This window comes from Choloepus didactylus, chromosome 2, assembly GCF_015220235.1.
Source record: "Choloepus didactylus isolate mChoDid1 chromosome 2, mChoDid1.pri, whole genome shotgun sequence".
Lineage (NCBI taxonomy): Eukaryota > Metazoa > Chordata > Mammalia > Pilosa > Megalonychidae > Choloepus > Choloepus didactylus.
The window spans coordinates 174,418,687-174,490,775 of record NC_051308.1 but is presented as its reverse complement, the minus strand read 5'-3'; the positions used below and the strand labels follow the sequence as shown (position 1 = coordinate 174,490,775).

Below are 72,089 nucleotides of genomic sequence, written 5' to 3'. Positions count from 1 at the left end.
ATTTTGGAATTGCAGAGAAAGGATGGTAGACCTATGATGATGCCACAAGGCATCTTTAGTTGCAAAATAAGGTCTTTTTCTTGTTACAATTTATGGTTTACTTATGACCAAAAGTAAAGTAACTTTTTTTAAAAGGGTGTTTTTTAAGAGCAAAACCATTTAAAGGGGGAAAGAAATAAATACCATGTTTCTATCCCAGGTTCAGAAATGTTTGAAATGTCCTTTTTAGAATCAATAAAATACAGCAATTTCTGATATGTTGTAAATATTGACTTTTTAAAATGCAACTGCCATATCACTCTTTAAAATGTCTCTAATGAACTCTACATTAAATTGATACCTACCATCATCTATTTTAGAAAAATATGATTGACTATTACATAGCAATAGCTTAGGTCATAGAAAAAATGTAACAAATCAGAATAGAATATCAAATTTCTGGAATGTGGATAGTTTTCTATGCTTATTAATGTTGAAGGAAATCACAAAGGTAAAGAGTGACAGATTCAAAACACACACATGTACATTTCTAAATTAAAAATTAAGGAACAAATAACAAAAATGGAGAAAAATATATGAAGTCTGAGATTGGCTTTAAAATATCAGGCCAAAAAATATGATACAAGATTGCAAAATTCAAGGTAAGATTGAAGTCAGATAAAAGGATTTAATTTATTTTTGCATATGTTTGAAAATTTCAATAATAAAAAGCTTTTTTAAACACTGATGAACAAGCTCCCCTTTAACAGTCTTAATTATTACATAGTTCTTTTTTCTCTTTGAACTCATATTTCCACACCACTCCTCCACATATTTTTATCTTAATGCATTTTTATGCCTTCAAATCCTTTATTCATTCTATCATACTTCTCTGCAACAATTCATATAACTTGAATTAAAAAAAATATTCTGTGAAAAAAACCAAACATATCTAGAACTCTTGAAGTCTTCTTTAATGCTGCCATCAAGACAATAGAGAAATCACAGCTCAAGGGAGATTGCTTAGTGAAGGTGTCCTAAAAAACTGCAGAGCACTCTATATCCTTAAAGTTCAACAAGGTGGAGCATGTGCTGTTTTAGGAGAACAATGTTGCTTCTATGTGAACCAATTTAGCAAAACATTAAAAGACATCACAGAGAAAATTCAAATATTACATGACAAGGGAACCCTGAAGCATGGGACTAATTTAGTTGGCTAAATCTTGGATCCCAGGAAGACTGAATTTGTAGTATGTCAAAACTTGCTAATCCTTTTCCTTATTACAGCCAAGCAATATCTCTTGTTTTCTGTTTCATCTCCAGAATAATAGATGTGACTATCTCCCAAGTCATGCTAATGAACCAAGCCCTTGATCTTGAAGTTTGTATTTAGGAAACATATTTCTGTAATGACAAAACTAAGCCTAACTACAATTAATGCCTAAGAGTCACCCCTGAAAACCACTTTGTTGCTCAAATGTGGCTCTTCCCTAAGCCAAACTCTACAAATAAACTCACTACCTTCCCTGCTTCATGGGACATGACTTGCAGGGATGAGGGATTAATACCAAACGTTGATCAGTGATGCTTTTGGAGAAAGATCTTGATCAAAAGGGGGAAATGTTTAAAGAAATAAAATATAGTTACTATGGCTAAGAGATTTAAAATGGAGTCAGATGGTCTTTCTTGAGGTTACTGTTATGCAGGACTCAGCCAGCTATCACAAACTGCCAACAGTGTTCCTTAAAACACCAGGGACATCCAGACCATAAAACAAACCACAAGATAAAGAACTTAGTTAACTATCTAACCTGAATGACAGAGTACCGTAAATATCCACCCACCACAAACAACTTTCCAATCTTCTTCTTTTCCTTTAAAATCCCTTGCCTGGAAATGCTAAGATGAGACACAATTTGGGTTGCTACCTGAATCTGGGCTCCCTGAATTGCAATTTTAAGACTCCAAATAAATGCCTTTGTTGCTTTGCAGTTTAGTTTGCTATTTCTGGGTTGACAGTGTTAAGCATTGTGTCAAAATTGACAAAAGGACATAAAAAAGATAAGAGACATGATTGAAAGAAATCGAAACACAGAGGATCAATAAAAGCAAAACTGGCTCTTTATTAAGATTTAGGCTGTATTTATAAAATTTGGTGTATGTGAAAAATTGCCTCATTATTTGTTCTGTCATAGCAGCGGAAAGGGGAAAGAGGCACAATCAAAGAGGAGATTTTCAGAGTTTTCCAATAAACTTTTAGACTCTGTTATCATATCATCTAATCATGCTAATGTCATTCTTTATTTTCCACTGTTAGCTTTCATTATGAGAAATAGAAGAATAATTTACATTTTGGAATTCATATGATTTAGGAAGTTAAAACATTTCCTAATGCATTTTCTCAAGTATGTTACTCCCAATAAAAACTCACAGCAAAATATTTAAAGCAACATTAAATATAGTATATATCATATTTAAGGCAAAAATAGTGTACCTTGCACATAGAGAAGTGAAATGGAAAGTATATGTGACAAAAACCAAATTCTTACTCTCAGTGTGAGTTGAGGCACATATGAAATATTTCAGTTACACATACAAGAATTGGTGAATTGAACATAATAAATTAAAAAATAATTTTCCTAAAATTTCAGCATTCAGCATTTGTTTATTCTGTAGCTACATCAGTTCTTTTTTAAAGTGCCAAGTTTTTGACATAATCTGGAATGACGACATCTGTTTTATTATTAGAGAGGTTACTAATGAAACTGCCAGGGTATAGACTCATTTCATCTAGGTGGTGGTGTCCTAGTGAATTCTATATGAAAATTGTCTTTTATCGAACTTTTTACATTTATGTAATTGGAATCACTGCCATTTTCTCTCTCATGAAATCTTAATTCCCTTATTCAAACTGCTCAAAATAGGTTGCCATTGAATGATGTATAGTAGGCAGCAAAAATGAGTTTTTCAGTCATAGAATATCCTGGTGCTCTTATTTAACACAATCATTTTGGACATTAAACCAGAAGGGCTCATTATCTTCTTGCTTGAACATGCCCCATGGTTAAGGAAAATTTTGTATTAATCTAGAATAAAAATGCTTTATTATTTCTTAATACAAAACTTGTGCTCTGCCTCTTTTATTAGAATTAGCTCTGCTCTCACGGTCTGTAGATTTCCAGTCTCATGAATGCATTTCGTTGTCCCCTTATTTTTAAGAACAAACTTTGTGCTTTTTAGATTATATGAGAATGACACTGGCTTTGTTAGCCATTTGTAAAAGAAAGCGGGAAAGCTTATACATTAAGTTTAATTTAGTCAGTATTTATTGAGCATCTAATATATGCTCATTGTTGTGAGGGAAAAAGAAACATAAATGATTTTGCTTATTTCACTTAAAATTGATATGATTAAATTAATTGTTCAGGTTTATGGTACACATTCTAAATGCTATTTTGGACATTTCACCTTATCTTGTCTAACAGAGAATTGTCCACATAAGAAGATTGGACTTGATCCTTCACACAACAAATACTTGGTAAGCACCTACCATATATACTGGGGATATAGTTAGGAACAACACAGAAATAGTCCCTGCCTGCACAATGCTGGGAAAAACTTAAAAAAGGATTTTAGAGGTGTGCCAGATATATCATGTCCCCCAAAAAGCCATGTTCTTTAATGCAATCTTGTGGGGGAGGATTTATTAGTCTTTTTGATTAGGGTAGAAACTTTCAATTGAGTGTTTCCATGGAGATGTGACTAAGCCAGTTTTTAAAGATTATTTCCATGTAGGTTTGGCTCACCCATTCAGGGTGGGTCTTGATTAGTTCACTGGAATATTTAAGAGAGAAGCTAAGAGCCGAAACATACCCAGATGCTTGTTGATGCTTGGAGATGCTTGGAGACACTTGGAGATGCAGACAGAAGGATGTCTGGAGATGCTAAGAGAAGAAGCCCAGAGTCTGCTTTCCCAGCTGACAGAGGTGTTCCAGATGCCATCTGCCATTCTTTAGTGAAGGTATCCTCTTGCTGATGCCTTAGTTTGGACAGTTTTATGGCATGGGACCATAAATTTGTAACCAAATAAACCCCCTTTATAAAAGTCAATCAGTTTCTGGTATTTTGCATAATGGCAGCTTTAGCAAACCAGAATGAGAGGCAAAAGAATCTTCTACTAAAGGGCATTTTCTGAGATTTCAAAAAGTGATAACTAACATGGCACTCTTCTCCTCTATGTTCAAGAGAACCATTGTTCCTTTGCTCCCAAGCTGTGTTTCAAAATGGCTTTCTCCAAAATGTCTCTCTAGGCTTCTGTCTCTCTTAGCTTCTCTCAGCTCTCTGCTTGGTTCTTCTGGGGAGTTTCTCTCTAAGCATCTGGGAGTCCTCTCTCAGCTTCTCTGGGGCAAACTCTGGGCTTCATCTCTTAGCTTAGCATCTCCAAATGTCCTTCTGTCTGCATCTCCCAGCATCTCTAAACATCTGGGTCTGTGTCAGCTCTTAGATTCTCACAGGGACAAAATCTGGATTGCATATCTTAGCTTCTTTCCAAAATGTCTCTCTCAGCTTTTCTGAGCCCCTTCTCTACATGAGCTCTCTTAAAGGACTCCAGTGAACTAATCAAGACCTGTCATGAATGGGCGGGCTCACACCTCCATGAAAACATTTTAATCAAAAGGTCTCACCCACAGCTGGGTGGGTCACATCTCCATGGAAACAGTCAATCAAAAGATTCCACTCAATAAGACTGGATTAAAAGATCATGGCTCTACCCGGGTCCATAACAGCTTCAAACCGGCATAAACCCAAAGGGAGATCTGTGATCTCAGGGATCTTCTGCTTTGTCCACATTGCTCAGCAACATGATAGATTGTTTCCCAGGCTTGACTGAGCATTTGGCTCCACATTTGACAAATCCCGCCATTTAGCTTCTTAGCCTGACACTTGACTGGAAAACATACTTAGTTTGTTAAATCTGTGCAAAAATGAAATTGTGATTAAAACACAGTAAGATTTATGCTATCCTTTGAGGCAAATATTTTTCTTCTTAAGTGGAAAAAGTGCTGGTGCAGCTAGGGGAATCTTACAATAAATTAATACCTTGCTATTAAACTATGTGCTACAGATTAGTATATTATAAATATTTCATATCTTCAAACAAAATAATTACACTGAACTCATGGATTATTATAACATTCTATTACTTTTAGAGGTGGGTAAAGTGAAATGTGGAATTTCCTTGTATGTGGAAGTTTTCTTGTATTTATCAGTATAAGGGTATGTATATCCTCAGAGGCTCTATTTGTCTATTGAAGATCTTATCCTGTGCCAGGTACTTTGCTAAGTGAAGCAAACTTTATACATGCTGTCTAATCTAAGCATTAATTTAAGCATTACAGCAAACTTTGAGATAGGTACCCCCATTAGCAAGATTTTTTAAATGAGGAAAATATTGCTTACTGAAGTTAAATAAATTATCCTATTTCATAGAACTGTTAAGTGGTAAGTTCTGTTTGTAGTGTGAAAAGAAATCATAGGAGAAATTTACAATGCCAGCTATGCTGACTTTCAGCAAACTCCTGAAAAAGGGAGAGAACTCAACTCTATATCTGTCCTATCTGCAAACACCCCATCCTGGGACACTCTCAGTCCTGGGCAAACCAGAACAGCTGGTCATCTTACTGCAAGCAGGAGTAGAAGGAAGTAGAGCTTTAATGTGAGCAAAGTTGCACTGTAAACACGAGATCATTTATAGGCCCCAGGTTTGATCTAAGAGGCTTCCCTTAAGAGTTCTCTGCCTGACAGTGTGTGAATTTAGAAGCAAAAATCAAGGAAAGAGGTTTTATAATCAGTACAGTCATTGTTTTGGAATTTCCTTAAAGAGATGGTCACTAAGCAATGGTCCAGAAATAAATGGGATGAACACTGTGGCCAGGGATAAAAGAAGGGAAAAATTTATAGATCTTTGGTTTTGAAATTGTTTCTTTTTACTTTTTTTAAATGAGGTTACTAGAAAATTCTAAATTACACATATGGCTTACCTTTGTGGCTCACATTATATTTCTGTTTGAACAACTTGACCTAGAGTGGAATTAGATCCAGGACAACCAGGTTGCATAATCACAATTTTATTCCACTGCCAGAGAAGAGAGAGCTTGCTACTCTTGCCCAGTAAATTTTAATATTTATTGTGGACTAGTATGGACTGTTTGTTTTCCATTCTCTCCCATCAGAATGTCTTAATTTTGGTTATTCTTTCGTCTGACTTCACTTAGTTCATTAGAGACATTTAGGTAATTTCATGTAGATCATTAGAGCTGATGGAGATCAATGAATATCTCCAAGTGATCCTGGATTTCAAGACGAATGCAGGAACTTGCTGGGACTTTGGAGTTGTCTCCTAGGAGAGAGGATGTGAGAAAGTTTTGTGATGGGCTAATGGGTATGTACATATGTTGTACAGTCAAAATACTGAATTGAGAGAGATACTGCTTATAGTCTGTTAAATAACCTTTCCCTTCTACTGTTTTACTGTCAGACATATAATTTTGTTGGGAGTGACAATGGTCCTCCTAAACTCAAAAACCAAATTTGGTTTTTGAGTTTAGGACATTTGACAATGTGGCCAGATGAGAATATGTATGTTTGTAGACTCTTTTGTAGTCAGGTAATGTGACCTAGTTCTGGGCAATGAAATGAATGTGAAAGTCCACCTAGTGGGACTTCCAGAAAGTTACTGTTTTCCTAAAGGAAAGAAAGTGAGGACTCCGATGACACATGCTTTCATCCTTATTTCTTCCTGAGTGGAATATGCATAGAATTGTTTGGAGGTAGAGCAGCCATTCTGTGTCCATAAAGATGTCAACCACTTCCTAAGGAGAGTAGATCAGAAAGCCACAAGGAGCTTGGGTCCCAGATGGCTTCCTTAAATATTACACCTGTCTGGAAAGTGTGCCTCCAGATTTATTGTTATGTAAGGAAAATAAACTCCTACTAGGGTAAACTACTTTAATTGTTACATGTGACTCCAAGCAATCTCTGATACTATAAGGAACTAACATTTATCTACATTCTCTATCAGGAACTTCTCATACATTATTTTACTTAATCCTCATAGAAGCATTTTAAAAATTAAGAAACTGAGACTTAGAAAAATTAAGCAACTAACCTAGGGTTACATTAGTATATAAAAGAGCTTGGATACAAAACCTGGTCTTTGACACCCTATGCAATCATCATTCTTACAGGGTTAGTGTTACTCTTTTGTTTCATTAACATGTTTGCATTAGAAGAATTTCACCAAGATGAGAATAATTCCTAACATCATTTTCACTGAACATGAATATTTTTATATTCTATTGATATTTTTAAAAAATATTATTAAAGAACAAATAAAGGTTTTTTTAACCTGAAAGCTGGAGTCAGACTAAGGCTAGGTGTGTTGACTTGATCTTCTTTATGCATTGTTTGCTATGCAGAACTCCAGCTGAAATCAAATTACAAAGCAAGAAAAATAAATTGCTGAATTAAAAAAAAGTTTTATTTCTTTGTCCTATAAAACTAGTTATTAGCACAAAAATTATAAATTGGGAAAGACTAAGAGAGATTAGATTAGAAGGGAGGGATGTGCATTTACTCAAGGAGAAATATATCTTGAAAGCTAATAAAGAAGAAAGATATTGCAGTCTATATTTATGTGCGGTTTGTCAGAGATGGATGTATCTAAATGATTATGCATTATAAAGACATCTTGTAAAAGTTTCTGGAAAGTATTATAGTCAGAATCATGCTTTTTTTTTTGCCAAGAACCATTGTCTTGAAGTTTTAAAATCGTGTCTTATTTGAGGAAATATCATCCATCTGTTTCTGGTTCATTTATACTTTACTCATCAACTTGCTGTTTTACTTGCAACATAATCCCTTAAATAGAAGGCTTTAGGAACAGCTAAACTCAATTTTCTTACCCCCCTTATAAAGAAAAACATTGGAAACCAGAGTTCAAAAGCCCCAAACAAAAAGTTGTAATTGGTATCTATGGGTATTTCTTCAAACTAGTGCCTACATAAGATTGATACCCAAAACCAACAAGTTAAGCCAAGGTCATTCTTCTGGTAAATTATTCTTGGTGAAAGACTGCAAGACACTTACTTGGCAGAGATAAGGAATTTAACTCTCATGCTCTGGAAGCTGTCAGAGTTGATCCAACAAGTGATTTGTTGAATACCAACAAGGGACTGGGCTCTTTTGAGAATAAGAATATTGGGTTAGTCACATTCCCAACCTCCAGAGAGTATCAACACCCATTGAATAGGTCAGACATAGGTGACAGATTGGAGGATATAAAAAGATCTACTGGTTCTGTTAGTGAGAGCTATGGAGATCCTACAGGTTTTGTCAGTGAGGAGAAATCAATTAGAACTAGAGAGTCTGTGAAATTGTGTGTGTGTGTGTGTGTGTGTGTGTGTGTATGTGATTTGGGTTAAGTCTTAAAAATGATTAAAATTTATATTAGTATAAAAAGAAGACCAGAGTTAGATAGTAGCAAATGTTGGGGGCATTTAAGAAAGTTACAACATCAGTATGATGCAGGAATAGCACAGATACTGGGGTAAGAGTTTCATGTAGAAGACGGATTTGTATAAGATTTGTGTTGGAGGAAATACAATTTTATTTCCAGAATATTTTTTGACTCCCAAACATAACCTTTAACTGGAATTGATGACTGCTTGCTATGATGTGCCCTTGTTAAATCATATAACTTTTTCCCCTTTTGTCCTGCTAAATAAGAAACCTCTTTAGCACGTCTTGGCTTGGTAAAATCTTTAAAAGAATCTAACTTTTGGAATTGTTTGATTTGTTATAAAACCTGATGACATTTTTCTGGAGGAAAAAACTTTACAGAAAATTTTAAGTGTATCTAGTATCTCAATTTCATTTTACATTCCTGTTTTAAAAAATATATTAAGATAAAAATTGACCCTTTAAAATACAATTCTGAAACAAGGCAGAGAGAATCAGAAAATACATGTGATCCTAAAGTTATCGAGACTCTGATAAATATTTTACAGATACTAATTTTACTTGTGAAATTGAGACTCTTGTGAATGAAACTTCCCTTATTTTCTTAATTACATTACACAGGGAGAAATGCACATCAAATTGAAACTGGCGAATTCCTGTGGCTTCCAAGAAGTAATAGCTGAGGAGGATAGGTTGGTATGGGGAACAGTTTCAGTTATTGCTTGACTCCCAGTTGTTTATCAAGAGAGTTTTTTAAAAAAAATCTATTTGCTGTAGAAAAAATGTCAGGTGGACTGCATCATGTTTTCAAATCTCATTGCATTTCTGGGAACCTATAAATAATGAGATGTGGGCAATTCTAGACCCTAGCCAAGAATATCAAAGAAGATTTGGTTTTCCCTTTTTTGCTAAATGATGAGTCATAATAAAAGTATCCTTCAATCCTTTTTCTTTAGGAATGCAGATCTATAAAGTACAACTTTCAGGCTACAGTGAACACAAACAAACACACCTCATTTTTTTATAGCAACTTAAGTTATATTTTGTGCCTCCATTCTGCTTACTGATGAAAATTAAATCTTAATCCATTCAGTCATTTCAGGGATATCTGCTCTCCTTATACATTTCCCCCAGATTGTATGTAAGTTCCAGAGGACCTCACAGGAGCTGGGATGATGTCTTATCCTTAGTCCTTGTAATCTATCTCCCATGACATCAGCTGAGATGTACATTCCTTTCCTCATCATTCAGGAATTGGTCTATGTGTGTCACTGCTGTATTCAAAGAACCAGTTGTTTATTCAGCTTCATTGTAGTGGCAGAGATTCATTTCCTCCATTTATTGATTTTGAGACTGGATTGTCTTCCAGTTATTCATTCATGGTAAGCAAATAGCAGTTTTGTGCTTTAATCATCATAGGGTAAAGAATACACATGGATGGGGAGAGGAGAAATAGCTGCTCTAGCTTTTGTTCTCAACAGTCTAAATTCATGGAGGAGAACTGGGTTTGAGGGAAGAAGCAAAGTGGCTTGAAGAAGTAAGGAGGGAAGGAAAGGCATAACAAGTCACTTTCTTCCTGACTAGAAAGTTTACCCATGTTCAGTGGGGGAAGAGACCCTTGGGCAGCCTGCAGAGATAGGGGCTCACAGTAAGGATCACCTAAGAGCCTCATGCTCACAGAGGGGAGTGAAGGCTGCAAAGAGCTGCAGACTTCATGGACTGCTGTGAACTTGGACCATGAGGAAGTCAGTGACCTTCATAATGGTCAAATACTAGAGCCCCTGATCCTGCTTTCAGGATACAGTCTAAGCCTCCTGAATTTTAATGTTATTATTTAGATTGTTCCAGGAGATCTCTGAGGAAACACCAAAAAAATAAGCTAGGAAGTTTCATTCTTGGCAAGGCTTTTAAACGGAAACAAGATACATTACGACTTCTGAGGGGTTGTTCATTGAGGCCATAATCCTTTTCTGACAGGTTTCCTGACATTATCCATTCAATAGCATTTTTAGTAGCAGGTTTTATTGCATACTCTCTCTGTGTAGAGCTTGAAGGCCTTTTTATGGCTGCATCTTTCTTTGAGGTGAAAAAGTTTATTCATTTAAGAAGGGAGAAAGGAATTCCTGGCAAAATGTGGACATTAAAATGAAAATATTGAAATGCCTCAACAGTTTTTTTTTTTTTTCTCTTTCAGAAAGCAACCAAAAGGAAAATTATTAGTAATTTTCCTAGCCAGAAGCCTGCAATAGTTAAGACTGCTTTTCTGTCCTAGGTAATACAATATTCAGTGAGGCAAATGCAACAAATTCAGCTCATGAGGTTTTTAAAAAATTATTAAAAAGTTAATAGGTAGCCATTGTGGGATTCTTAAAAATACATTAAAATATAGAGGATATATATTGCTCACTATTACACAATCTTAAACTCGCCTTTTTACCAATCTTTTTTTTTTCTTTTTTGAGCTGGGCATGGTGGTTTGAAGCTGTATGTACCCCAGAAATACATGTTCTTAAATATAGTCCATTCTTGTGGGTGTGAACCCATTGTGAGTAGGACCTTTTGATGAGGTTACTTCAGTTAAGGTGTGCATGGCCCAGCCCAATCAGGAGGGGTCTTAATCCTCTTTCTCCAGTCATTTACAAGTAGAATGAATTCAGAGAGGGAGAGAAAAAGCCACAGGAAGCAAGAAGTTGAAACAGAACCCATAAGAGAAGGAAGAGATCAGGGGATGCCACCACGTGCCTTGCAGTGTGACAGAGGAATGAATGATCACCAGCAGCCTGACCCAGGACGTCTTCAGGGAGAAAGCATAGCCTTGGTGATGCCTTGATTTGGAAATTTTCCCTGCCTCAAAATCATGAGCAAATAAATTCCCATTGTTTAAGCCGAACCATTTCATGGTATTTGCTTGAGCAGCTAAGGAAAGTAAAACACTGGGTTTCTGTCAGTTGAAATCTAGAGAGTTCTAACAGGTGAGCTCTGCCTTGACTCCCTGGTTTTCTAATCAAGTGTAAGAGAAATTATATTCCAGGGAATCTGAGGAAATCTCTAGCATGACAAGTAGCAGTCAATGCTCACATGACCTTTTGTATTTAATCCTGCTCATCGCATTTTATGAAAAACAGTTACACATTTTGTAATGCCCCTAGCATCTTGACAAGAGAGGAGGCTGCTAGGACAGTAGTCTCTGAATGGATGTAGGAAGACTATTGATCATGAGGGAGGAGGGTGATTATGACTCACAGCTATCATGTTTCAGAGTGTCCTTTTTTCTGGTTTGAACAAAATCTGCATCTCTGAGTTGGTGGGAAGCAGTAGAAAACAAAAGAGATGATTTTGTATCTATTTTCTCACGTTAGAGCCCTCTGTTTCAGAGGTCAAAGTGTATGTGATCTAATGAATTTACTTAATTCCACCTCATCCAAAATTAAAGTTCCCTCAGACTTTTACAATCATTTGTTCATTATTTTTTCTTCAGAGCTCTTTCAATATTTTTGTTAAAGTCTTCAAGGAAACTTTAAAAATAACTTTTTATTGAAGTATAATTTGCAGGCAGAAAAGTGCACATATTAGAAATGAATCATAAATAATTAGTGAATTTTCACAAACTGACACAGACTTATAGCTAACACTCAGATCAAGAATTGGGAATCTACTAATTCTCCAAAAGCCTCTCTCATGCTTCAGTTTTGCAATGACAAAGATATTGGAATAAAGAATAGAATAATGGTTAAGGGGAGTGTTATAGAGGGGGTGGGAATGGCATTAACCTAGAAGTTTATGTTGAAATTTATCAGCATAAATTATTTTCCCCATTTTAATATTTTATCTAAAAGGAATCTTATGTTCTTTTTGTATGTATTTTTGAATGCTTTTGCTCAATGTTATTTTGTGAGTTTCAACCATATTGTTGTATATAGCTGTAGGTCATTCATTCTCTTTGCTGTATGGTGTTCCGGTGTGTAAATATACCACAATTTATTCGTCATGCCGTGCTTGATAGATATTTGAGTAGTATCCATTGTTTGGCTAGTCTGAAAAGTGCCGCTATGAACATTCTAGTACATGTCTTTTTGTAAATATAGGCACGCATTTCTCTTTGCTGTATTTCTAGGGGTTTAATTGTTGAGTAATAGAATTTGCTTATATTCAGCTTTGTAGATTCTGCCAAATAGTTTCCAAGTAATTGCATTATTTTACAGGACTACCAACAGTGTATGTTAGTTCTAATTGCTCCATATCCTCTACAATACTTGACATTTTTAGTTCAAGGAGATTTTAAAGGGAAATTGAGAAATGGAATATGAGGAAATATTATCCAGTTGTAATATAAACTAGAGGCTTAAACCAGAAATTTTGGCCAAGATTTTTTCCATTACCACTATTGTTGTTTCCTTTACTCTTTTGGCTGGTATTGAAGAGGCAGAAAAAGACTGGGTCTGCATTATGTTCAATCCAATTTATAAATATTTTAAGCAAGATTATATCTGTGGTTCTCAATCATTCTTAAGAATTACCTGTGGAATTTTTTCTCAGTATAGATGACCAGACTCTACACCAAGCCCTTGATTTATACTCTATGAGCATGGCACTCAGGCATCCATATTTTGAAAATGCTCAGGCATCCATATTTTGAAAATGAATCATAGGGTGATTTTGACGCATGCTAAAGACTGAGAAACAATGACTGAGGTCCCTAACCAATCAACACAAATTGGGCAAAATTGTCTTTTTTTTAGATGACTTAACTTAGTCTGGTTGTTTAGAGTTGAATTTGATCAAGGAAATATCACTACTGGCAATGTTGAGAACAGAAAAAAAAAAAGAACCAATCATAAAACATATGATTAGTCTATGTTGTATATACACGAGCAATTTCAAATCAATTCAAGAAAGATTTTTTGAGCACTTACTATATGCCAAGTGTTGGACCAGGTGCTGAACATACAATAGTGTGAAAACCAAAGTGTATTTTCCAGGATAAGCTAGATAATATTATAACACAAATAATCTCCAAATTTCAGTGGCTTTAAGTAAAGTTTATTTTCTTGCTCACACTACATGTCCACTGTGGTTAGTCTTGGAGCTCTCCTCCATCTAGCCCTTATTCTGGGATCCCAGCCAGTGGTGCCAGTGGAGTAGCCACTATATGGAGTGTTGCCAGTCACCATGGCAGAAAGAAAGAGTATGTGCCAAACTGTGCACTGGCTCTGAATGCATCTGCCTGAACGCAACATAGATCACTTCTACCCATATTTCATTGGCTAGAGAAAGTAGTATGATTGCCTCTAACTTTGAGGCAGTGGGAAGTATAATTTACCAAATATCCTCAGAAAGAGGAAAGCCAGAAATATTTAAGGAATAGAATGAGTGACTTCAACAATAGTGACTGACTTTGAGTATTTTACAGTCTAATATGAAAATTTAAGCCAATAGAAATAACTGCAATAGAATTTGTCAGATATAAAGTTGTTGATAAATGAAGAAGAATCTATTATTTCTTCCTATGAGTGGTATGGTAAAGGTATTAAAATGATATAGCGATGACTGAGTTTCACCTTGAAGAATATACTGGAGTTTTCTAGGTAGAAAAGAGCATGAGATAGAAAGTAGGGAGAAGGTGTCCTAGGCAGAGAGGAAGTCATGAAAAATGATGCCCAAGTCTCAGGAGCTTGGATATGGCATTTTGTACAAGGCATAGTAGATGCTTGGGCATACTGATGAAAGAGACACATGTAGTTTCTGCCCTTGTGGAGCATATATTCTAGGAGAGCATACACACATGAAGTACATATGAAGATAATTAATAACTTTATAATAACTGGGATGAGTGCTTTGAAAAAGAAGCACTGTGTGCTCAGACAACTAAATAAGGGGGACTTTGCCCATTTTGAATGGAATTTTACCTCAGTGAAATTGACTCCAAATTTCAGGTAGTCATGTATGAATTAATTCATTAGTTTATTCAATAGCATTTATTGAGTGTCTCCCATATGGCTGGTATTATCCTGAGAATGTTTTATAGCAGGTAATAGGAGAGATAAATTCCTACCGTTGTGAAGCTCATCTTTTGGAGAGGGGAAATAGACAATAAACAAGTAAATAAACAAGACAATAAACAAGTAAAGAAATAAATGAGCAAGATAAAAATTGCCATAAGTGCTGTGATGGTTTGAATCTATCATGTCCCCCACAAAAGCCATGTTCTTTTAATCCAGTCTTGTGGACTTATTATGGGTGGGATCTTTTGATTAGGTTGTTTCCATGGAGATATGACCCATCCAACGGTGGGTGAGACTGTTTGATTAGATTATTTCCATGGAAGTATGACCCCATAAGAGGGTATTGATTAGTTTACTGGAGTCCTTAAGAGAGCTCAGGGGCTGATACAGAGCCAGATGCTTGCAGATACAGACAGAAAGACTTTTGGAGATACTAAGCTAAGAGATGAAGCCGAGTTTGCGCTGGAGAAACTAAGAGAGGACCCCAGAAGCTTAGAGAGAAATGCCCTAGTAGAACAAGTAAGGATGCACAGGAACTGAGAGAGAGAAGCTAAGAGAGACAGAATCCCAGAGACATTTTGGAGAAAACCATTTTGAAACCAGAACCTGGAGCAAAGGACCAGCAGATGCCAGCCATGTGCCTTCCCAGCTGACAGAGGTGTTCTGGATGCCATCGGTCTTTCTTCAGTGAAGGTATCCTCTTGTGAATGCCTTAGTTTGAACACTGTTATGGCCTTATAACTGTAAATTTAAAACCTAATAAATCCCCTCCCTTTATAAAAGCCAATTCCTTTCTGGTATTTTGTTATTCACAACTTCAGCAAACCAGAACAAGTGCTATGAAGACAAAATCCTGAGAAATGTGATGGAGAGTAACTGGTTGAGTGAGGGTTCTTTTAGAAAAGGTGTTTAGGAAAGGCTTATGTGAGGAGGTGATACCTGATCTAAACCCTGAGGGATGAAAAAGAACCAATTTTGTGAAGATTCTGGGGAAGAGTGTAAAGGCAAAAAGAACACTAAGTATCAAGGCCCTGTTGTGGGAAAGACATGGCAAGTGTGAGGAACCTAAAGGAATCTAATTTGCTGGAGCTCAGTGCATGAGACAGAGACAGAGAGTGAGGAGAAGATGGAGAAGTAGGCAGGCACCAGATGTGTATGGCCTTGGATATCAGACAAAGGAACTCTTTAATGCATGAATGTGACATGATTCCCAATGATGCTTTGGGAAGGCTAACCTTGTAGTTCCCCACAGATGGGGGAGAGGCCAGAATCAGGGAGACCTTTTAGGAAGCTATTGCAATAGCTGAGATCAGGTCCCAAATTAGATGGCAGTTATAATGGAAAGGAAGGGACAGATATGAGAGAGCTTGTAGAGGGAGAACTGGAAGATTTGGTAACTGACTGAATTTTCTGGGAGGTGGATAAAGGAGAGAAGGAAGTGAATGTCAGCTTCTAGTTTTGAGCTCAGGTGACTAGAAAATGGGAGAAAGTTAAAAAAAAGAAACAAACAAACTATGAAGTCTTGAGGAGCAATGGAAGAAAATGGTATTATTAGCAAATGTGATCCATAAGAAGTTACAGTAAAATAAAATAACAATGCTTAATATAATGGTGGCTTTCTTTCTCTGTTTTAAGAGTTTTGCTTTAAAAACCATACATTAAAATAAAAGTGAAGAGAGACCACTGAAGGACAGAGAGTTTGCTCTTTTCTGAGAGTGACAGAATTTGTAGTTGTTTTTGCTTTTCTGCAACTGAGAAAATGACGTTGAGAGAAATCACAATGCAACCAGTGTAATTCAGCCAGAGGGGGAGGTAAATGGAGATAACATTTTGTTTGTTGCCAAGACAAATGAAAGGGTAACTTGAAAGACAGAGTCCAAGAACCTAATATCATAAGTCTCTTCATGTTATATATTAGGATACACTAGAGCATCTCTGTATAGTGATTGGGGAATATCAGTGTCATGTCAGTTTGGTTAGCTTTGTAAGCATGTTTTGAGCATGGATTATTTGTTAAGCACCATGCTGGATTCTAGCAGTACAAAGATGAATGACAGGATCCTCATGAACAAGGGACTTATCTTCTCATGGGCAAGGAAAATAGATTCATGGTAAGTGATAAGATGGATATGCACAAGTTGAGAGGTTCAGGGTGGTACAGGATTCAGTGAAGGTTTCTCCTGGAGACATACCTAAGATGAGACTTGAAGGATGAATAAGAGCAACGCAACTGAAGGGAGATGGGAAAGGAAACTGCCAACAAGGCATCAAGGTGTGAAACAGATGGCACTCAACTTCCAAAGACTTTTCAAAACCTTTTTTTATTTCTTCCCTTCCCACAACCTCTTACCTCAGGCAAGAGAAGACTGTGATAGAAATGATGATCTCTTTTCCTAAAATGACTAAGGAATGTGTGGGAGATTGAATTATGTACCTCCAAAACACTTGTTCTCAATCTGAATCTGTATTTCTGTGGGTGTGAACCTATTGTAAATAGGACTTTTTGAAGATACTATTTTTAGCTAAGTTCTGGCCAACTGAATCAGAATGAGTCTTAATCCATTTTACTAGAGGCCTTATAAAGAGAAGGAACCTGAAGCCAGATTCAGAGAAGGCTGCAGGGAGGAGAATCAGGAAGTCAGCAGAAACCAGAAGAGCAGACACAAGGAAAGAGACATCAGAGGCAGAAACAAGTCAAGAAGCCCCAGGGATTGCTGGCAGCCAGCACCAGACACCACAGACATCGGGTGAAAGCAAACCTTGCTGATATCTTGATTTTGGACATCTCCTAGCCTCAAATCTGTGAGCTAATAAATTCCTGTTGTTAAGCCAAAACCAGTTTGTGGTATTTGTGATGGCAGCTCTGGCAACTCAGATAGAGTGAGTGCATACAGAGTTTCAAATTTCAGTGCTTTTTAAGATGATGTTTCAGTACAGGAAACCTGCTAAAGCTAAGAAGCCCAGTCACTCTATCTCATGCTTCTCTCATCTGCTTATTTTATGATTAGATAGTCTTCTTGTTATATGACCTCAACTCTGGGCATTGTCAGAATTACCAAGGACCATTGGACCTTCTGAAAATTTCAGAGGTGTTTAAAAACAAAGCTCATTTTCCTATGATCTTAGGATGTAGAAACTTTGAATAATGTTTATGTATATTTTCTAACAGAAAATAATTGTAGTTCTTTCTTGAATTCTTGGAAATCTCCACTTTCTGTAAAAATAATTGCTGATATGTACTATGTCTTTTTTAAGACAGCAGTTATAATTCTCTGAACACTACAGTTTTTCTTTGGAAATGTGCAGCAGTTCTGGGAAAAATATCAAACCCAGTAAACTGATTGTGTGGCAATCCAGAAACAGTCTCTCTTGTTGTATGTCCTTACTTTGATAAGCATTAAAGATACAAAAATTCTTTCAAGGCTCTGTCAGGTCTTACTGGAAAGGAAGATGCCCATGTAAAATTTGCTAAGAGTCTCTTTTTCAAATTCTTGGTTGGGGTTGGGTACATAGTGGATACTAAATAAATATTTATCAAATGAGAGAATGAATAAATGAAAATCCTATAAATAGATTGGAGTGTGCGCATGTAATTTTTCAATAGCTTCTTAAATGAAAAAGAAGCTTCTGCCTTGTCTCCCTAAAATTCATGCTAGATAAGCAGCCAGAGTGATCCTGTTAAACCCCTTCACATCTTCCCCTGTCAAATTTCTACAAATAGAAGGTACTGCTCAATCTGGCTATTGTTACCTCTCTGACTTTATGTCATCTGACCCTTACCCGAGTCACTCTTTTCTAGCCACAATGGCTTCCTGTCACACTTGCCTGCCATGCTCCTGACTCAGGGCTTTTCCAATTGCTGTTCCATCTGCTTGCAATGCTCTTCCTACCTAAATGCAGAAAGCTCTCTTCTTCTCTCCAGTCTTTGTTGAAATGTCACCTTCTCAGTGGGCCTTACTTGGCCACCCTGTTTAAACTCACAATAAGCATTTCTCCTCTTGTCCTTTCCCTATTCTATCCCTATCATCATCTAACTCACTGTATTTTTTAAAAACATTTGTTTATATTTTTCACAGAGCTCACATTAGTGGTAACATACAATATCTCTCGTTTGTGCCTGGCTTATTTCACTCAGCATTATGTCTTCAAGGTTCATCCATGTTGTCATATGTTTCACGACCTTGTTCCTTCTTACTGCTATATAGTATTCCGTTGTATGAATATACCACATTTTATTTATCCACTCATGTGTTGAAGGACATTTGGGTTGTTTCCATCTCTTGGGAATTGTGAATAATGCTGCTATGAACATTGGTGTGCAAATATCTGTTCATGTCACTGCCTTCTGATCCTCTGGGTATATACAGAGAAGTGAAATTGCTGGATCTAAGAGTAACTCTATATATAGTTTTCTAAGTAACTGTCAGACTGAATTCTAGAGTGGCTGCACCATTATACAGTCCCACCAACAATGAATAAGAGTTCCAATTTCTCCACATCCTCTCCAGTATTTGTAGTTTCCTATTTGTTTAATGGCAGCCATTCTAATTAGTGTGACATGATATCTCATTGTGGTGTTAATTTGCATCTCCCTAATGGCTAGTGAAGTCTAACATTTTTCATGTGTTTTTTAGCCACTTGTATTTCCTCTTCAGAAAAAGGTCTTTTCATATCTTTTACTCATTTTATAATTGGATTGTTTGTACTATTGTGTTGAGTTGTAGAATTTCTATATATATGCAAGGTATCAGTCTTTTTTCAGATGCATAGTTTCCCAATATTTTTTCCTATTGAATTGGCTGCTTCTTCACCTTTTCATCAAATTCCTTTGAGGTACAGAAGCTTTTAATTTTGAGGAGTTTCCACTTATTTATTTTTTCTTTCATTGCTTGTGCTTTGGGTGTAAGGTCTAAGAAACAACCTCCTAGTACAAGGTCTTGAAGATGTTTCCCTACATCATCTTCTAGGAGTTTTATGGTACTGTCTTTTATATTGAGGTCTTTGATCCACTTTGAGTTAATTTTTGTGTAGGGTATGAGGTAGGGGTCCTCTTTCATTCTTTTGGTTATGGGTATCCAACTCTCCCAGCTCCATTTGTTGAAGAGACTGTTATGTTCCAATTCAGTGGGTTTGGGGGCTTTATCAAAGATTAGTTAACCATAGATCTGGGGGTCTATGTAATGTGTTGATTACATTTGATTCCATTGATCAATATGTCTATTTTTGTGCCAATACCATGCTATTTTGACTACTATGGCTTTATAATAAGCTTCAAAGTCAGGGAGTGTAAGTCCTCTCACTTTGTTTTTCTTTTTTAGAATGTTTTTTTTTAGCCATTTGAGTCATCTTCCCTTTCCAAATAAATTTGATTACTAGCTTTTCCAAGTCCGCAACATGGGTTGTTGGAATTTTGCTTGGAATTGCAGTGAATCTATAGATGAGTTTGGGTAGAATTGACATCTTAATGACATTCAGCCTTCCTATCCATGCATGGAATATTTTTCCATCTTTTAGGTCCCCTTGTATTTCTTTTAGTAAAGTTATGTAATTTTCTATGTATAGGTCTTTTACCTCCTTGGTTAAGTTTATTCCTAGATACTTGATTTTTTAAGTTGCTATTGAGAATGGAATCTTTTTTCTTGACCGTCTCTTTAGTTAGGTCATTTCTAGCATATAGGAACATTACTGAATTATGTGCATTAATCTTGTATCCCACTACATTGCTGAATTTGTTTATTAGCTCAAGTAGCTGTGTTGTCCATTTCTCAGGGTTTCCCAAATATAAGATCATATCATCTACAAATAATGACAGTTTTACTTCTCCCTTTCCAATTTGGATAACTTTTATTTCTTTTTCTTGCTGGCTTGCTCTGCTTAGCACTTCTAGCACAATGTTGAATAACAGTGCTGACAGCAGGCATCCTTGTCTCATTCCTGATCTTAGAGGGAAGGCTTTCAGTCTCTCACCATTGAGTACTATGCTGGCTGTTGATTTTTCATATTGAGGAAGTTTCCTTCAATTCCTACCTTTAAAAGTGTTTTTGTCAAAAAAGGGTCCTGAATTTTGTCAAATGCTTTTTCAGTATCTATTGAAATGAACATTTGATTTTTTTTGATTTGTTATGTTGATTACATTGATTGATTTTCTTATGTTGCACCATCTTGCATGCCTGGAATGAACCTCACTTGGCCATGGTGTATGATTTTTTTAAATGTGTCTTTGGATTCAATTTGCAAGTATTTTGTTGAGAATTTTTCCGTTTATATTAATGAGGGAGATTGACCTGTAGTTTTCCTTTCTTGTAGCATCTTTACCTGGTTTTGGTATTAGAGTGATGTTTGCTTTATAAAATGAGTTAGGGAGTATTCTGTTTTCTTCAATTTTTTGAAAGTGTTTAAGTAAGATTGGTGTCAGTTCTTTTTAGTTTGGTAGAATTCCCCTGTGATGCCATCTGGCCCTGGGCATTTATTTGTGGGAAGTTTTTTGATGACTGATTGGATCTCTTTGCTTGTGATTGGTTGGTTGAGGTCTTCTGTTTCTTCTCTGGTCAGTCTAGGTTGTTCATATGTTTCCAGGAAATTGTCCATTTCCTCTACATTATCCAGTTCATTGGCATACAGTTGTTCATAGTATCCTCTTATAATTTTTTTAATTTCTTCGGGATCCACAGTAATGTCACCTTTCTCATTCATTATGTTGTTTATACGGGTCTTCTCTTTTTTTTTTGATTTTGTCAGTCTAGCTAGGGGCTTGTCAGTCTTGTTGATCATCTCAAAGAACCAACTTTTGGTTTTATTTATTCTCTCTATTGTTTTTTTTTTTGTTCTCTATGTCATTTATTTCTGCTTTAATCCTTGTTATTTATTTTCTTCTACTTGGTTTAGGATTAGTTTGCTGTTCATTTTCTAGCTACTTCAGTTGTTCCATTAGTTCTTTGATTTTAGCCCTTTCTTCCTTTTTAGTGTATGCATTTAGAGCTATAAATTTCCCCCTCAATACCGCCTTTGCTGCTTCCCATAAGTTTTGATTTGTTGTGCTCTCATATTTATTAGTCTCTAGATATTTATCAATTACTCTTGCAATTTCTTCTTTAACCCACTGATTGTTTAGGAGTGTGTTGTTTAACCTCTGGATATTTGTGAATGTTCTAAATCTATGATGGTTCTTGACTTTTATTTGTATTTCATTGTGATCAGAGAATGTACTTTGAATAATTACAGTCTTTTTAAATATATTGAGGCTTGTTTTATGGCCCAGCATATGATCTATTCTGGAGAAAGTTCCATGGGCACTAGAGAAGAATGTGTATCCTGATGATCTGGGATGTAATACTCTATATATGTCTGTTAAGTCAAATTCATTTATCACCTTGTTTAGGTTTTCAGTTTCCTTATTGGTCCTCTGTCTGGTTGGTCTATCTGTAGGAGAGAGTGATGTATTGAAGTCTCCCACAATTATTGTGGAAACATCTATTGCTTCCTTCAGTTTTGCCAATGTTTGTCTCATGTACTTTGGGGCACCTTGATTGGGTGCATAGACATTTATGATTGTTATTTCTTCTTGTTGAATTGTCCCTTTTATTAGTATATAGTGATTTTTTTGTCTCTTATGACATCCTTGCATTTAAAGTCTATTTTATCCGAGATTAATATTGCTACTCCTGCTTTCTTTTGGCTGTAGCTTGCATGGAATATTTTTTTCATCCTTTCCCTTTCAATTTCCTTGTGTCTCTGGGTCTAAGATGAGTCGCTTGTGAGCAACATATTGGTGGTTCATATTTTTAAATCCATTATGCTGTTCTATATCTCTTAATTGGGGAGTTTAATCCATTCACATTCAATGTTATTACTGTGAAGGCAGTTCTTGAATCAGCCATCATACCCTTTGGTTTTCATTTGTCAGATATATTTTTTCCCTCTGTCTCCTTATATCCTTTAACATACCCTTACTAAAACTCTTTAATTCTGTGCCCTTCTCCAGACCTCTGTCTCCTTTCTTTTTTTCTCAGGTAGTAGGACTCCCTTTAGTATTTCTTATAGGGCAGGTCTCTTGTTTGCAAATTCTCTCAGCATTTGTTTGTCTATGAAGATTTTAAGCCCTCCTTCATGGTGCTGAAGGAGAATATTGCTAGATAAAGAATTCTTGGTTGGCAATTTTTCTTTCTCAGAGTTTTAAATATGTCATACCACTGCCTTCTTGCCTCCATGGTGGCTGCTGAGTAGTCACTACTTAGTCTTATGTTGTTTCCCTTGTATGTGGTGAATTGCTTCTCTTTTGCTGCTTTCAGAACTTGCTCCTTCTCTTCAGCATTTGACAATCTGATCAGAATATATCTTGGAGTGGATTTATTCTGTTTGGAGCTCATTGGGCATCTATGATTTACGTATTTATGTCATTTAGAAGGGTTGGAAAGTTTTGCCCCAGAATGTGTTTGAATACTCTTCCTAGTACTTTACCCTTCACTTCTCCTTCTGAAACAAAAATGATTCTTATATTTTTGTGCTTCATGTTATCCATCATATCCCTGAGATCCATTTCAAAATTTTCAATTATTTTCACCATTCATTCTTTTGTGCTTTCACTTTCCAACCTGCTTTCTTCCAGTTCACTTATTTGTTCCTTTACTTCTAATCTTGTGCTATGTGTTTCCAGAATCTTTTAAATTTTATCAACAGTCCTTTTGTTTCCATAAAATCCTCTATTTTTTTATTCACTCTTGCAAATTCTTCTTTATGCTCTTCTGGGGTCTTGGTGTCCTTTATATCCTTAGCCATGATATTGGTGTTTGAGATTACTTCTTTGATTAATTGCTCCATGTTCTGTGTCTCCTCTGGTTTTTTAATTTGGGCCTTTGGGTTATCCATATCTTCTGATTTCTTCATATGCTTTAAAATTTTGTGTTGTTTTTGGCTTCTTGGCTTGTCCTTATCTTGATAGGGTCCTTTTAGGATATGCAGGCTTATTTAAAGCAATTATCTACAATATGAGAGAGTTACAGCTTGGTAGAGTGCACTTTCCCTGACCTACCAGCAGATGGCACTCCTGAGCCACCTCTTACCCTCAAGCCAATTCTCCCCAGCTTCATCTATGCAGCAAGTGGGGGTCCAGACGATGTGGAGGTCCAATAAGTGCACTAATTTTCTATGTGCAGTGGGGACTACTAGCCCTGTGGATGGGAGGTGTGCCCTGCACAGTTTGGCAGGGAAGATGGCTTTGAGACCCAGTACTCTCAGCCATTCCTGGGGCTAAGGCTGGAATACCCTGAGGCTGCAGCAAGCGTCTAATACTTCAGCTCAGATTCTCTACATTCCGTCTCTGCCATGGGCCCACAAGTCTCTGGAATTGGTGTAGGACTCCTGGCACTTCCATGCAGCATCCCTGCCTCTAGGCTGTGCACTCTGTGGGCTTCCATGGAGGAGGAGTTGCACTGTCACAGGCTAGTGGAATCCCAAATTTCCTAAGGAAGCTCTTGGTCATGGTGCTGCAAAGGGGTGTCTCCCAGCCCACTGCCTGTATTATTTTTTTTTTTTTTTTTTTTTTTTCACATTCCTTGTGATTTATTTTATTTTATTTTTTTTTATTTTTTTTTTTTTTTTTACATTAGGGTTTGCTCTTGCTTTATTTGTTTATTTGTTCATTTGTTCACTTATTTATCTATTTATTATAATTGAAATTTTAACAAAGATTGAATTTAAAAAAAAAAAAACACTACTTTTTAATTAGTATTGGTGAAGTACCCGTAATGTCTTTTTTTTTTTTTTTTTTTTTTAAAAATCATTTTATTGAGATATATTCACATACCACGCAGTCATACAAAACAAATTGTACTTTCGATTGTTTACAGTACCATTACATAGTTGTACATTCATCACCTAAATCAATCCCTGACACCTTCATTAGCACACACACAAAAATAACAAGAATAATAATTAGAGTGAAAAAGAGCAATTGAAGTAAAAAAGAACACTGGGTACCTTTGTCTGTTTGTTTCCTTCCCCTACTTTTCTACACATCCATCCATAAACTAGACAAAGTGGTGTTTGGTCCTTATGGCTTTCCCAATCCCATTGTCACCCCTCATAAGCTACATTTTTATACAACTGTCTTCGAGATTCATGGGTTCTGGGTTGTAGTTTGATAGTTTCAGGTATCCACCACCAGCTACCCCAATTCTTTAGAACCTAAAAAGGGTTGTCTAAAGTGTGCATAAGAGTGCCCACCAGAGTGACCTCTCGGCTCCTTTTGGAATCTCTCTGCCACTGAAGCTTATTTCATTTCCTTTCACATCCCCCTTTTGGTCAAGAAGATGTTCTCCGTCCCACGGTGCCAGGTCTACATTCCTCCCTGGGAGTCATATTCCACGTTGCCAGGGAGATTCACTTCCCTGGGTGTCTGATCCCACGTAGGGGGGAGGGCAGTGATTTCACCTTTCAAGTTGGCTTAGCCAGAGAGAGAGGGCCACATCTGAGCAACAAAGAGGCATTCAGGAGGAGACTCTTAGGCACAAATACAGGGAGGCCTAGCCTCTCCTTTGCAGCAACCGTCTTCCCAAGGGTAAAACTTATGGTAGAGGGCTCAACCCATCAAACCACCAGGCCCCTATGTCTGTGGTCATGTTAGCAACCATGGAGGTGGGGTAGGTGAATACCCCTGCATTCTCCACAGGCTCCTCAAGGGGGCACTACATCTTTTTTTTTTTTTTTTTTTTTTTTCCCTTGTTTGTCTTTTTTCTTTTTTTTTTTTTTTTTTTTTTTTTAAATTTACCATCTTTTTTCAAATCACCTGTATGAAAAAAAAGTTAAAAAGAAAACAAACATACAATAAAAGAGCATTTCAAAGAGACCATAGCAAGGGAGTAAGAAAAAGACAACTAACCTAAGATAACTGCTTAACTTCCAACATGTTCCTACTTTACCCCAAGAAAGTTACATAATATAGCAACATTTCAGTGAACTTGTTCCTACTACAACCATCAGAAATTAACAGACCATAGTCATTTCTGGGCATCCCCAGAACGTTAAATAGCTTATCTGTTCTTCCTGGATTATTGTTCCCCCTTCCTTAATTGCTCTCTACTGCTAGTTCCCCTACATTCTACATTATAAACCATTTGTTTTACATTTTTCAAAGTTCACATTAGTGGTAGCATATAATATTTCTCTTTTTGTGCCTGGCTTATTTCGCTCAGCATTATGTCTTCAAGGTTCATCCATGTTGTCATATGTTTCACCAGATCGTTCCTTCTTACTGCCGCGTAGTATTCCATCGTGTGTATATACCACATTTTATTTATCCACTCATCTGTTGAAGGACATTTGGGTTGTTTCCATCTCTTGGCAATTGTGAATAATGCTGCTATGAACATTGGCGTGCAGATATCTGTTCGTGTCACTGCTTTCCGATCTTCCGGGTATATACCGAGGAGTGCAATCGCTGGATCGAATGGTAGCTCTATATCTAGTTTTCTAAGGAACTGCCAGACTGACTTCCAGAGTGGCTGAACCATTATACAGTCCCACCAACAATGAATAAGAGTTCCAATTTCTCCACATCCCCTCCAGCATTTGTAGTTTCCTGTTTGTTTAATGGCAGCCATTCTAACCGGTGTTAGATGGTATCTCATTGTGGTCTTAATTTGCATCTCTCTAATAGCTAGTGAAGCTGAACATTTTTTCATGTGTTTCTTGGTCATTTGTATTTCCTCTTCAGAGAACTGTCTTTTCATATCTTTTGCCCATTTTATAATTGGGCTGTCTGTACTATTGTCATTGAGTTGTAGGATTTCTTTGTATATGCAAGATATCAGTCTTTTGTCAGATACATGGTTTCCAAAAATTTTTTCCCATTGAGTTGGCTGCCTCTTTACCTTTTTGAGAAATTCCTTTGAGGTGCAGAAACTTCTAAGCTTGAGGAGTTCCCATTTATCTATTTTCTCTTTTGTTGCTTGTGCTTTGGGTGTAAAGTCTAGGAAGTGGCCTCCTAATACAAGGTCTTGAAGATGTTTTCCTACATTATCTTCTAGGAGTTTTATGGTACTTTCTTTTATATTGAGATCTTTGGTCCATTTTGAGTTAATTTTTGTGTAGGGGGTGAGGTAGGGGTCCTCTTTCATTCTTTTGGATATGGATATCCAACTCTCCCAGCCCCATTTGTTGAAAAGACCATTATGGCTCAGTTCGGTGACTTTGGGGGCCTTATCAAAGATCAGTCGGCCATAGATCTGAGGGTCTATCTCTGAATTCTCAATTCGATTCCATTGATCTATATGTCTATCTTTGTGCCAGTACCATGCTGTCTTGGCAACTGTGGCTTTATAATAAGCTTCAAAGTCAGGGAGTGTAAGTCCTCCCACTTCGTTTTTCTTTTTTAGAGTGTCTTTAGCAATTCGAGGCATCTTCCCTTTCCAAATAAATTTGATAACTAGCTTTTCCAAGTCTGCAAAGTAGGTTGTTGGAATTTTGATTGGGATTGCATTGAATCTGTAGATGAGTTTGGGTAGAATTGACATCTTGATGACATTTAGCCTTCCTATCCATGAACATGGAATATTTTTCCATCTTTTAAGGTCCCCTTCTATTTCTTTTAGTAGAGTTATGTAGTTTTCTTTGTATAGGTCTTTTACATCTTTGGTTAAGTTGATTCCTAGGTACTTGATTTTTTTAGTTGCTATTGAAAATGGTATCTTTTTCTTGAGTGTCTCTTCAGTTTGTTCATTTCTAGCATATAGAAACATTACTGACTTATGTGCATTAATCTTGTATCCCGCTACTTTTGTATTATTTTTTAATACTGTTTTATTGAGATATATTTACACACTCTACAATCATCCACAGTTTGCAATCAACTATTCTTGGTACCATCATGTAGTTGTGCATTCATCACCAGAATCAACTTTTTTTTTTTTCATAATAAGGAACTGATCTTTTTTTCTTTTAATATTCATTTTATTGAGATATATTCACATACCATGCAGTCATACAAAACAAATTGTACATTTGATTGTTCACAGTACCATTACATAGTTGTACATTCATCACCAAAGTCAATTCCCAACACCCTCATTTCCACACGCATAAAAATAACTTTAATTATTATTTAAAGTGAAAAAGAACAACTAAAGTAAAAAAGAACACTGGATGCCCTTGTCTGTTTGTTTGTTTCCTTCCCCCACCTTTCTACCCATCCATCCACAAACTAGACAAAGAGGAGTGTGATCCCCATGACCCCCCCAATCTCACTGTCCCCCCTCATAAGCCACATTTTTATACAATTGTCTTCAAGATTCATGGGTTCTGGGTTGTAGTTTGATAGTTTCAGATATCTACCACCAGCTATCCCAATTCATTAGAACCTAAAAACGGTTGTCTGTATTGTGCATAAGAGTGCCCACCAGAGTGACCTCTCGGCTCCTTTTGGAATCTCTCTGCCACTGAAGCTTATTTCATTTCCTTTCACATCCCCCTTTTGGTCAAGAAGATGTTGTCCATCCCACGATGCCAGGTCTACATTCCTCCCCAGGAGTCATACAGAATCAACTTTTGAACATTTTTTTACTCCAAAATAAATAAATAAATAAATAAATAAATAAATAAATAAATAAATAAAAATAAAAGTAAAAAAGAACACCTAAAACATTCTATCCCCTCATCCCACCCTATTTTTTATTTTTTGCTCCACTTTTCTGCTTATCTGTCCTTACACTGGACAAAGGGAGTGTGAGCCACAAGGTTTTCATTATCACACTGTTACACCATGTAAGCTATATAGTTATACAACCGTCTCCAAGAATCAAGGCTACTGGGTTGCAGTTCTACAGTTTCAAGTGTTTCCTTCTAGCTATTCCAATACACTAAAAGCTAAAATGTGATGTCTATGTAGTGCATAAGAAAGCCCTCCAGAGTGACCTCTGGACTCCATTTGAAATCTCTAAGCTGCTGAAACTGTTTTGTTTCATTTTACTTTCACCTTTCAGTCAAAAAGATTTTCTCAATCCCACCATGCCATGTCCAGGCTCATCCCCAGAAGCCATGTCACACATTTGCCAGGGAGATTTATACCCCTGGCAGTTAAGTCCCATGTAGCGGGGAGGACAGTTAGTTCACTTGCCATGTGGGCTTAGAGAGAGAGAGAGAGAGGGCCACATCTGAGCAACAAAGAGGTTCTCCAGGGGAGAATCTTAGGCACAATTATAAGTAGGCTCAGCCTCTCCTTTGCAGCAACAAGTGTCACATGGGGCCCAAGATCAAGGGCTCATCCCACCATACTGTCAGTCCTCAATGTTTGCAAGAACAACGGTAACAACCCAGGTGGGGAAGTCCAACATTTCTGCATTCTTCCCTAGTTCCCCAGGGTTCCCTGCAAATATATCTTCATTCTCTGCCCAAATTACTTTGGAATGAATCAGAATTTCACACTAACCTGTACAAACCTACCAGATCTCACTTCCTATTCAAAATTCCATGTACTTAAGGTGTTTGAATAAACTGACCATACAAGTTAAATTACTTTGTTTGCTACTAACTCACTGTATTTTAACTTGTGTGTTTTTAATTTGTCTGCCTCCTCCCTAATGTCCTCTTCCAATAGAATATAAGCTCTCTTGGGCAATGATTTTAATATATTTTATCCACTAATTTATTCTCCTTTGCCTAGAACATGCACAGCACATGGTAAGCCCTCAGTAAATATTTGTTCAGTGAATTGCAAAATTAATGTATGTGTGTGGTCTTTAATAAGATGTTTAGATGTTCATGCACAAAGCCTCTGCCTGATACTTATTTGTATGTGTCTTCTTCAAAGCCTAGTACAGAGCATAGTACTTGAGGAAAGGAATGGATTTGGGGTGAGTCAGTATTCATCTGAGTGGTTTAAATTAGACCCAACTAAATATTGAGATGAGGATCAGAAAAAGATCCTTGTTGCAAAGAAAGGGGTAAGGAGTGGTTGTGTGCCAGAACAGAAGAGCTTCCTAGCACTTTTGGTGTGATATGGAGACAGTGGAAAGGACACTGACTGAGGTGTCAGAAATCTCTGGACTCAAGTTCTAGATTTGCTACTTAACTGCTGTGTGACTTTGGGCAAATTTCTTGACCCTCTGGGGCTCCTAACTGTAATAAAACAATAATACTCATTTTATAAGTTTGTTGATAAGATTGTGTGAGACAATATAGTATCATATAGTAAATGTCAATAAATATTATTTCTCTTCTTTCTCTCTCTCCTTGAGAGATAAATGTCAGTTATCCATTTTTCCAAAGATAAAATGTGCCAATAAATGTTAGTTCTCCTTTCTTTCTCTCTTTGCCCCTTCTCCTTCCTCCTTTGATTATATCATTATTTATTAATTCCTGTTACTTTCCTTAAACCCTGTGCATGTCTTTAACTCTTTAATTCTCCTTATTTACTCAGCTTGAATGTGTCCTGACTCATAATGTAATTGGTTTCAGGAGTGACCCCAAAATTCACACCCACAAAATGAGGTTTTGGAATTGGATAGCTACAGATTGGCTCCATGTTAGGGGAAATGGGAGGAAGAAAATTTGAAGTGCTTGAATGCCCAACTGTGAAATAAGTAGCAGCTTTGAAGGACTTCCTCATCTCCTATAGTCACAAGGCAGATACAGCTCAGGCTAAGCACAGGTCTGACAGCAGAGAGATGTACCTCTCACAGTGGGCACAGAGTGAGGGGATATTTGTACCCCATTTAAAAGCCATCAGAGGGCATCCATTGTGGAGGGGGCTCAGTAATCAGGTTGGTAAGATGGCTGTCTGTCAGCCTTTCTCCAGCTTGAATATTGGACCTGTGCACAAATGTGGCTACAGTGGCAGTGTTGGAAGCTCTGCATGACTTTAAACACATGGGCTTGCCTTCATCAAGGTTGATCCCTGACATGATATAATTCCTCAGGGGTAACTGACAGTCATATGATGATGTGTTGATGATATCAAACCCTTTCATCATTGAGGGGGCAATAGTTTGTTCACATTAGAATAGACATATCTAATGGGTACAGATTTGCCTCCCTACTCAGGGTGGTTCTGCAAGCTAAAGGAGTTTTTGCTTCCTATATCTGTGTTCTTGGACTTAGTGGATTTGGAGGTCCCAAGAGAAGAATACCAAGCTTAGATGGCTGAGTGGCCATGCTGATATTCTCATGTGACTGAAGCAACAGACAGAGAAAAGTGTCACTCTATTTGCTAAGGTGGCCAAGCTCAAATGGTAAGGAAAAAATGGGTTGCTGCTTCATGATCAGGGCAAAGAGGACTATTTCTGGACCCCAGGAGATTCACTAAGGGGACCACCTCTCACTACTCTTGCTCAATAGCCCTGGTCAATGGAAGCAGTTGTAACTACATAAAGACTGGACCACTGAGGACTCAGATTCTACAGAAATGGAAATTTTGGTTACATCTTCCATCCTGCAGTATTCCAGAGAATTGGCTATGGAAAAAGGAAGTTACAAAGATCAACTTAGGCTTCATGACAAAGTGACCACAGCAATTAAACTTCATGTTAATTAATTGTTGCTCTTTCTGTTTCTCCCTGCCTTCTGTTTTTTTTTTTAATTATTCATTTTATTGAGATATATTCACATACCACGCAGTCATACAAAACAAATCATACATTTGATTGTTCACAGTACCATTACATAGTTGTACATTCATTACCAAAATCAATCCCCGACACCCTCATTTCCACACACACAAAAATAATCAGAATAATAATTAAAGTGAAAAGGAGCAACTAAAGTAAAAAAGTACACTGGGCGCCCTTGTCTGTTTGTTTGTTTGTTTGTTTCCTTCCCCCACCTTTCCACTCATCCATCCACAAACTAGACAAACGGGAGTGTGATCCCTATGCCGCCCCCCCCCAATCCCACTGTCCCTCCTCATAAGCCACATTTTTATACAATTGTCTTCAAGATTCATGGGTTCTGGGTTGTAGTTTGATAGTTTCAGGTATCCACCACCAGCTACCCCAATTCATTAGAACCCAAAAAGGGTTGTCTCTATTGTGCGTAAGAGTGCCCACCAGAGTGACCTCTCGGCTCCTTTTGGAATCTCTCTGCCACTGAAGCTTATTTCATTTCCTTTCACATCCCCCTTTTGGTCAAGAAGATGTTCTCCATCCCACGATGCCAGGTCTACATTCCTCCCCGGGAGTCATATTCCACGTTGCCAGGGAGATTCACTCCCCTGGGTGTCTGATCCCACGTAGGGGGGAGGGCAGTGATTTCACCTTTCAAGTTGGCTTAGCCAGAGAGAGAGGGCCACATCTGAGCAACAAAGAGGCATTCGGGAGGAGGCTCTTAGGCACAATTATAGGGAGGCCTAGCCTCTCCTTTGCAGCAACAGTCTTCCCAAGGGCAAATTCCATGGTAGAGGGCTCAATCCATCAAACCACCAATCCCCTATGTCTGTGGGCATGTTAGCAACCATCGAGGTAGGGCAGGCCAATACCCCTGCATTCTCCACCAGCTCCTCAAGGGGGCTCTGCATATTTTTCTCCTTTTTTTTTTTTTTTTAACTTTTTTTTTTCCTAAATCAACTGCATGAAAAAAAAAATAAAAAAAATAAAAAAAAAACATACAGTAAAAGAACATTTCAAAGAGACCATAACAAGGGAGTAAGAAAAAGACAACTAACCTAAGATAACTACTTTACTTCCAATGTTTTCTTACTGTACCCCAAGAAAGTAACCTAATACAGCAACATTTCTGTGAACTTGGTCCTACTATACCCATCAGAAATTAACAGTCCATAGTCATTCCTGGGCATTCCCAGAACATTAAATTTACCCATGATAGCTTATCTGTTCTTCTTGGATTATTGTTCCCCCTTCCTTAATTGCTCTCTATCACTAGTTCCCCTACATTCTACATTATAAACCATTGGTTTTACATTTTTAAAAGTTCACATTAGTGGTAGCATATAATATTTGTCTTTTTGTGCCTGGCTTATTTCGCTCAGCATTATGTCTTCAAGGTTCATCCATGTTGTCATGTGTTTCACAACATCGTTCCTTCTTACTGCTGTGTAGTATTCCATCGTGTGTATATACCACATTTTATTTATCCACTCATCTGTTGAAGGACATTTGGGTTGTTTCCATCTCTTGGCAATTGTGAATAATGCTGCTATGAACATTGGTGTGCAGACATCTGTTCGTGTCACTGCTCTCCGATCTTCCAGGTATATACTGAGAAGTGCAATCGCTGGATCGAAGGGTATCTCTTTATCTAGTTTTCTAAGGAACTGCCACACTGACTTCCATAGTGGCTGAACCATTATACAGTCCCACCAACAATGAATAAGAGTTCCAATTTCTCCACATCCCCTCCAGCATTTGTAGTTTCCTGTTTGTTTAATGGCAGCCATTCTAATTGGTGTTAGATGGTATCTCATTGTGGTCTTAATTTGCATCTCTCTAATAGGTAGTGAAGCTGAACATTTTTTCATGTGTTTCTTGGCCATTTGTATTTCCTCTTCAGAGAACTGTCTTTTCATATCTTTTGCCCATTTTACAATTGGCCTGTCTGTACTATCATCATTGAGTTGTAGGATTTCTTTATATATGCAAGATATCAGTCTTTTGTCAGATACATGGTTTCCAAAAATTTTTCCCATTGAGTTGGCTGCCTCTTTACCTTTTTGAGAAATTCCTTTGAGGTACAGAAACTTCTAAGCTTGAGGAGTTCCCATTTATCTATTTTTTCTTTTGTTGCTTGTGCTTTGGGTGTAAAGTCTAGGAAGTGGCCACCTAATACAAGGTCTTAAAGATGTTTTCCTACATTATCTTCTAGGAGTTTTATGGTGCTTTCTTTTATATTGAGCTTTGGTCCATTTTGAGTTAATTTTTGTGTAGTATGTGAGGTAGGGGTCCTCTTTCATTCTTTTGGATATGGATATCCAGCTCTCCCAGACCCATTTGTTGAAAAGAACTTTATGACCCAGTTCAGTAACTTTGGGGGCCTTATCAAAGATCAGTTGGCCATAGATCTGAGTCTCTATCTCCGAATTCTCAATTCGATTTCATTGATCTATATGTCTATCTTTGTGCCAGTACCATGCTGTTTTGACAACTGTGACTTTATAATAAGCTTCAAAGTCAGGGAGTGTAAGTCCTCCCACTTCGTTTTTCTTTTTCAGAGTGTCTTTAGCAATTCGAGGCATCTTCCCTTTCCAAATAAATTTGATAACTAGCTTTTCCAAGTCTGCAAAGTAGGTTGTTGGAATTTTGATTGGGATTGCATTGAATCTGTAGATGAGTTTGGGTAGAATTGACATCTTAATGACATTTAGCCTTCCTATCCATGGACATGGAATATTTTTCCATCTTTTAAGGTCCCTTTCTATTTCTTTTAATAGAGTTATGTAGTTTTCTTTGTATAGGTCCTTTACATCTTTGGTTAAGTTTATTCCTAGATACTTGATTTTTTTAGTTGCTATGGAAAATGGTATCTTTTTCTTGAGTGTCTCTTCAGTTTGTTCATTTCTAGCATATAGAAACATTACTGACTTGTGTGCAGTAATCTTGTATCCTGCTACTTTGCTAAATTTGTTTATTAGCTCTAGTAGCTGTATTGTCACTTTCTCGGGGTTTTCCAGATATAAGATCATATCATCTGCAAACAATGACAGTTTTACTTCTTCCTTTCCAATTTGGATGCCTTTTATTTCTTTGTCTTGCCGGATTGCCCTGGCTAGCACTTCTAGCACAATGTTGAATAACAGTGGTGATAGCGGACATCCTTGTCTTGTTCCTGATCTTAGAGGGAAGGCTTTCAGTCTCTCACCATTGAGTACTATGCTGGCTGTGGGTTTTTCATATATGCTCTTTATCATATTGAGGAAGTTTCCTTCAATTCCTACCTTTTGAAGTGTTTTTATCAAAAAAGGATGTTGGATTTTGTCAAATGCTTTTTCAGCATCTATTGAGATGATCGTTTGATTTTTCCCTTTTGATTTGTTAATGTGTTTTAATACATTGATTGATTTTCTTATGTTGAATCATCCTTGCATGCCTGGAATGAACCCCACTTGGTCATGGTATATGATTTTTTTAATGTGTCTTTGGATTCGATTTGCAAGTATTTTGTTGAGGATTTTTGCATCTATATTCATTAGGGAGATTGGCCGGTAGTTTTCCTTTTTTGCAGCATCTTTGCCTGGTTTTGGTATTAGATTGATGTTAGCTTCATAAAATGAGTTAGGTAGTGTTCCATTTTCTTCAATGTTTTGAAAGAGTTTGAGTAAGATTGGTGTCAGTTCTTTCTGGAAAGTTTGGTAGAATTCCCCTGTGAAGCCATTTGGCCCTGGGCATTTATTTGTGGGCAGCAGCTCCATGTTTTCATGAGTGTTGTATGAAGTATGCCCAAAGTCAGATTGCTCTGTGGTGTCCAGTCCACGCAGTTCCTGGCTTTCTACCTACTTCCCTGGAGGAATAACTAAAACATACACCTCACCAATCCACCATCTTGCCCCTCCCCAGATCTCCCTGCCTTCTTATATTTAGGGTATGGTGATGGCTAATGTTTTATACTATAGGTGAGAATATGGCCTCAGTCTGCAATAATGTGATAGCTAATGGTTCGTTTGTTGCCTTTGTTGGGGACTTGGATTCTTTCACCAATATCAATGATAAGAATGGATATGTGGACTGTGATAGAAACCTCCTGATGAACTCTCTAGATCTACTTTCCACCCTTCTCCCTCTGCTTGGGTACTGCAGGAGGCTGACATTTATAAACAGCATCCACTGAGCCTTTTTTCCCTCTGACTTCCAGTTGACTTCAGCCAATGGGAGGTACAAGACAGGATATTGAAAGAAGAGGTGAGAGTGATGTCAGTGTATGTATTTCCCAGTTCTTTCCTTTCAGTGAGTTTCTGCTTTCATTTAAAAAGGAAAGACTCACTTAGCTCTCTGGCAGTTAACTGCTCCCTCTTATTAGGCCCAGGAGTAGTGAGGATTCTGGCTATTAATAGCATTGGGGCTGAGTCTTTCCTTGCTGAGTTCCCTGCACTCTGTATATAAATATATAAATATGCCTAGCCTTTGACTAAGAAATTCCACTCTAGGAATTTATCTTAACGAGTTACTCATTCATCCAGTAAATATTCATTGAGAGGCAATTATGTGTCAGGCACTTTTTTTAGCCCTTGGGATATATCAGTTCTTATGGAGCTTTTATTGTAGAGGTGGGAGACAGGCAATAAACAATAAACAAAGGAAAAAGTAAATTATCTAGTATGTTGGAAGGTGACAGAAGCTAAAAAAAGTAGAGCAAGGTTAAGTGTGCAGTATGGGGGGCAGTTTGCAATGTTAAATAGGATCTTTAGGGCAAGCCCGTGAGCAGTTTCCATTTGAGCAAAGGCTTACAGATATCTGGTGTTGGAGAGGGGAGAATTCCAGGCAAAAGTAAAAGCCAAACTGATGCAAAAGCCGTCAGGCACGAGTACCCTGGAGTGCTGGAGGAACAGCAAGGAGGCTACAGCTGAATGAAAAAGGTGGAGGGTGGCAGGGGATGAAGATAGAGAATTAAAGGGGGGGGGCATGATTAAGAGATTTGGAGATGCAATAAACGTAGAGAAAGCCATTTGAAAAGTCCAGGGACCCGAATTCAGCTGGATGGATATAAGATTGAAGAACATAAATCAGAAATAAAAAAACATGGGTTCTTTACAAGTATGCAGTCAATTTTGGTTCTGAAATGTGAGATATATGCAGGCAAGCTGTGATGCTGTATTATAAAAGAGACCTTATTATGTCTGAGAAGTATGGACTCAAGAGTCTGATTAAATGCCATAAAAAGACAGAGAAAGGAGTTAAAACACACATTTTCAGTTCAACTCTACAAAGTGCAATTCATTCTTGTAAGTTTTAACTGCTCCAAACTACTGAGATATATGGCAATTTAAGCAAATCTTAACTTACGGTCTCGGAAATGTAATATGCATAATAAGATAATCAAATGATTAGCCTTGGCAACAAAAGTGTAACTCAAACTGAAATTCAGTGTTTCTCAGTGTAATAGGTTGAATTATATATCCCCTGAAAGGTATTTTCTTAATCTTAAAAGCGTTTCCTGTCCTTTGAAGATGTTGTTTTTACTTAAGGTGTGGCCAGATGAATGAAGCTGGAAGTCAGAGAAGGCCACCAGGAGAAGCCGGAAGTCAGCAGAAACCAGAAGAGCAGAGAAAAGGAGAAAGAGACAGCTATGTGATGCAGGCCAAGGAACCCCAGGGATTGTGGAAAGTCAGCCCCAGAATGCTACACACTTTTGGGAGAAAGTATGGCCTTGCTGATGCTTTGATTTGGGACTTCTAGCCTTCCCCAAACTGTGAGACAATAAATACCTGTGGTTTAAGCAAACCCACTGTGTGGTATTTGTTATAGCAGCATGGCAAACGAACATACTCAATATAAAGGCACTATGAATATAGCACTGATATCTCACAAATTCTCTCTTGGAAGTTTGCTTTAGTAGAAAGGGTGTAGACTATGGAGTCAAACACATCTTAGTTTGACCTGAACTTTCTGTCTGCCCTTAGGCAAGTTGCTTTATTTCTCTGAGCCTCAACTTTCTCATCTGTAAGATGGCTATAAGAGCTATATTTTATGTTTGTTATGAGGATTATATAATTTCTGGCACATAATAAACATTCAACAAAAGATAGCTATTATTAATATTATTTTTCTTTCCTCATTTGCCTTTCTAATTTCTGTGAGGTCTTATCACACCACATTTTACAATTTTTTACCCCTCTCCTTTACTTGCTATATTTCTATCATGCTTTTCCCTTAAATTCTCTCTTTTATGCTGATTATATGAGTTTATGATCACAAATCAGGCGTTGAGTAGAAGCTAATCTTATGATTATTTATTGTCAGCAACAAAAGCTTGGTATTTACTCTAACCCACATTTATCATGTACACGTAGACAAGTGCAAATGATTTCACTGAAAATATCAACTAATATAACCAACAATTAACTTATTCTGTTGACTTTAACATGACGCATTTCTCCTACAGTCATCATGTTTTCCTAGTTTCAAATTGGAATGCATATAATGAAGCACATGGTAAACAGGAATCAGACAGACATTCCCAGGGCCATGGTCAGATTCCTTTATGGCTCAGATGTCTGAATATCTAGTCTCAAAATCTCTTAATTTCATGCTTAATAACTTAGAAGTCTGCTTATTTAACCAAACATTTGTCCAAAATCTTCAAAGTCTTTTTAAAAACATCTTTGTACACTTTTTTTTCTTTTTCCCAAGCACTCACCAGTTTTCATTGATCTTGGTCTGTTGTATTGTATGCGGTGGCCCATGTATTGATCTCTAGATTTTTTTAATACCACAGACTTTAGCTAGTTGTATAAAACTCTGGGAGTTTTAAAAAATTCTTCACAACACATTTACTATATATAAATAATAATATGGTCAGTAAGAGGCTGAGAGGGTACATGCTTTATATATGTATTCATTCAGCTGTCATTTATTTGGTGCCTAAATTCATTCAAGAGATAATGATGGAGAACTTAATTATGTGCTGCGCACTATTCTAGAGGCTCAAATTCAGCAGTGAAACAAAGCAACACTCCTATATTACCTGCTTCAGTGCAAATTATGCCAGAAATTTGGAGTTTTAGAGCTGCAATGGGACCTAGAACATATAGTAAAATACACTATTATACAACCAAATAGACCTAGGCTGTAGAGGTTAAGTAATTTCTCACAAGGTCACAAATCAATTAATGTCTGAACAAGAAACAGAAGTTGTTTGATGTTCCCCGCTGTATCATCCACTGTCCAGTTAATGCTGTGAATATAGGAGGAGAATACTAAACATCTTTGTATATGTATCCTGGAATCTCTTGCTTTTTCTAGGGCATTCCAAATGACTAAATTTCAGATGCTTATGTTTTAGGCATCTTTGCAATTTTATATTATTTTTGTTGTGGTTTTCATCTATCTGTCCTTAAATCTATTTAACAAGTCCAGGCTAATTACCATGATAAAAACACCTTAAATGATGATTTATGTGATGCAGAGAGTTAACACCGAGTTATACTGAATGCTCACTACCTGATGTCTTTTACATCAAGCCTAATTAATTCTATGATTTAGTCTGTTGGCCCTTGTAAATGTGGTTCTTTGTTTAGAGTCAATAATTACATCACTATTTAAACTCCCAGATTGTGATACAGGCCTTTAGCCTTGAAAATGAAGCAATTCAAGGTTAAAGTAGTCAGAGAGCATCCTCTAAATTGGGTGCCCTGGGATATTCTCCTAGAAAACTAATATAAAAGAGAACTCTAAGAGCCCTTTTAATAATCTAACTACTTAGTAACTGTTTCTAGTACATCTTTCAGTTCTACCAGAAACTCTGAGAGACAAATGTGGCCGTAGGAAGAGAGCAGACCAAATGATCGAGTGTTATAGCACTACAAAGTAGGAAGCAAGCAAAAGCTAAGAAAGCTAATATGTCATCATTTAATATAATCTCACCGGTAAATATGAGGTGCCAGAAAATTGATGTTTATGTTCCTGAAAGTAGTATATTGTCTAACTTTACTGCCCACGTAAGTTCAATTTTAGTCACATATTATCAGGAAAAGTTGAGACATGCATTAACCTTTATTAATGCATAATGAAACCAGTAATACTTCCTTTCTAAACCGCCATTACAGGAGCCTTAGTGCATATTATAAAAAAAGACCTCCAGTGTGAATATATTGTCACTCTGAAGGAATGAAGGCATCAAAATAATCTTTTGCAAGAGCTTAATTGCCATAACAGACAAGTAAAATGAGAGAAGATTTGTCAAGCACCAATCCCAAGTTCTTAGTTTTCTTGCTACCCTTGTCCACTCTTCTGTGCACCTGAAGACAATATACCAGTGAAACTAAAGCTTAGTGGGAGAATGGATCCAACCACTGGAAGCTGTTTTTCAGTAAGTCTTTAGTGCATCTCTTTTGACATGGTCCTCTCTGGACTTTATTAGTTTTTTCTCTAAGAACTGGAACAGAAATTTCTTTCTATGACTTTCTTATTCAAAGAAGCTAGAGAAACTTACAAGCCAGCGGGTAACTATTTAGCCCATGACCTTTAATGATGCAGAAAAGAAGATTAGAGTCATTTCATTTTAATTTTTAAAAGTGCATTTTTCTTTTTCTTACATAACCTAGCTTAAGAAAATAATAACAACCATAAAAAGTAAGCGACTGACACATAATTCTTTGAAGGTCTGCTTTTGCTGACCTTTCTCTCTAGGGTTAATTTCCAGAAAGCGATTTTCATGCTAGTGCTTTAGAGACATAATGTCTTTTCCCTTCATGTAAAAATCAATGGGATGATGCCAGAGAATGCAGAGTCACACTTAGAATGGGAGAATTAGCATTTCTTAATAACCTGGTGTATACTCATGAGAATTCTTTTATATCAAGTTGCTATCTAGTGGTTTTTGTTTTGTCATTTTGCCATTTCTCTTTAATGTATGTACTTGGAGTGGGAAAGGCTGGCTGTGGGATTATAGATAGTAAATACTCCTATTCAGACCTATGTGAAGAAGTGTCATAAGGCTTTTGAGCTGGGGTTCAAATTTTGTCTCTTTCATTGTGTATATTTAGGCAAGTTACTTAACCTTGCAAAGCCTCAATTTCTTTAGTTGTCTAATGGAAATAATACCTGCTTTTCAGGGTTGTTTCTTCTTTTTTTTGAGAATAATGTGATAATAAATAGAGTTCTTAGCATAGTTTCTGACAATAGCAATCATAGATTTACTAGACTTGCTCTTAAAAAACTAAGTTTTATTATCATATCTAATTAGCCTCAATCAACAAACATTTGTGTCTTACCTACTGTGTCAAACCCTGTACTCAGCTTCAGGATACAACAGTGAACAATATAGAAACAAGAGAGATAAATGCTAAAGATCGAGGGAAGGGAGCTATGAGAAGTGCCCTGATTTGGAAAATCCTGGAGTGGGTCACTCCTCTTCCTCATCCCAAGAGGAGTTCAGCTGGAACGACTTTTATAAATAAACCTTGGCTGGAGTAATTGTGAATGCCCAGAGTACAGATGAGTTTGACATCTTGTAACATGATTATTAGACTCTTCATGATGCTTTCATATTTAGTCTAATGTTATAGAATTTATATCCCAGGTTGTGGATGTATCAGTGCTTAACTTACAACCTCCAGGTAATAGTTTCATGGAAAATGGCCAGTGTTGTTGAAGTCTCCTTTGGTACACTAGGGAAACTTGAAATACAGACTGTATATCCCTACATGATGATATTCATAAATTTAGTTAATATTTAACAAGACTGCATCATTCATGTATAAAACTAGACAACTCCATGACACCAAAGTCTTGATCATAGGAGAGTTTGTCCCCAAGGCTGAATTTGTGGAGGCGTATTCTCTATTTAGATTTTATATTTCAATCCTCTGGCATACTTCATTGAGTCTCACATAGCAGTCTTTTAGTGCATTCTGCTTATACCTTCTTGCTATTCATAGATTGCCAGTAATTGGAGTTGTCTTAGCTGGGTGCTTACTTCATTTATTTTGAACTTTTCTCCAAAATTTGCAGGGAAATGGAATGTCGTTTCCTCTTCTTCTGGGATGTCTTCCCAACACATCCAAAGACTACTTTGCTTCAGCTTCTCCACAGTGCCATCAATCTGTTATAGATATACTACTTATTACAGCTATAGCATTATATTTGTACTAGAATAACTTGGGATGTTTTTGGTATCTCATCATTTGACTGTAAGCTCTCTGAGAGCAGGTACTGTGCCTATTTAATTTTTCTATCACCTATAATGCCCAGCACAGTGCCTGGCTAATAACTGGAATTTAGGAAAAATATGTCAAATTGAATTAGCAAATATCAACTTGAGAAACATGGAGGAGGACAAGAGAAACTGGTATATCATTGTCTACTGGCTGAAACAAAACTAATAATTAAGAGATAAACCAATGCAAATAATATTAATGTTGTGTTTCAGAGAGTGATGAATCTCCTAGGGTATATACAAATTATGTAATACTAATAAGAGATTCCTAGGTTTGTCAAAATAACAGGTTAGATGCAATTAAAAACCCAGGCTTAGTAAAGTTTGAAGTATATTAAGACCTCATCTGCAGAATGAGCAGTCCAGGGCCCATCTAAGGCAGACTTGGCAGAGTCCAGTGAGGTAAAAGCCAAGAGAGGTGGCTGGTACAGGAGGTATACCTGGCCAGACCAAGATGACAGTAGGATGTGGTTTCTATCAAGAATAGAATAACTATGAAGGTGCTGTCCAGTGCAGGCAGAGACATAAAAGTTAATGGAGTACCTTCTGTGAGCTGGAGATCATACCAGACACCAGGGACCCAAAGTTTGATGACTTGATCTCCATCTTCAAGCATCCCTCAATTTACCAACTTAAGTCTAATTGTTTGGCTCTGCTTATATTTTATGTCACTATTTTATTATTCTATCTTATCCTATCCTATGCTATCCTAACCTATCCTATCCTATCCTAACCTATCCTATCCTATCCTATTCTATCCTATCCTGTCCTATCCTATTTTTTTTTAATTGATAAAAGCACCCTGGCTTGGACTCTGCATTGGATTGGAAGGCCTACTGATATCTCTAATACTTAAATGCACAGTCCCTCTGGGAGCTGAGGACTTGACTCGGGCCAAACAGGAAGGAATAGTATTAACCTTGAAACAAATCTGAGGATAATACTGCTATCAATGTTATTAAATTCAGTGGGAAAAAGTTGCATTTACTAAGTTTTAAGCATGAATATTTGGAAGCAATACTAAGAATTCCCTTTGATTTTACCCATACAATGTGCATATAAATTTTGCCTTGCTCTGTGTATTAGAACTTGCATTCATCCATAAAATTTGTACATTGCCTACTTAATGACTTCATGTTCTCATAAGATGACTATGAGTGTGTTCATGAATATGCATTATTATGGTAGTTTTCCATTTCCACTATATTTCAGTTGCAACCTATTTTTAATGAACTTTGTATGTATTTAAAAAAAATTTCACTTAAGCTTCTTTTTTTTTTCATTTTTTTAAAACTTCAGATTGTCTACATACCATACAACTATCCAAAGATCCAAAGTATACAATCAATTGCCCATGGTACCATCATATAATTGTGCATCCATCACCACAATTAATATTTTTCTCAATTTTTAGAACATTTTCATTATCCCAGAAAAGAAATAAAGACAAAAAAAGGAAACTCAAATCCTCCCATATCCCTAACCACCCCTCCTTCATTATTGCTTCATAGTTTTAGTATAGTACATTTGTTACTGTTGATGAATGTTAAAATACTAGTAACTGTAGTTTATAATTTGCAATAGGTATGTATTTTTTTCCTATATGCTCCTCTATTATTAACTTCTAGTTATAGTGTCATACATTTGTTCTAATTCATGAGAGGGATTTCTCATATATGTACATTTAATCATGGACATTCTCTACCACAAGATTCACTGTTTTATACATTCCCATCTTTTAACCTCCAACTTGCCTTCTGGTGACATACATGATTCTGAGCTTACCCTTTCCACCACCTTCACACACCATTCAGCATTGTTAGTTATTCTCACAACATGCTACCACCACTTCTGTCCATTTCTAAATGTTTAAGTTCACCCTAGTTGAACATTCTGCTCGTAATAAGCAACTGCTCCCTATTCTTTAGCCTTGTTCTATATCCTGGTAACTTATATTTCATGTCTATGAGTTTACATATAATAATTAGTTCATATCAGTGAGACCCTGCAATATTTGTCCTTATGTGTCTGTCTTATTTCACTCAATATAGTGCCTTCAAGTTTTCTTCATCAACCCATTTTTTTAAGACAGTTTTGTTCACACACCATACACTCCATCCTAAGTAAACAATTGTTGGTTCCCAATATAGTCATGTATTTATGTATTCAGCACCATCGCCACTATCTATATAAGGACATCTCCATTTCTTCCACAAAGAAGGAGGAAGAGTCAAAGAAGGTAGAGGGACAAAAGAAAAAGAAAAGGGAGAGAGAGAGAGAGAGAGAGAGAGAGAGAGGCAGCTAGAAAGGACCAAAAGGAAAGACAGCATTAAACTAAAGTAGAATGAAGAGTCAGACAACAACACCAAACCCAGGAGTCCCATACCCTTTCCCTATGCTGCCCCCCTCATATGCATTTAGCTTTGGTATATTGCCTTTGTTATATTAAAGGGAGCATAATACAATGTTTCTGTTAATTACAGTTTCCAGTTTGCATTGATTGTATTTTCCCCCCAATCCCACCCTATTTTTAACACCTTGCAATGTGGAAATTCATTTGTTCTACCCTATGTAAAAACATATTTGTACCTTTTATTACAATTGTTGAGCATCCTAGGTTTCACTGAGTTATATAGTCCCAGTCTTTATCTTTCATCTTTTGTTCTGGTGTCCCACATGGTCCTAACCTTCCTCTTTCAACCATACTCACAGTCATCTTTGTTCACTGTACTTACATTGCTGTGCTACTATCTCCCAAAATTGTGTTCCAAATCTCTCACTCCTGTCTTTCCCTTTTTGTCTGCAGTACTTCCTTTAGTGTTTCCTGTAGAGCAGGTGTCTTGTTCACAAACTGTCATTGTCTGTTTGTCAGAGAATATTTTAAACTCTCCTTCATACTTGAAGGGCAGTTTTGCCAGATATAGGTTTCTTGGTTGGTGGTTTTTCTCTTTCAGTATCTTAAATATATCACACCACTTCCTTCTTGCCTCCGTGGTTTCTACTGAGAAATCTGCACATAGTCTTATCAAGCTTCCTTTATATGTGATGGATCACTTTTCTCTTGCTGCTTTCAGGATTCTCTCTTTATCTTTGACATTTGGTAATCTGAATATTAAGTGTCTTGGTGTAGGCCTATTCAGATCTATTCTGTTTGGGGTACACTGTGCTTCTTGGATCCATAATTTTATGTCTTTCATGAGAGATGGGAAATTTTCATTGATTATTTCCTCTATTATTGATTCTGCCCCCTTTCCCTTCTCTTTTCCTTCTGGGACACCAATGACATGTACATTCCTGCATTTCATTTTGTCCTTAAGTTCCTGGAGCCATTGCATTCTTTTCTCTATCTGTTCTTTTGTGTGTAGGCTTTCAGGTGCCTTGTTCTACAGTTCCTGAATGTTTTCTTCTGCCTCTTGAAATCTGTTATTGTGTGTTTCCATTGTGTCTTTCATCTCTTGTGTTGTGCCTTTCATTTCCATAGATTCTGCTAGTTGTTTTTTTGAACTTTCAATTTCTACCTTATGTACAGCCAGTGTTTTCATTATATGCTTCATCTGTTTTGCCATAACTTCCCTAAATTTTTTGAATTTATTTAGTGTTAGTTGTTTAAATTCCTGTATCACAGTTGAAGTATAAGTTTGTTCCTTTGACTGGGCCACAACTTGGTTTTTCTTAGTGTAGGTTGTAGTTTTCTGTTGTCTAGGCATCTGAATTCCTTGGTTACCCTAATCAGGTTTTCCCAGACCAGAATGGGCTCAGGTCTCAGAAGGAGGCAATAGTATCACATCTCCCTGGGGGTGTGTCTTAGAAGATTGGTACACCCTGTGAGGCTTCAAGTCACAGCGCTTTCCCACCCAGCAGGTGGTGCCTGTCAGCCTGTAGCTCCAGACTGGTGTAAGGAGGTGTGGCCTGTGACTGTTTTCCCCCAGGCTCTGGGGTCTGGTTCTGAATGCAAGGTAGGTGGTAGAGCTTGGCACCACCTTCTTTCTCTTAGGGAAAATACACTCCCTAAGGAGAGGTCATTAGCGTTTGAATAGTCTCTCTGCCTGTGCTATCTCCATCCTTGTCTGGGTCAGAGTGCTGGGAACTGATAATGGCTGAGGCGTTCTCCACTGAGCTGAAAAAGGGACAGAAAGCCCCCCTCAGGGCCAGTCCATGGCCACCCTCCAGCTCTCCAAGGTCAGTCGTCAAAAAAAAGTTTCTATCTGCTTGTTGGGGATTCGTATCTTGTACTGAGCAGTCCACGTTTGTTAATTAAACCCCCAGTTGGAGTTCAGCTGAGCTATGTTTGCTTGCTTGGAGAGTGCTGCTCTCTAGCACCACAAGGCTTTGCAGTTCAGGCCATGGGTGGAGGGGGCTCCTGGGTTGTATCCACAGTTTTTACTTACAGTGTTTATGCTTCGATCTCAGGCATTCCTCCCAATTCGGGTTGGTGTATGAGGAGTGGACAGTCACGTTTGTCCCCCCACAATTATTCCAGATTATTTTCTAATTGTTCCTGGTTGTTTATTATTTGTTCCAGGGGGACAAACTAGCTTTCACTCCCCTCTATGTCACCATCTTCTTCCATCTCCTTCATAGGGCTGAGGTGAATAGGTTGTCAAAGATTGCTATCTGCAGTGAGGGCTGGGGAAATGCAGTGTTGGGAAGCTGCTTTCTTGACCCTCTCTGTAGGGCCCTTTAGAATGGGAATTGCTGATGAAAGAGTGCCAGAGAAGACCTGGATGCGGCCAGAATGAGGGAGCCCCCTCCATGGGTCCCACAGGAATAGGCTTGTTTCATATAAGCTATTTTTTAAAAATACAAGTTAATATATAATGTGATGAGTCTCCTTGTTATTCTTGATTCCCTTTCCTAGCCTCCTCCTGTTTCTCCTCCATGGGCTGGGTTTCCCCCAGAAGACACATCTCTAACCAGTTTCTTTTTGTGGCTCTTTCTAGTGATAGTCTAGACTGTTCTTGTGGAGAAATCATGTGTAGGTGAGCCAGCTGAGCATCGCCTTGAAATCATTCCAGTCCAGGAGCCAAATATATGAGTGAAGATGCCTCTGCATCCAGCCCCCAACTGCTGAGTCACCCTCTGTTGTTTGAATCTTTCCAGATGAGGCCTTGGACATTGTGGAGCAGAAACAACCACCCCTCTCATGCTCTGTATGAGTTTCTGACCCACAGATTTCATGAACATACCTAAATGGTTATTTTGCACCCCTAAGAATTGAGGTGGTTTGCTAAGCAGTGGTAGTAACTAATTCAGCATGTTCTAATATCTGATAAGCTGGACCTGACTCTGCATTCTTCTTTTTCAGAGATTTTCTGACTACTCTTGTTTTCATATACATTTTAGAAACATATTGTCTACTCCCCAGAAACCCCTTTTCCACTACCATCACTAAATACGTACATACATATATACATACATATATACACATACATAATTTTATTTGCTTTAAAATTTATAGAATATTATAATATTGGGTTTTTCAGTCCAAAAACAGGATATGCATTTCTATTTATTAAAGATTTTAAAATGTCCCTTAATGGAATTTTAAAATTTCAATTATGGAAATCCTGTACATTATCTGTTAAAGATATTCTTCAGTATTTTTTTATTACTATAGTTAATTGGCTATTTTCTTCCATTATATTTATAGTTAGTTATATTTATATATTAAAGAACTGTTGATTTTTATAGTAATGTGGTAGCATGCACCTTACTAAATTTTACTGTTGCTTCAAATAGAGTTTTAGCTGATTCTCTTGAGGTTCCCAGGTATAAATTATACCATCTGGAAAAGGGTGGGAGAGGAAGAGGAAGGATGAGTTGGTCTGTGTGTAGGGGGGCGGAGGGAGGGGGCGCCTGCACAGTCTCCGGGATCTCCAGGCCTGGAGCTGGGTCTGTACGGGGTGGGCTGGCTCTCCCCCTCACTGGGTATCTAGCGGGCCTTTCTGGGGCCAGCCTGCTGTGACCAAGTCCAGCAAAGCCTGTGCAGGAGCCGGTCCATTCTGGATCCAGGAGGGTGGGAGGAACAGGACATCAAGGAGATGGTTTCACCCAAATAACACTGGCATGGAGGCAGAAACCCTACTCTGATAAGAGGAGTTGATGGCAGTTTTTGATGAGACCTAGTAAAAGTAACCCTGGAGACTGCATGCTTTCCATAAGAAGAAATAGAGCCGTCACACCCATCAAGATTCAGAACACTGGTGATCACTGTGATCTGTATGGAGGGGAGAAGTTTGCCACTTTGGCTGAGTTGGTCCAGTATTATATGGAACATCATGGGCAGTTGAAAGAGAAAAGTGGAGACACTATTGAGATTAAATATCCTCTGAACTAGACAGATCCTACTTCTGAAAGATGGTTTCATGGACACCTTTCTGGGAAAGAAGCAGAGAAATTAGTAACTGAAAAGGGAAATCATGGTAGCTTTCTCATACAGGAGAGCCAGAACCACCCTGGAGATTTTGTTCTCTCTGTCCACACAGGTGATGACAAGGGGGAGAGCAATGATGATAAATCTAAAGGGACCCGCATGGTGATTCACTGCCAGGAACTGAAATACGATGTTGTTGGAGGAGAGCAGTTTGATTCTTTGACGTATCTTGTGGAGCACTACAAGAAGAATCCCAGGGTGGAAACCTGGGCACGATACTACAGCTCAAGTGCTCCCTCCACACAACTCATATTAGTGCTGCTGAAATAAAAAGTCGGGTTCAAGAACTAAGCAAATTAGCTGAGACCACAGATAAAGTCAAACAAGGCTTTTGGGAAGAATTTGAGACCCTACAGCAATAGGAATGCCAACTTCTCTATAGCGGAAGAGAGGGCCAGAGACAAGAAAATAAAAACAAAAATAGAGATAGAAACATCCTGCCCTTTTATCACACTGTGATGATCATGATGGTGATCCCAATGAACCTGCTTCAGATTGTATCAATGCAACTATTATAATTTTTGCGTTATTATAATGCCTGAATTTGAAACCAAGTGCAACAATTCAGAGCCCACAAAGAGTTACATTGTGACACAAGGCTGCCTGCTAAACACGGTGAACGACTTCTGGCGGATAATATTTCAGGAGCACTCACGAGTGATTGTCATCATAAAGGAAGAAGTGGAGGGAGGAAGGAGTAAATGTGTCAAATACTGGCCTGACGAATATGCTCTAAAAGAATATGGTGCATGCGTGTTAGGAACATCAAAGAAAGTACTGCTCATGACTACACATTAAGAGAACTTAAACTTTCACAGGTCAGACAAGGAAATACAGTACCATGTTTGGACCTGGCCAGACCATGGAGTGCCCAGTGACCCCGGGTGGGGGTGTGTGTGCTGGATGGAAGTGCACCACAAGCAGGAGAGCATTGTGGACACCGGGCTTGTGGTGGTTCACCACAGTGCTGGAATTGGCAGGACAGGAACATCCACTGTGACTGATATCCTTATTGACATCATCAGAGTAAAAGGTGTTGACTATGACATTGATTTCCCCCAAATCGTTCAGATGGTGCCATCTCAGAGGTCAGGGATGGTCCAAACAGAAGCACAGTACCAATTTTCTATATGGCTGTCCAGCATTACATCGGAAACACTACAGTGCAGGATTGCAGAAGAGCAGAAAAGTAAGAGGAAAGGGCACGAATATACCAGTATTAAGTATTCCCTAGTGTACCAAACAAGTGGAGATCAGAGTCCCCTCCTGCCTTGTACCCCAACACCATCCTGTGCAGAAATGAGAAAAGATACTGCTTAAATCTATGAAAATGTGTGGCTGATGCAGCAGCAGAAAAGTTTCAGATGAGAAGACCCGCCAAAACTTCAGCACAGAAAAAGACATGGACTTTGACTCTCTCCTTAGAAAGATCAAGAAAAGATGCAAGAAAGTTTATGTGAACAATGAATTTGAATTTGGAAGGTTTGAGTCATGGTTGACTCCCTTTTGATAGGCAAAATTTGAAATCATTTAAGGACCACTGCATACTAACTCAGCGATACCTGATTTCCAGTTACTCATTTTCTCAGATAAGAAGAAATCATCTCTACAATGTAGGCACTGTTATATTCTATAGAATTTTGTTTTAAATTGAGGAAACAATTAAATTGTCCTCTCTATTTTGCAGATGATGATGTCTTAAATTCTAGTTATCAGCATTTGTTTTTGTTTTCTTTTTATAAGCATAACAAAATAATTTTTTTTTTTTCTCTTTGTAGAGGATGATAGGGCACTTGTGAGAGGAGAAATGATTTGGGACAATTGAGTAACAACATCTGTAGAAGTGGGAACAATTTCATATACCATCACTTATCCAGCAGTGCATAATTCATTTTGATGACCTCTTTTTTTAGTTAAATGACAAGCCAGTGCCCCAGACTGTCAGAAGTTGACACTGTAAAGTATCATGGGAAAAAAAATCATAGGAACTTATGAATTAGGATAAGAGGTGTTTTTCTTCTAAGCAGATGACCAGTTACCACTCAGCTTTTTGACTGAGAAGATGGTGGTGGGAAAAAATGTTTGTCACATTTTCTTTGCATTGGAGTAACTGTCTTGTATTTAGACCAGTTATCAATTGCTGCTGGCAAACCACCCCAAAACTTAGTGGCTTAAAACAACATCTCTTTTTTTGCTCATTATTCTTTAGTTTGGGCTGGACTGGGCTCAGCTGAGTTGTTGTTCTGCTAGTCTTGCTGATGGTCACTCATGGAGGACTGAGGTGGACTGGGACTGAGGCACTGAGATGGCAAGGCTTGTCTCTCTCTGCATATAGTCCTCAGGGTATGTCTTTCTCCACATGGTCTCTCCAAGTGGCCTCTCCAGCAAGGTAGCTGGACTCTTACATAGCAGCTCAGAGCTCCCAAGAGCACAAAAGCAGAAGTGGTCAAGTCTTCTTAAGACTTAGGCCCAGAACTGTCACAACACCACTTTTACTGCACTTTACTGATGAAAGCAAGTCACAGGCCCAGTCCAGGTTGAAAAAGGGCAGTACAAGGACATGAGTATTGAGAAGCATGGCTCATTCGGAGCCACAGTGGAACAGACTGCCACTACTAGTGCCATGGGACAACAACTACTGTTTAGTAAAAGTAGAGGCTGCTAGTGACATCGGGAAGCTCAAGCTGCTTAAGCTGGTGTAAACTGGAAGTCAGACTGAGAAATAGAGGGCTTTTAAGAAGCTTCCTGAACCAGTCTGGCCAGCTCTAACCATATTTTCTGAATCTTCACTTGGGCATTTGAAAGTAGAACTACACCCTGCCATGGCATCTATAGAGTGAGGGGAATGTGATGGTCTCTTAATGCCACCGATTTGCAGTAGGCTGGAATGAAAAGAAGTCCTAACACATCCTCTAACCTTTAATTAGAAGTAGCTCATTTTTGTCTTAACCAAGCAGTAATACCTACTAATGTAATAACTTAAGTGTCTTTCCCAAAGACATCTCTCTTTGCCCTGTGTGTTGAGTCATCATTCAATGAGTATATTTTGATTAAAGTATTATTGGTTGTCTTTGTAAAGATAATAAAATGCTATGGAAACTTTGCCCTAAGTCATGGTCTTCCTATTCAGCTCTCTTGCTTTGACTCCTGAAAGGGGAATCTAGTCCAGCCCTGATAGTAATTCCTTTTTGAACTCTCTTGAAACCCTGAGATAGCTTGGGCAGAGCCACACTGCCATTTTCATAGCCAAAATGTACATTGATCTCTTCTTTCTTCTCCACCCTCACCCCACAAACATTCATTGAACTTAGACCTGCTTTGGAACACAGGTGTGGTCTGAAGGTAATTTACCTTCTTAGTAAATGACTCAGTAAATGACGACTGTCTTCTTTTCAAGCCTGTAAAGAAAGAGATTTCAGTTCAGTATTTGCAACAAGAATCTTGTGAAATCCTGATTTTTTTTTTTATTGCATTGTCACATTGAATAGTTCTTTATTTTGCCTTGATTTTTGTAGCTAAGTTTGAACTTTAGGCATTGGGGGCAAAGTCTTTCACCAGCATAGAAGGGTTTGATTGTACAAATATTATCTGCTGCAGTAATCTCTCTGCCTTTAGCTTAAGATCAGTTGTTTTTACACTCCCAACTCAAATGCCTGTTCTTAGCTAGCTTTGTTATAGGACATTGATTTAATTTAGATGTCCCTCCACTAAGTAAGCAAATGTCCATGTTATATAACTTTGCTGTATATCAGAACTAATTCTTACAAGTTTTCCTTTTAAACCTCAAAACATGTAATTAATAATTTGCCTGTTTATTTTTGACCTAATTGTCATTCTTTTATTAATAAAAAACTAATGAAAAAAGATTCGATGTCAAGCTGATAACTAGATCTACATTTACTTTTTTTACCTTTTTTATTTTTATGCAATTTTATGGAGATATATTCACATACCAGATAATCATCCAAACTGTATAATCAGTAGTTCACAGTATCATCACCACAATCAATGTTTGAACATTTTAATACTCCAAAAAAAAAAATAAAAATAAGAATAAAAATAAAAAATAAAAAATAAAAAATAAAAACACCGAAAACATCCCATATCCCTAATCCCTCCCTATTATTTATTTATTTATTGTCTTTGCTTTCTTACTCATCTGTCCATACACTGGATAAAGGGAGTGTCAGTCCCAAGGTTTTCACAATTGCTCAATCACACCTTAAAAGCTATATAGTTATACAGTCATCTCCAAGAATCAAGGTTACTGGATTACAGTTCAATAGTTTCCCACTAAAAACTACAAATGGGTATCTATATAATGACTAAGAATAACCTCCAGAATGACCTAACTCTATTTGAAATCTCTCAGCCACTGAAACTCAATTTTGTTTCATTTCTCTTCCCCATTTTGGGCCAAGAAGGCTTTCTCAATTCCACGATGGCAGGGCCAGGCTCATACCTGGGAGTCATGTCCCATATAGGTGAGAGGGCAGTATGTTTACTTGCAGAGTTGGCTTAGAGGGAGAGGCCACATCTGAGCAATGAAAGGTTCTCTGGGGGTGACTCTTAGGCATAATTATAAGTAGGCTTAACTTCTCCTTTGTGGCAATAAATTTCATAAGGGCAAGCCCCAACTTACCTTTACTTTTCATGCAGTCTATGAAGAAGTATTGTATCAGGGTATTAAAAGATACATAATATTTTATTGATAAATATATCCTTTAAAAGGAATATGTTTTAGGATGTCATTTTGATGTGAACCATGTAAATGTTGATAATATGCACTGTTTATTATACATTTAGTGTTTCAAGAGATTCTTTTGATTGCCTTTTTGCCCACATATATTATATAGTTTATTTACTGTTTTTTTTTTAAAAATGACATTTAAAGAATAGTTTACGTCGAGAAACATTAGTGGATGTTAATTGTCTCTCCAACTGTATTTATGGTTGTTAGTTCAACTGCTTTCTAATTGCAGAACTGTATTATCTGAATAAAAGTGTATTTTTAAACTGTATGGAAACAGAAAGTTAGGAATAAAATAATTTTCTTAAAAAATTATACCACCTGAAGAGAATGGTAATTTTACTTATTCTTTTCCAATTTTTGTACCTCTTTTTTCCTCCTAATTACATTGCCTAGTGCTTCTAGATTGAATATTCAATTGTAGATACAGTTGAGGGTATTCTTACTTTATTCATTACTTTCATGTGAAATTATTAGTGTTTCATCTTTAAATGTGAGGCTGACTTGATTTGAATTAGCTATAGTATGTGTGTTTGGCTATTAGTCTCTCAATCTATCTAAATTAATGTTAATAAAATATCCAATTTTATTGAAATTTTTCTTTTTATATACAGAATATATGCTGAACTTTATTAATGCCTCTTTCACATCTACAGAGATGATGACATGATTTTTCTCTTTGGATCTATTAATATGGTGAACTATATTAAAATATTCTCTTCATTCATTCACTCATTCATTCATCAACTTAATACATATTTACTCAAAGTACAAAACACTGTCATAGATACTGAGGATACTGGGGTATTTAGTTAATCTAGATATTAGATTTACTGTGGTATTATTGCGGTTGTGGAAAGTTATTCTTTAATATATTGTTGGATTTTATCCGTCAATATTTCAGTTAGGATTTTTGGGCTAATTTCCCAGATGAGGCCAGTCTGTGTTTTTCTATTTTTGTGCTATCTTTATTGATTTTGATGTCAATATTTTTCTGGCTTTGGAAAAATAATTTAAAAACATCATTCCATTTTTTTTCACAGCGTCCTCCCTGCCTGCCTCTCTATTTGTCTATCTTCATTTTTCCCTTTCTACCTCTTCCCTTCTTCCTTCCTTCCCTTGCTTCCACTCTCACTTTTTCTTTAATATATTCCTTCATTTCCCTCTCATTTTCCTTTTCCTTATAGTCTTTATTTTACTTCTACTTCTAGACAGAACAATTGTTACATGCAACATCCTAGCTTCTAAACTACATACTATGTTCTTATAATAAAACAAATGTGCAAAAAGATAATTATAGTTAAACAATTAAAGCAGAATAAAACAAATCAGAAAGGATATACCAGGCATCTTGGTTGAGTTAATTATCACAACTATGCACTAACTTTGTTTTTTTTCCTACTATACACTAACTTTAATTTTTAATCTCTGAACCCAGTAATTCTGCCTCTGTGAATCTATCTGAAAGAGTTCATTGCATTTGTATTTAATGATGTATGTTGAAGTTACAATGACATGTAATTTCTTTCTTTCTGGACATAAAGGAAGGCTACATTTTCCAGCCTCCTTTTGAGTTAAGTTGGGGCAATGGAGTGTGGGCAAAGGGGATGGAAGCCACATCTTTGGCCTGAGCTTTAAGAAGAGCCATTTATTCCATCTCTCTCTTCCATTTTGTGGGAACTCTGTGGGTCATGCACTCCTGATAGAGTATCTAATGGTGGTCCCTGGATCACTTTTTAGAGGAGAGTTGACCAACCCATGTTGATATGAGTAAAAAATAAACTTTGAGTGTGTTATAAAAATTAGGTTGTAAGGTTATTTGTGGTTGTAGCATAGCCTACTTTATCCTGACCGATATGAACTAAGAAGGGTTCCTTTACAATTTGGGGCTTCCTAGGCAGTTTTGTATAGCAGGAGAGAGACTTTGATTAAAAAGACTGTCTGCTAAAGAAGCCAATAACAGAGATTCATTAGAAAAGAGATTTGGATAAAATTATTCTGCTTTAGAAATTCTGAGAAGCTAGATTGGGTTTATGATCTCTTAAGAGAGAAATTTTATTTGAACCATATATTAATTTCCAAAATTTCCAGGAGAATTGATTTTAAGTATGAAGCCATTAACCTTTCCCAGAGACATTTCCTTTATGCCATCTATGCTTGAAGGTGTTTTGAGTTGCTGTTTGTCTCTGAGGAGTTAACTTGGAGGAAATAAAGCATTTAGAATTGGTTATTTGATGCATGGATAGTTGTTAATTTCCACTTTAAGAATAAAACAAAAGTTACAAATACAAATAAAGTACTTAGAATTAAAACAAAATAAAAAAAGTTTAAAAATGCCCATACAATTATATAAGCAATTAATTATAAGAAAATAAGACAAAATATTTTAATAAAAGGGAATAAGACAATGCATACTGAGCAAGGGTCTTAATTTGAAAACAAATGTCCAAAAGCTATAACTGAATCAACAGATAGAGCTTTGATTGTCAGAAGGTTACCAAAGGGTGAGAAAAAAAGTGTATTGGTAAAGAGAAAGTAAAGGAGGAGAGGAATGATTGAAGGCTAAGATATCTTATTGGCTATCAGATTCTGTACATTTTAGTCATAGGTTCAAGCCATTGGAACAGAGACACAAACTTTAATAATAATAATGTACTATAATTTTTTAATCATATTTTTTGTGGAATATGACATATATACATAGAAATGATAACTTTCCAAGTGCAATTTAACAGAGAGCAAATTTCAAAGAATGTTATGGGTTATAGTTCCACAGTTTCAGTTATTTTCTTATTATGAAATATAACATATATGCAAAAAGGTAGTAACTTTCAAAGCACAATTTAACAAGTATTTATATAGGAAATTTCCAAAAATGTTATGCATTATGGTACTATAATTTCAGTTATTGTGAAGTATAACCTATATACAAAAAGGTGATAATATTCAAGTTACAATTTAACAAGTAGCTATAGAGCAAATTTCAAAGAATGTTATGGGTTATAGTTCCACTGTTTCAGTTCTTTCCTTCTAGCTATTCCAATACCCTAGAAACTAAGAAAAGTAAAATTACATAGATGTTCAGTATTCATAATCCTTTGTTAAATCTCATCTTGTCTGTTGCTACCCCCTCCTCCAGTTTAATCACTTTCCCAATCTTCAGGGATGCTTAGGCAGTGACCACCCTAACTTGTTCATGTTGTAAAGGGGTATCAACATTAATGCTTCAGCTGTATATGCCAAATGGCCACAGTATGATAAGCCCAAGTCAATAGTAGTCCTGAAAACCCTAAAGAATACCCGGATCCCTATCTGAGATCTATAAAAGTTTCACTCACTAAGTTTATTCTTTAGAAACTTAAATCCTAAGTCCCAAAACCCAAAGGGCAATAGCCTCTTCAAGAACATCAACCAGATGTGTCCCCTTTTCCCATAATGCATTATGATTTAATAATTGATAATAATAATATCATTATTATTATTTTCTCTAGCCGAAGGTGATGTTCTTTAACCATTGAGTTCAGTCTTTCTCTCTTTCTTGTACTCTCTCTGGAGTGCTCCTCTAACACATGGATTATCTCATCATTCCCTACTTTGCCATGGGCTTCCCTCTTGCATTACCAATCACTGAATTTCATTCCAAGAGATATATTTATTCCTTATCACTATGGGAACCAAGGTCAGATGGAGAAATATAGTTACTTCTCCCCAAACTAGCATATCCAGTTATGCAGATATTTATTTATTGTTCTACTGAGGAATTAGTGCAATTTAAAAAGTGAATTAAAATGTAGGAACAAAACTATTAAATCCCTAGATAATTTGGGTTATTCCTAGAGCATCTAAAAATGTAGGCTCTTTAAAAGGAGATAGATATGGGCAATTCCTCTACTTTTAATCCAATCTCCTCCCTTTAGTTTGGTGGAATAAGGCGAAGGGCACTTTTTCAAATCTACCTGAAACTCCATTCCTTTTCTTGAGAAAATTACTCTCTTCTGATGGGAATCCTATGCCTAAAGACACTCAAATTGTGCCACACAATCTTGAATAAGAATCTGAAGCTTCATTGTGAAGCTTTTCACCTCCAAACTTCCCATGAGTGGGAGATGGTTGGAGTGAGTGGGGTCTCATGGGCAAAAATGGACATTAATCTTCTAGTTTGAGTGTACCTTCTGTATCAGGGAAGACATACAGGGTGTCCTGGTTTCCTTAATTAGAGAACCTATTAAAGCAGGTGCATATCCCAAGGATAGAGAACTAAAATTTTGAGGAGCAGGGTAGACAAATTGATATTTGGAAAAGAATTGTGTTCTAGATGAACAAGGAACTTGCCATGCCCTTGGCGTCGATGGGCCTTGTTTTGGTTGGAGGTAACTTCTTTGCCTGGGAAGCCAAACAGAATCTTGAAAGAGCTTCATTGAGTTTTAATGTCAGTTGCTTATTCAACAGCAACCATAACCACCCCCATCCCAAACCCCATCAGAATAAAAGAATACTCATGGATTCCATATACCTCCTTCAATACCACAGGGGCATGCCAACTTACTCTCTCTTACCAATGGACAATTATCTAACTTTAGGCTTTCACAAGTAGTTCATGTTTTCCCAAGGAAATGTTGCAATTAAGAAATTACAGTAAACTGAAATAAATCAGAGCTTTGAGAGAAAGAGTTGTTGAGCTCTGTGCTCCATACTATCTTAACTGTAACCCAATAATTCCCTTTCAAAGTAAGTAGCAATGAACTGGAAGAAAAACATAGTGATCATCTTGTCTTACTATACAATTTTATATATGAGAAAATTGAAGCTAAGAGGAATAAAAAACTTAAGGTCACAATGACCGAGGTAGATTCAGGCCTAAAATGCTGATATCTCTATATGACTCTAGTCCTCCTGCCTTCCTCAGTTCTTCCTTTCTTCCTTCATGCCTTTTATTTTTCTTTCTTTCTTACCTTTAATATCATGCTGCCCAATTAGGTGTATGACAGATTTAAAAATAAAAACTCCTAGATTAAGTTCTTTCTTAGCATGACTGTATGTTTACAGGCCTTTGTGTTTTCTATGCTTCACTTTAAAAATCAAAACAGTGTAAATTTTAAGAGATTACTTCAAGGAGAGCTGACGCCAAGAGTTAAGAAGCAGTATAACTGAGAGAGAATTCAGCACTAACACATTTACTAATCAGATTATTTGCTCCCTAATTCTGGAAACCTTCCACACAGCGTATTTACAGGGTGATGAGATGGGGGCCTGGAGTTGTGGGGGGCATGGGCATGATAGTTCACAAACTAAATTGGTCCTCTTTTCCCTTAAACTATCTCTTTTTACCCAGGACCTACATCATATTTATGTTTGAATTATGAATACCCACTGAAGTGCCTGGAGAACTGAACGTTTTCAGGATTGTAGAAGGAATTAAACCTGAGAAATTATGCTGAGCTGCAGCTAGAGGAGGGTTCTGAATATCAAGTCAAGGAGTTTACTGTTTTCCAGTTGCCTTCTCCATTCAAGTTGTATTTGCATTCTGATAGTCTTTGACATTACTTTAGCTGTTTTAAATAAGAAGGAAGAGAATGGTAAAAAAGACCATAGACTCTGGCTTGCTTCACTTACCTACATTTTGAAAGACAGTTATCCTGAACGAAATTCCTGCAGATTCCAATCCTACTGCTTCCTTGTCCCCTGCTTCTCCCTGTTGTCTATAATTTTAGCCATTGACAATTCAAGGCGTGTTCTGCAAACCTTCTGACAGCTTGAACTAAAGGATCCAATACATGAAGGCTGAATGATGACCTCTAAACCCTTGTCCTTACTAATGGGTCTTGCTTCAGACGGTAACGTGGAAGAAGAGGTCCCACACAAGCCAGAAAATCTATTAGCCTGGTAGTGATTAGCACCCCCTTCTTATAGGATATGGGAGAAAAAATAGGCACAGCAAGTCAGCAAATGTATAACTTGACTGTTAGATCTCTTTTTAATCCTCAGCTCCTGTAACAGTGAACCCGGTTGGATTTGATTTGTTCTAGAATACTGTGTCCAATATTTTAAACAAATGAACTAATTAGTTAAATATTATATTCAAAAATGTTACTTTGTATGTCTATGTGATATGAAGCACACTAAACACTGCTTTGCTTGGTAGAACAAAAATAAAAGAACATGGATAAGACTATGTAGTCACTACTTTAATAAAGATAATTAAAAATTCATTTGGCATAAAATTGTGGAGTCTTTGCTATGTGCCAGACACTATTCTAGGGGTTCTGGGGAATATATCTACGAACAAGGTAAAGCCTCTGTTGGCAAGTACTTACAGTCTTGGCGGGGGAAGGCAGACATAAGAACAGATGATTATGAAACAGTGCTATAAATGCTCTAAAAAAGAAAAGCTAAGTGGCTCTGAGGGCATACCAGAAAGACACCCAATGCCAGCCTTGTGAGGCAAGGAAAGGCTACCTGGAGTAGGTAAAGCAAGACAAATGTCTAATAAGACTATGATTTGAATAGATGGATTCTTCTGTGAAATCAAATTTGAGCAAATGACTATAAGGTAGTATTTATTTTCCAATTTCAAGTGGCTCTTACTATCTACTGAAATCATTTGCTAAACGTCTTTTAAGAAATATATTTATAGCTTTTATCAATACTTCACATCTTGAAGTCTGCCCTAAGGCAATAATCCAAAATATGGAATAATTTATATTCTTGAATATCTTTATGATACTATTAGTTATGGTGAAGAAACTCTGGAAGCAAACAAAATGTTTACCAATAGAAGATGTGTTAATTAAAATTTGTACATCTATGCTGTTATTAGGAATGATAGTTATGAAAACTCCATGAAGAGCAACTTTCTGCTTGTTATAGGTGGTAGAAATGGGAACTAAGGAGACTGCAGAAAAACAAGAAAGAAAAAGACAGGGATGTGCAGGGAAAAGCAAGGCATTTAAGCCACAATCAGTCTAGGATCTCTCTGAACATGAAGCTTTTTGTTCATCTTAGATTGTGGTTTTCAAAAATGATTTTTGGCAGGAAGTGTTTTCAATGCAAAATGAAACCTTACGTGGATTTCTAATATATAAAACTTATAAAATATATAAAACAGTATTTTATTAATAATAATTGATTTGGTAAACTCGAGTTTTAACATTTACTTAAAATAAAGGTGGTTAATGAGAACAAGGCAGTTTTGATGAACTCAATAACCTGAAATGGGTTTTATGCATGACAGTTGCCATCTTATGTTAGTCTCAGATCCATTTTATTTCTGTAGTTTGTTTCAGCTGCAGTATACACAGAAGCTCCTGATTTGTCCCAGTGAGTCCCAGTGACACACTTATAGAGCTTTATGGAAGCAAACATATGCAATTCATAAAAAAGAACAGTTCAAAGGCCAATCAGTGACACCCTTAAAAACAGTTCAATTATGTGCGAAAAGTTGGCAGGAGGATCTGTATTCCAACCACTACACAGAATTAAGTCAGCTTGGCAGCCTTCATTAAATCAGTGTTCTCCAATATGTTAGAAATTTGGTACATAACAGATTTTAGTATACTTGTTAGAGTTTATTTCAATTTTTAAAATAGTGAAAAAATACATGCAAACTACACATATTCATGAAATCTAATAAGATGCTTATCTAATCCCTGATAATTAAATTATTAAATAATAATGATTATACCTGATTTGAACTGTCAATTTTGTAGGCATATAGCATGTGTTTTGTTATGCCAGCGAATTACATTTATTCAAAATAAGGTTTAGGTCTGTTATTCTGGCTTGTGTAATTTTGAAGAAAGATTTTGGAGTAGGAGACTCTTCTAGAAAATTGTATTACTATAAGCCACTATTCTTCTTCCCTGGATTCTTTCCTCAATACATACAATAAATATCTAATGGAGTAATACATGCTATAGTTGTTTAGTGAGAGAACAAAGTGAGCTTGAGGAGCAAGGACTCATTTATGTCAAAGAACAGGAAGGATTAGATTTGGGCTATGAAGGCAAAGAGGAGAGGATTGGGAAGGTGATCCCAGGCTGGGGGATGATATATAAAAAAAAGGAGGAATCATCTGGCTACAATGGAGTAATGGGATGGGACATATGCTCCTCATAATAAACAACTATAAAACTGGACAAAATATATGAAACAACCATTTCCAGGCATTGACCAACCTGCAGAGCAGAGCGGCAATTCTTGTAAGAAGGAAAACATCATAGTTGAGTTCAGCATTCATTTGCCTTTCCAAATCATGGTATGGGGAAGTGGATCCAAAAGAACAATAATCTTTCTAGGCAGAGGAAACAGAGATCAGAGTTTGGGAATGCCAAGTGTCTGGAATTTATGAAGAAAGGTCCTTGAGAGGAGGGATCTGTGCAGACAAGGAGTTCCAGAAATCTTCTTAGGGGTCTCCTTGAGTTTTTGGTTAAATATTAAGCTGCACATGTGCAGGATGACTCCATGAGGTGCTGTGGAGAACAATTAAAGAGTTGTTTGTTTGTTTGTTTGCTTGTTTTTGAGCTGATCAGAGATTTTAGAGGTTGTACAATGCTTGGAGACCTTGATGTTTTTCTCAGCCACAATACACCAAACATATAGTTGAATCCCCACAAACAAGGAGTAGGTTTGCATCAGCCCTAAAATAAAGGCCACTTTAGATCTGCTTAACAAAATCTAAAACAAAGCTTGAACGGGGTCAGATTGACCAGTCAGTAAATTAACTGCCTGGTAGAAGAAATTCAACACCTTTAGAAGGAGACTACATAATCCATTCACTCAACAATATAACAGCACCTGCTAAAATAAATTATTAACGTGAAGAAGCAGGAAAATGTGGCTCATAATTAGAAAAAAATAGTGAACAGAAGAAAAACAGAGAAGGAGGCTATGTTATTTTTATAGCATTTGTAAGCAATGGAGCATGCTAAAATAAACAGGTGGAAGGGAGGGTGACAGGTACATAGTGGATATTTGAAGGTAATTGTGAAAGTGAATAGATTAGGGACATAAGACAGTAGGAGCATAAAGATGAGTCCTACTTCCTTTCCTCCCTCTTCCTTCATCCCCAACACTTATATCCCCCCTCAGTCCAGGCTTTATTTATGTTTGCTTTAAAATTAAGACCTTTTAAATATATCTGGAAGAATGGTGGGGGTGAGTGGGGTAAAGTAGCATCTTAAGTCGGATTTCTTAGAAGCAGATGCTGGACCAAGGATTCAAGTGCAAGTAATTTATTAAGGAAGTTTCCCAGTAGGAACCAGTAAAAGAGTAGAAATAGTAGGATGGGGAGGGAGACAAGGTCAAGCAAGGATCTGATTCTGTGTGACATCCCAGAATCAGCCCTATTTTCAGGACAGTCTGGAGCAGAAATGACATCTCAGTTTGCCCCTCCCTCTCTCTACCTGCAAAAAAAGTTGTAATTTTGGACTTCCATCCCAGTTAGTCATTGGCTAAGAGCCAGGTTTTGGGAGATGCAAAAATTTCAGGATCTCCCTTCTACCTATGCACAAGGAGGCTCCAGTGCCGAGGGCAACCCTCTGAAGATCCTGGATGCTAGCCCGTAGTGGCAGAGCAGAGTAGCAGAGGATGGACACACAGAGCTGAAAAAAAGGAATCTGAGGAGGTCTGGGCAGGACATCAGCAGTGTCAGTCACAACCAGGATTCGATTTATCTACGGAACCAAGGATCCTCACAGAGCAAATTCATAATAAGGGGAGAGAGAACCTAGGTATTGAAGTTTAGACTAAGAAAGCGTACTGGTGTTAAAGAGAGAAAACTATTGAGAACAGCAGTACGTTTTTCACATTGCACTTCAGCTCGGCCCATTGGCCTTACAGACCCTTGCATGAGAAGACTACCCTCAAGAGTCATTGAGTCAGTAAAGCTAAAGGATCTATTTCACTATGAATTTGGTAGGACCCAAAGATGGCAACGCATCAGACGTAGAGCTGCTGCTGGTATTGGATTGTGGCACATTAAGCCACATGACCTCAATCAATGCTAGTTTAGGAAGCTGATGGAGTTCACCCAATGGAACTGGCAAAAAGGGAGGTAAAGGAACTTAGTTTAGATTTGGATTCTTCTTAGGGGATGGCCTCAAAATGGCAAGTGATGAATGTTGCAAGAAAGTATTTAAAAGACTCTCTGGGGATGGAGCCTGAGCATTGGTATTTTTTTTTTTTTTAAACAAACTTCCCAGGCCATTTCAATGTGCAACCAAGTTTAAAAACTATTGCTTTGAAGTAATACTCTGAGTGGTTACTTTGTGGAGACCACAACATATACCTTCATTTAAATAGAAAAAAAGTCGTGTTATTATGCAAGTGGGCATGTAAAAACTTTTGAAATGAAATCTATCATAACTGCATCACAAACATATTAAAAAATGTTGTATATCAAGCAACTTAGACGTTAACATGGTATTTTTAGAAAACTATTACTTGTCTCAGAAAAGTGGCTCCTGTGATCATTTGATATTGAAGAGGCATGCAAAGAGTTGAAGTAAGATTGGTTCATGAAATTTGAGGGTGGAAAAAGGCAATATTTTAAATGTAATGCATTAATTTATAGGATATGTGATTTAAAGTGAATATACTATGTATCGTAAAAAAGTATATATTAGACTATTTTAGTTACACTCTCATTAGTAAAAATAAGAGTCCTTACCCTCATTTTTATTATGTTTGCATTCTCATTTGGATACTGAAAGATCATGTTATATTCTGGGTTGTCTTATGTTCAGACATATATGCTAATTATTTTCATTGAACTTCAGTTTTCTTACCTGTAAAATGGGGATAAAATAACATCTAGTCCTTAGGGTTTTTGAAGAATGAAAATGAGATAATTTATGAAATGTGTTTAGTATAGTGCCTGACACAAGTATTATTCAGTAATTATATATAATTTATATATAAAATATTTTATGTATAGAATGTATAAATTATTTATACACTGTGTATAATTTATATATATATTTTTTTTCTTTAAGGATGGAGTTAAAGAAGTTGATAGTGATCAATTAATTTTTTTTCAGAAGTTTGGAAATTGCTAGAATTTAGATAATTGGGACCAGGATCTATTATTTTGATGTCTTTAGTCCAGATAATATTTTCATGCAAACAAAAGGACACCTTTTTTATCATGTTTTATCTTTAGGGGAACATATTTTTTCTACTATTCTTACCTTTTTCTAGAAAGAGTAGCTGGAGCAATGAGTTTATTACTCTGTGAAGAAGAGACTATTAATTCTTAGTGTATGCCTGAGAGAGAGATAAGAATTCCATCAATTTCTTAGGACTAGATTAAATACTGTATAATTTTTCATTGATTTCAGGAACAGGAGAGCCCTCTTTATTAGCAGAGTAGCCTCATCTAGAAGGTTGTAACATTGACTTCTCAGATACAAAACCTCATTTCTGCATCTAATTCTTGACTAACAAATTATAACTACATACTTTTATTATTAACAATTTTTTCTGAATGCAAACTTTTCCTCTTAAAATCTCCATCAAGATTACTTTTAAAGGTCATGTAAAATCTTTTACATAAAATCCATTCAAAGTACATTTTATATAATAATTATGTGAGAACCTTATTTCTTCATTCATTCACTCACTTTTTTTCATTGTTAACATGTCTGAGTGCTGCATGAAAAAAATACATAAGATTATGGTCTCTTTCCTCAAAGAATTGTTAAATGATACTGTTTAAAAAAGTAAAATCATGTTTTTTTTTTAATACAAAAATAAAATAAGCACCTGTCAAAGATTTTATTTAACTTATTAGTTAGGGAAGGAACCAGTAATTTGTCACAACTAGCTCAAAAGGGAATTCAAATACAAATATATTGGCCAACAGGAATGCTGAAATGAGTTTATAAAGAGATGCAGGGTAATAATTGATTGCTTTCTACCAAAAAAGTTCACTTGTATTTCTATGGACAAGAACATATGCATTACTATCATTTTTCCTATAATCTATAAAATTGTAAAGTAGCAAAAAGACAATGAAAGACATAGACCCCTATAGCATCAGAGAACCTGAAATGTGTCCTAGGCTGGACTCCCAGTATTCTTTTTTGCTCATTTCAGAGTCCTTTGCATTTTTTTTTTCAATAGAACTCCTGATTTATTTATTTAAACAAATAAGATATATAACTCAAATCTACAAAATAAAGCATTTTGTGATATATCTCATTAGTGTATAAATGTAGTATTAAATCAAGAGATGCTGTATATCTAAGAAAGGACAGCTCACTTCTGAAGTTGTTATAAAAGGCTTTGTAAATACCTGAAACTATCAAGCTACAACCCAGAAACTATCAAACTACAACCCATCTTGAATCTTGAAGATGATTGTATAAAAATATAGCTTACGAGGGGTGAAAATGTGATAGGGAAAGCCATAGGGAACACACTATCCTTTCTAGTTTATGGATAGATGAGTAGAAAAATGGGGGAAGAAAAAAAAAAAGGCACCCAGTGTTTTTTTTACTTTAATTGTTCTTTTTCACTTTAATTTTTATTCTTATTATTTTTGTGTGTGTGTGAGGATGAAAATGTCAAAAGTTAATTTTGGTGATGAATGCACAACTATATAATGGTACTGTGAACAATTGAATGTATGCTTTGTTTTGTGTGACTGCATGGTGTGTGAATATATCTCAATAAAAATGAGTTAAAAAAAAAAAAAAACTACAAGAGGGCCCTTCTTAAAGTAGACAGTAGGAAAAGGAAGCCCAAGTTAGTTACTCATTAGCTTCTCTCTGGCAACTAGTATAACTACTATTGTGTTTATGAAGGCACCATCCTCAAATCATCTGTATCAGAATGTTGAATGTAGGGGATACGAGAAGAGATGCTTACTTGAATGAAGATTTCTAGGCTTAATCCCAGATCTGAAACAATCTCTGTACTGGGAAACTGCAGTGGTTCCCAACTGGGACTGAATTCACCCCTCCAGGGACAGCCGGCAATATTTGCAGACATTTGAGGGGGTGAGGGTGGGAGTTGCTACTGGTGGCGACTCATTAAAGGCCAGGGATGCTATTAAACATTCTACAGTGTACGGGATAGTTACCCTGCCCAACAAGGGATCCTAATTTCAAGTGCTGAGGTGAGAAACCCAACTGTAGGGCTTCTAATTTTATTGAAGGGTTGGAGTGAGGCTTAGCGCTGCAAAAATTCTAAGTTTCTAATTAAGGTCTATTTGGTCAGTCCCACCTGGCCTAGTGGATGTATTAAAGAACCAGAAAAGGCTCTTATTAAGAATACTTATAGCAAGCAATGGAAAACCATGACTACAGTGTGTATCTACATCAGTAGCCATAGGATAAAATAGTTTAGAGATAACTAATATAAAGGTGGAGAATATGGGAGACTATCAGTCTTTTCATTCCACTTGACAAGATCAGCAGCTAGTATCTGCTAGATCCCCAGGTCTTAGAGAGATGAACACCTTCAGGCTATCACACTAAGTGGTTTTTCCAAACCTTCAGGTTTTGTTCAACCAATATCTGTTTCAGAACAGTATCACAAGGTAGAAGGAGGGAAGGATCAGAGGGAAAAGGAATGCTGGATGGGAGACTGCTTGCTATATGACCTTGAAAACTGTGAAGTGACTCATGAGTACCATAAAATGGGAGAAATTGAATATCTATTTTGTGGATTGAATGAAAAATTGGATGTGCCTGGCAAAAAAAAAGGATTTGTGGAACTATCCTTGAAAGATGGATGAACATGCTTTGTTGTGAAATCATGGGGATGGAATAGTGCATTTCAAGTGGAGTAATAGCTACTAACTAATGTTAGGTAATAACCAATATTTATTGAGCTTCCACCAATTACCAGTCATAAAGCTAAGTGGTTACATGTACAACCCTTAAATCGGATTATATCTCTCTCCAGCTTATAACCTTCTAATAATTTCTCATCACAAGTTGAATAAAATCCCAACTGTTTACCATTGCCTAGAAGGTGCTATGAGATCTTGTTCTACCTCTACACTCTTCAATCCTTGTTTTCTTCCCCTTTCTCACTACATGCCACATTTACCTTCTTTTTCTTCCTTGAACACACCAATATCTTTCTAACTTCAGGACATTTGCATTTATTGTTTCCTTTGTGCAAAACACACTTCCCCAAGATTATCGCTTATCTATCTCCTTATCAGATGCCACCTTCTCATGGAGACTTTTTGTAATCTCCTACCTAAAGCAGACTGACCCTTCAACACATGACCCTCTATCACATTGCTGAATTTTTCCCTTCATAGCATATTTGAAAAAATTAATTTATTCATATATTTTTTCTCACTAGAATATAAGTTCTTTGAGTGCAGGCAATTTTTTTTTTTTACCTAGAACAGTGCCTGACATTATATGTTACTTAATACATATCTATTTATTGATAGATTATTTTATAAGTGTCTACCTATAAGGTAGCTACTTTTATTACCTCCTTTTTACAGTTGATACAGGTACAAAGTGTTTGCTATTTGCCCAAGGTCACATGGTTGGCAAAAGTGCTGGGATTTGACCTTTGTCACATGAAGATAGATAAGCAATGCTGCAAAGGCAAAAAAGCATAGGAAGGGTGACTAGTTATTTTTGGCTGTGTCATAGTTAATAAATAGAAAATAATTCTCAAGAAGCAAGTTGCTCAAGTAGTAGAGTCTTAAATGCCCATGGGAGAAGTTTGGATTTGATTCAGGAGGCAGAATAGAGATTTTTAGGGCATACTCTGCTTTCAATATTTCGTCTTTGCACATGCTGATCTCATTGCCAAGTCCTTTTCTCTCTATTTATACATCTTCTTCAGTGAGTACTGAAACCAACAAAATTTCATATCCCTGTGCTAAACAGTAGTGTGAATAAGCAAAAATAGCTTAGCTAACTTTGCTACTTGCTCCAGGAAATACATGCTCTTAGAAGATAAGATTATGAACTAACTAAAATAACTTAGCAAGACAAACAGCTTGATCATCTAGACTGTCTTCAAAACCAGTCCAAAATTATTGTGCCATAAATGCTGCCCATTCCCATCCAGTTCCCTGTCTTGTGTGACCCACCTTAAAAGCACCCTACCGCAGGCCTTAAACCCCTCTATCTTTCCCTTCTTTGACTCTACTGAGACAGTACCAAACTCTGTCAATTTGGTCTTATCCGTTACTGCTCTAAATCTAATAAATTTAGCATTGCATGATCTGCAGATTTTTCTGGTGGTCTTTTGGAGAACTGAGTCAATAATTCATATCCACTTCTTCCATGGCTCAGCTAAAGCATCATTTTCCCTGGTAAGCTTGAGATGTTCCTTTAATTCCCTGCCAAGCTACATTTAATGAGCCCCTATCTCTGCCCCTCCTATACACCCAAATCCGTGGGAAGGTGATTCTACTGTCATACTGTTTGTCTTCCCTCTTAGACTGTGAGTCCTTCAGGGCAGTGGCCATATCTTTCATCGTTGTATGATCTTAACACTGCCTTGAATATAGAGTAGGGGCTCAACTGATGTTGAATTATTGACTGCTGTACTGATGCCGATGGTATACTGAATGGATGAATAAATAAACAAGTAGGTCCAGGTTGAGAAACTTACGGTAAAGAGATCAGATGCAATTACAGTCATCTATTAACGAGGTAATGGGGGCTGGTGAGTAGAAATGGGTAACTTCCCCCAAGTGACTCAGAATCAGGAGAGTTGAAGCACCCTTGGGAATACACCAAAAAACATTTGAAGATAAAAACTAGCCTTATATTTCTTCCTTTATTGGCTTAAAACAACAGAAATTTATTCTGTTATAGTTATTGGGGCCAGAAGTCCAAAATTAAGGTATCAGCAGGGCTGTACTCCCTCTGGAAACTGAAGGGGGAAAACTGTCTCTTGCCTCTCCCAGTTTCTGAAAGTTGTCAGCATTCCTTTAGCCTTTTATTTCTATCAGTGGTTTCCAACCCTGGGTGCACACTGAAATAACCTCAGGTATTTAAAAACATCCAGTGCCTCTTTCCTGGGCACCATGCCCACCCCACCATTGAGATTTAATTTGGTCTTTTGTGGGGCAGGGCATTGAAATATTTTACACATGCTCTGGAAGCCTCTAAGGAGCAGCCAGGGTTGAGAATCATTGCTATAAATGTTCAGCGTTGCTATTTCTTCTGCTGCTATCTCTTTGACATTCCTTAAGCCCAGTGGTTCTCCAGTAGGTATAGTGAGTAAGAGAACACACAAGAGCCTTTTCCCAAAGAAGCTTAGTGGAATCCTGTACGAGAAGTATGTGGTGAGGAGAGTGCCAGTTAGTTTGAAAATCATATTCAATATCATCAGCATTATTTTTATTGGGAAAAAAGACCAATCTTTTTTTTTAACTTGAATTATGAAAAGTAGATGCTGGTAGCAAAAAAAATGCTATTGCAATTCTCAATGGAGGAATGCACTCAGGGGGATGGAATTCTTTTTGTGGGAGGGACATGAAATGTGAATGTTTATCAAAGTTAACACATGTGAAACACTGTTCCTGTCCCTAGAGTGAGAAAAACATGTACGTGCCCCTGGTTTGTACTCCCTTAGTAGTCTATGCTTACTTTATCATTGTACTTCTCACAGTGCATGGTGTGGAAACTTCTGTTCAGTTTTCTCTCTCACCTATTAACATGTGAAAACTTGGAGGGGAGAAGGATTATAATTTTATCTCTTTATTTCCAGGTTAGTAACTTGCAGCATTCAGTAAGGGATGATTGAATAGAAGGAATGAGGGCAAGTAAGGAATGAAAGCCTCTATCACTGATTTGGCTAGAGCATGATATAAATGAGGTCATGGCTGCAAGTTCAGTCTGGGATCAGGGCCAGATGCTTACTCAAAACATATTGTCCCATGACCCTGCAACTGCCTTTTAACCCTAGCCAGCTGCTCTGCATATGAGGGTGCATCAGGGAAAAATTCTTGCCACTATTAACAGCTCAAGGATAGGTCTAGAAATGGTGATGACCAGCACCATTGTGTATCAAGGCTAAGTCCATTTATTTTATCCTCTACAAGTTAGAGATATTATTACCTTTCAAAGGGTGAGAATTGAATGAATGAATGTGTAAGAAAATCTCTAAAATAACAATTGGACAGTTTTCACTAATTGCCCTTGAAAGAACTAGTTCACCACAGTAACGCCATTTTGGCAGACATATTTTAGAAAGGATTCAAGAATCAGCAGTTTGGATGGCCTTTAAAGCTCTACTATTCTAACTCTTTCATTTCATAGGTAAAGAAGCTAAGTCACAGAAAGATAAATGATGTGCCCTTTCTTTGCATAGCCATCTCTCACTTTTGGAATTCAGCTAAAACATCATTTCTTCAGGAAAGACTTCCCAGACACCTCCTTCCCTTATTTCATGTTCTCTCTTATAGCACACTATTGGTCTTATCAAAAATTGTAACTCTAGGCTTATTTATGTGTTTGTTCAATGTCTCTATATCTTATTAGACTATAAGCCACATGAGGGTAGAAATCAAGTCTTTTTTCCCTCTTCTATGTACCTATCCAGAGACATGGACAGTTTCTGGCCCACAGAAGGCTCTTAAATATTTATTAAATGAATGGATGTCAGATTAATTACATTTTTAGATGTATTTTTTTCATGTCAACTTTCAAAATGGATTTGAAGTGAAAGTGTAATATTATTAATTCACTTAGTTACTCATTTGCTCATTCATTCATTTATTAGGAGCACTTTATTTTTACTGAAAAGATTAATTAATATGGTTTCCCATCTGGCTAATTGCTTTCCTCTCTACCATTACTTCTGTCCTTATTCTTAGCACCTTCATAACGTGAAAATGATCACCTCAAAATTCTGGTCTCTCTGGTCCATGACTTCCTTAATTCTAACAATTTTTTATTCTACCCCACCTGAGCTACCCCCATTTAGTCCTATCTCAGACCAAAGACATTTAAGTGGGTCTTGAAGTTAATTTAGTAATTATTATTTAAAAGTGGGAATGGAATAGAATTGAAATATCAGAGTGCATTGAAAGATAAGTGTTTCATGAAACTTCATATGTATGTAGTAAATATCAATGTAAAATCTCTTTCTTACTGAGAGTTATGGTCTAAAAAGTTTAAAAAATCCTACTCCAGACATTGTTGTCTTTAATACCTGTAGCACCTCTGATATCTCAATTTTAAGCAGCATGCTTTTTTTTCCACTACATCTGCCCTTTCCAGTTTCCTTACTGCAATAGGTCTATTTTAACATTTTTTCCTTTTTACCCCATGCAGACTTCCAATTCATCAACTCCAGAATGATTTCACTTTCCAGTGTTTCCACCTTCCTGTTTTTCTGTTTTCCCAGGTTAGAATCAATGGTCTATCACATTCACCATAATTGACCTCAACTTCCTTATCTCCCTTTACTTCCATCTCACTCACTTGTGCCAGTTTGAATGTATTATGTCCCCCAGAAAAAGCCATATTCTTTGATGCAATCTTGTGGGGCAGACATTTTAGTGCTGATTAGATTGGAATTCTTTGAGTGTTTCCATGGAGATGTGCCCCACCCAACTGCAGGTGTTAACTCTGATGAGATAATTTCCATGGAGGTGTGGCCCCGCCCATTCAGCATGGGCCTTGATTACTGGAGCAGTATATAAGCTCAGACAGAAGGAGCAAGCTTGCTACAGCCAAGAGGGACACTTTGAAGAACGCACTGGAACTGAGAGAGGAGCTTCAGCTTACAGAGACATTTTGGAGATGGCCTTTGAAAGCAGACTTTTGCTCCAGAAAAGCTAAGAGAGGACAAATGACCCAAGAGCAATTAAGAGTGACATTTTTGAGGAGCTGAGGCCTAGAGAGGAATGTCCTGGGAGAAAGCCATTTTGAAACCAGAACTTGGAGCAGACACTGACCACATGCCTTCCCAGCTAACAGAGGTTTTCCGTATGCCAGTGGCCATCCTCCAGTGAAGGTACCCGATTGTTGATGCCTTTACCTTGGACACTTTATGGCCTTAAGACTGTACTGAATAACCAAATAAACCCCCTTTCATAAAAGCCAATCTGTCTCTAGTGTTTTGCATTCTGGCAGCATTAGCAAACTAGAACACCTGGCAAAACCAATTCTCTACCCAGCTCAGGATGTGGTCGTGGTTACTGAGACATAACTCTGCTAACTGGTCTCACTTTTGATTTTATTGCCACAGATCTCAATTGAGGCCTCAGAGCTATCCAGCCATGTTACTAGAGCTCCTTAATAAATCTGTATTCCCCCTCTGAGGTGCCTTCACACCTCTCTCTCCATTAACCGCTAACATAAGCTATTCCCTTCTACTCCCAGGTAGTGAACTTTCTGAGGAAATGAAAACAACCATAAGATTACTAAGTCATCTTTCTCCTACCAAACTTCTATCCTACCTTCATTCCTACCCATATGCTCATACTTTCCTCCTGTGACAATGGTTGGCTCCCATTTTATCTAAAACCAAGCCTTCCACTTGTCACCAGATGTGTTACCCATAAATTTTCCATATCATCCCTTTAGTCTTCCACCTCTTAGATCCCAGACAGATCATAATGGTCTAGCTGGGATCAACACCATTTGTTTTTAATTTT

At 37.1% G+C, this 72,089-nt stretch overlaps 1 pseudogene; it reads left to right on the top strand.

The window, feature by feature from the left end:
- The first annotated feature begins 16,523 nt into the window (after positions 1-16,523).
- Positions 16,524-49,110, top strand: LOC119513869 (annotated as a pseudogene).
- The last annotated feature ends 22,979 nt before the right edge of the window (positions 49,111-72,089 follow it).